The 72,089-nt window shown below is 36.3% G+C and overlaps 3 protein-coding genes across 9 annotated transcripts in view; 1 reads left to right on the plus strand and 2 right to left on the minus strand.

The window, feature by feature from the left end:
- The window catches only part of LOC114259168 (DNA topoisomerase 4 subunit B (DUF810)), a 25,431-nt gene extending 19,475 nt beyond the window's left edge, over positions 1-5,956 (plus strand). For all 4 annotated transcript variants that reach the window (XR_014348957.1, XM_082902417.1, XM_028199165.2 and 1 more), the window contains 6 exons: positions 657-763; positions 893-970; positions 1,049-1,144; positions 4,558-4,653; positions 4,723-4,906; positions 5,508-5,956. Coding sequence is in view for 3 of the 4 variants with exons in the window: in XM_082902417.1 (XP_082758543.1) it covers positions 657-763; positions 893-970; positions 1,049-1,144; positions 4,558-4,653; positions 4,723-4,906; positions 5,508-5,671 (725 nt within the window). In the remaining variant the exon portion in view is untranslated. The remainder of the gene's footprint in view (positions 1-656; positions 764-892; positions 971-1,048; positions 1,145-4,557; positions 4,654-4,722; positions 4,907-5,507) is intronic.
- Positions 5,957-15,457: 9,501 nt separating this feature from the next.
- On the minus strand, positions 15,458-19,033 carry LOC114309235 (uncharacterized). Of its 3 annotated transcripts, none has more exons than XM_082902420.1 (2): positions 17,926-19,033; positions 15,458-15,746 (listed from the first exon to the last, which is right to left on the minus strand). In XM_082902420.1, the coding sequence occupies exon 1, from the start codon at positions 18,817-18,819 to the stop codon at positions 18,172-18,174; it is 648 nt and encodes a 215-aa protein (XP_082758546.1). In that variant the 5' UTR covers positions 18,820-19,033; the 3' UTR covers positions 15,458-15,746; positions 17,926-18,171. The 3 variants fall into 3 exon arrangements, with proteins under 3 accessions (XP_082758546.1, XP_082758545.1, XP_082758544.1); XM_082902419.1 differs by having other exon boundaries at positions 18,041-19,032; XM_082902418.1 differs by having other exon boundaries at positions 15,458-15,749; positions 18,041-19,032.
- An 11,852-nt stretch (positions 19,034-30,885) lies between these two features.
- Positions 30,886-33,047, minus strand: AT-HSFB2B (winged-helix DNA-binding transcription factor family protein). Of its 2 annotated transcripts, none has more exons than XM_028254940.2 (3): positions 32,737-33,047; positions 32,173-32,436; positions 30,886-32,081 (listed from the first exon to the last, which is right to left on the minus strand). In XM_028254940.2, the coding sequence occupies exons 2-3, from the start codon at positions 32,419-32,421 to the stop codon at positions 31,386-31,388; spliced, it is 945 nt and encodes a 314-aa protein (XP_028110741.2). In that variant the 5' UTR covers positions 32,422-32,436; positions 32,737-33,047; the 3' UTR covers positions 30,886-31,385. The 2 variants fall into 2 exon arrangements, with proteins under 2 accessions (XP_028110741.2, XP_028110740.2); XM_028254939.2 differs by having other exon boundaries at positions 32,173-32,429; positions 32,737-32,996.
- Positions 33,048-72,089: the final 39,042 nt, after the last annotated feature.

Below are 72,089 nucleotides of genomic sequence, written 5' to 3' on the forward strand. Positions count from 1 at the left end.
CCCTAATAGAAATTGTTATGTGATCTTCACTTAAGGCATTTGTAAGGGAAAAAAATGTAATTTTATCCTCTTTTCTACTTCTCTATTTTTACACAACATTTTCTCACTCTACTATATTTTCTAAACACCACCATCAACCACCTCTTCCCTGCTACTCCCCCATCCTTTTCTCATGGTCCCCACCCCTTTCCCACTCTCCAAGGCCACTAGTCACCCTTTGTTTGCCGGCCCTGCCCTTTTCCTCCACCCAGTGACATGCCCCTCCCCTGCCCATCACCACCTAACACTACCCCCACCCCATTTTCACCACCTCGACCAGGTTCTACCCTTTCCCACCACCCAACGCCACCCTTTTCTTCATTGATTCCAACAAAACGCCACCCTTTGTTGGACATAAAGTATTAGGTATGTGGGTGATTTTCCAAATGCCAATCTTCAAATTTTCCTTTTTTTATTTATATTATTTATAATTATTTTGCTTTGAATTCTTGCAAAGGCTATCAGTGTAAGCCATTTTATGTTAAATCCAATATGATGGAGCAAGAGTAGTGCCTTGAGATATGAATATTTGTATATTATTTATTAAATTTCTCTGTTTGCTCGATCTTTGATGCTTGCAAATATGTATCCTAAACTTTGGTCTACTAAATATTCAGGAGCAAGAATTGTGTTTTGGGATTTGAGAGACTCATTCCTGTTTCATTTATATCGTGGTAGCGTTGAAGGTGCTCGCTTTGATAGTGTTCTTCCATATTTCGATACGGTAAGATATTTACGTAACTCTCTTTCTCCATTTTTCTGTGCTTGATTATTGTTATTAATGTGTCAAAACTACTGTTTTTAAAGTTGAGTTCCTTTTGGGAGGATTTGTAATGTTGAAGAATTTATGTAGGTCCTCAACCATATATGTGGACACATTGATGACAATCTCAGAGACCTTTTGGTATCAAGTATTTGTAGAGCATCATTGGTAAGCTCTTATGCTAGTGGGCTTGTCTGCCAAAGCCCCAATTTGTGTGGTTCTCATTTTGTTTATTTTGTGAAATAGGAAGGCTATGTCTGGGTATTGCTGGATGGAGGCCCTTCTCGTGCGTTTTCAGTTTCAGATATCACAATGATGGAAGATGACCTTAGCATGTTAAAGGTGTTTGATCTTTTTCTCTTTTGTACTCAACCCGGTTTTTGTTTTTGGATAAGGCCACTCTTTCTTTCTTCTGTGTGTTGTTGTTGTTGTTGAGGGGGGTGGCTGTGTTGTGGTTGTCATTCTCTTTTTGTTTGCAGACAGATTTCTTGCTAGCATTCTTTCTCCGAAAGCATGATATGCCGATCCTTCTTGTGTTGTATAATATGGTTTGGCTCATTTAAATTAATTAAAGATAAACTCCTAGAGATAGGTTTGCATCAAGTGCACGAAAGTTAAGAATCTTAAACTAACTTTTTGTTAGAATTTATCTCCACCTACCACCTCCACTACCACACACTCCACCTACCACCTCCACTATCACACACTCCACCTACACCTACCACTACCACCTTCACCTACTCCCAAAACTTCTCCTATATAATACATCCTTGAAATATACAAAATGTACAATAATCAATCAATCAATAATACATAAATTACATAAATTCTTACATGGTATCAGAGCAAGGTGAGCAAGGTAAGAACTTAGTGATTCCGCTTCACCGGCGGGCGGCAGCCTCGCCTTGGCCGTCCGCCGGACAAACCCAAATTTTCTGATTCTCTCTCTCTCTAAAGTTCCGATCTTTATCTCTCTACAAATACAAATCCCTATTCTTTGAAACCATCATCATCAATGGCCGGCCGAGGCAAAACCCTAGGATCTGGAGCTGCCAAGAAGGCCACATCGAGGAGCATCAAGGCCGGTCTGCAATTCCCGGTCGGTCGTATCGCCAGGTTCTTGAAAGCCGGTAAGTACGCCGAGCGAGTCGGCGCCGGAGCTCCGGTATACCTCGCCGCCGTCCTCGAGTATCTCGCCGCTGAGGTGCTTGAATTGGCTGGAAATGCTGCGAGGGACAACAAGAAGACTCGGATTGTGCCTCGGCACATCTAGCTTGCTGTGAGGAATGACGAAGAACTCAGTAAGCTTCTTGGAGATGTGACCATTGCGAATGGTGGTGTTATGCCAAACATTCACACCCTTTTGCTTCCGAAGAAGACTGGTGGGTCGTCGAAGCCCTCTGCTGATAATGACAGTTGAATTGTGAAGAACTGGGTTGGGTTTGATTCAGAGTTTCCCAGTCTTTATTAGTAATTTAAAAGGGTTTGAGATGTATCCGCCACTTTGATGCTTCCTTACCTTTCTTTTCTTTTACTCTCTCTCTCTATCTTTGTTTATTATATTCTCACCCATACCTCTTTTTTTTTATTCTGCAGCCACTTCCCCTTTTTCCACCCACGTTTCCCTTACTTTACAACCACACCCATCATTCCTTCCACTAGAGTCTATAGAATATATATATATATTTTTTTTCTGATTCCAAAAAAAAAAAAAAAAAAAAAAAAAAAACACGAATGAAGAAGCGGAAGAACTGCACACCAAACTTATTTTATTCATGTCGGGGTTCAACCCGATCACCATTTTACAAAAAAAAAAAAAAAAAAAACCAACAGCTTTGTTTTCTTTTCTGCAGCCGGCCACCAATCGACCTCACTTCTTCGCCTATTCCGCCGGCCTTTTCTTCTTGCCTCCGTCCTGGGCGGCCCTTGCCGGTGTTGCCTCCGTGTTTCCCACTCCACTGGGCATGATCACTCCCCCATACTCCTCCACTGCAGCATATGGAGGACCTCCAAATCGGAACATCACGGTGGCCTTCCGCTTCAGCTCCTTGTTTTCTGCCCTTAGCACGCTTATCTCTGCTCGCGCATCCTTATACATGCGTTGGAGCAGAGCCAGCTGGGAGTTTAAATGCTGCACCTCATTTGTCCTACTCTGCAGCCGGTTCGACAAGTTTGTGACCGCCGTCATGCTTTCAACACATGCCTTCAAAGTATACTGATTGGCCTCCACATCTGATTGCACTGCCATTCTTTGCTCCACCGACCGCATCGGAAAGTTCAACGGAGCAAACTCCGGGGCGCTTGGTTGAGTTTCCAGTGCCACCGCACCAGTTCTCTCTCTCGTTGACTCGTTGAGGTCGGGAAAGAGGGTGAGCAGCCCGCGGGAAGACGATGAAGCCATTTTCTAGGCACCAGAGTGTTACACAGTATCTCTCTCAGAATTCTCTCTCAGAAAACAGAGTGTTACAGAATCTCTCTCAGAAATCTCTCTCAGAATATCTCTCGCAGGTTTTTTACCTCAGCCTCAGCCTCAGCCTCAGCCTCTGTCTTATAGCCGAGGCAGCCACGCGCATCGCGCGCCTCTTACCACCAGCCGACAAACGGGCACGCAAGCCAAGGCGCCCACGTGCCTCGCCATCATGTCCGGCACACCTTTTGATGAATTGGGCATGCCTTTTGATGGCACGCCTTTTGACAAAATTGGGCACACCTTTTGAGGGTGCCACTTTTACAAAGGTCCAGCAAGACTCCGTAAACTGTCACAACAACTGTCCTAACATTGTCTGCTACAACGGTCCGACATGACCCCATAAACTGTCTTCTACAACGGTCCGACATGACCCCATAAACTGTCTTCTACATCAGTATGACACCACCATACAGTGTCCTCTACATGGTTATGACACCCCCATACAGTGTCCTCTACAACGTTATGACACCACCATCCAGTGTCTTCACCAATGGTCTGACACGACCATACAGTGTCTCTTATCCTCTTTTATTTTTATGTATTTTCTTGTTTTGTAACTCTCTCCAAACTCAAGTTGGTTAGTTTCTATCCTCCTTGAGTTTGCGGGGGGCTGTTAGAATTTATCTCCACCTACCACCTCCACTACCACACACTCCACCTACCACCTCCACTATCACACACTCCACCTACACCTACCACTACCACCTTCACCTACTCCCAAAACTTCTCCTATATAATACATCCTTGTAATATACAAAATGTACAATAATCAATCAATCAATAATACATAAATTACATAAATTCTTACACTTTTATATTTTTTAAAAACAACAAGAAGAGAACAATAGCATCTCTAAAGGTGATGTGCAAAATTTCCTAGACATCTTAAATTATTTTTTATATTTCTAAACTATTTTTTCATATATATATATATATATATTTTCATTCTCTCTCAAAAGCATTCACTCCCCAATTTTTTCCCTTTTAATTCATATACTGTCAATTTTGTTGGTACCATTCAAATTCAACTGAATTCTAGTCAATTCTGTACGTATTCAATAAAATAAGCTTTGCTAATTCATTCTATTGTTAGCTTTGCTACCAATGCTTTGTTCCAGTTCACTAATTCTTAGCTAAGTCCCGAGCCTTCACACTGAAGTTATTTATTTGTTTTCAAACGATTTGCTGGAGTTTGTTTACTTGTTGCATCATTGAAATGCTCGGTTTCAATTTACTGTCCATTATTGGGTGCTCATCAATGGAATTATGTTGACGTACTCTGTAGGATTTATTTGTAGCTGATGGTGAAGGCCTTCCACGTTCCCTAGTCGAAAAGGAAGCAAGTTTTGCTCATCAAGTCTTAGACCTGTTTTCCCTTCAGGTTTGGTGCTGCATTTGCCGTTTGATTTCGTTGGTATTTCTGTTGTGTTGACCCTTCTCCTTTTTGCAGACTGAATCTGTAATCCAAATGTTGATGAGTGCAAGTGAACACATTTCAGTTGGACTGGAGTCATGTAAAGATGGGCGTAGGTGCTTAGGAGATGCTCACACCTTAATACGAGTACTCTGCCACAAGAAAGACAGGGAAGCCTCCAAGTTCTTGAAAAGGCAATACCAGCTTCCCGCATCTTCAGGTAATTAATTGTGCACCAACTTTAGTGCCTTTCAAATATTTTTTTGGGTCAAATTAAATTCTTTTAGGCCAAAAACGGTGGGCACTTGCCCTACATGCCAAATGTATGCAATAAAGAACAACAAATAAAGTTAGGATCCTTGAAAGCACTCCCTTACTTTCCCTTTAGACCAGGAATGTTTGGCTCCACCCATCTGAAAGTCCTATTATTTTCACTCCATAAGCACCACCTCTAGCATCCTCATTCTTTTCTTAGGCCATCTCTTACTCCAAACAAACAAAACCCTAACCGCCATTTACAATTGGACTAAATTGACAATATCTAAAATTGAGTGTCAAAATTGAGCCAATTGGAACTACATTGATCAAAATTGAGCTAGCGTAATTTGCCCTTTGGGAATGTTGATTTCTGTTGTGTGCTTACTTAGTAGTGCTCATGCCCCTAGCTCTACACTGGGTAGTTTTTGGATAGAATTTTGGCCTTCAGTTTTTTTGCGTTACATGCTTTATTGATCGACAATCGCAACACGTCTAAAGATACGTTTTTCATATCCATGCCACTGCAGCAATTTATGCTTATGAAATTTGGATATTTTCTGCAGAATATGGTGATACTCCAACAGGGGACTCAAATTCGAAATCATCGCTTATAGCTGATCACCTAATGCGAAGCACTTCATCCCACTGGTCTGCGAAGGGCAGCAGAAGTTTCAGATCAATGAAGAAAAAGTTTAAAGATGGTTCATTGTCAATGCGGTTTGTATAAGCATATGTGTGTCTGAGGTAAACAATTTTTTTTGACATACTTGATAACAGCACAAACAAGTGATTCATTTGAAAGTAACCGAGTAACCCAATTTGTAATTTTTTGTGTATAAAAATGCATGAGAGCTTCCATTTTCGTAGGCAGTCAAAAATTCATAGTGGTCGTCCATAAATGGATCCGACTCCAAGTGACATAAAAATTAAAAATGTTGTAAACTTGCCAGACTACTCTGTAAGAGGAATGGAATGCTCCAGCTTTGAGCAATGATCATGGGGTTTTATAAAACTCGATCAAGCTTGTTTTTCATTTTTATGAAATATTTAAATCGAATTGTTTGTGATCTTTTAAGAAATTTGTTGCATTATAATTGTTGATTACAATGGTTGAGATATTGATAGGCTGTGTCACAATCAAGCAAACGAGTCTTAGGTCTCTTTTGGCAACGCCACTTTTTAATTTAAAAGTCAACAATTTATATTAAAAAGTTAAATTTTTTTTTTCTCTTTATTTTTTTTACACTTTTTTTGTAAAAAATTAAAAAGTTATATTAAATATACTAATTTTTTTATATATAATATTTTAATCAAAAAGTAAAAAGTTATTAAGAGAGTCTGATCCAAACGAGAGCTTAGGCTGTGTATGGTTGTCATATGTCCTCTCAACTTTCGGTGATAGGATTGCTTGTGGAATATTTGCTACTACTTTGCTTTGGAGAAGACACTGCTACACTTTTTTTTTTTTTTTTTTTTTTTTTCACTTTGTATTATGAGCAAAATATTAACTTATTTAAGTTTTACTGTGTAAAACAATCACGCAAGACAATGGTGGTGTTTGGTGTAGCTGTTAAAACAGATTATAGATTATAGCTTAACAGATTATAGATTATGACTTTAATCAGAAGCGGTTAATCTGTTTGGTATAGCTGTTGGATTATAGATTTAAGTTGCTGAGTAGTGTTTGTTAAATAAGCTGTGAAGTAGCTTTTTCAATTAATTTTTATTTTTTATTATTCACTATTTGTCTACATTTTTCATAAAAAATAATAATAATATTTAATAGTCCATTTGAGTCTTTTTCTATTTTTAAAAAAGTAAAAAATAAAAAAATCTAAGAGTATAACCGTGAATTAATATGTCCACAGCAGAAGCTGATAATCAGAAGCAAGGGGTGAGCAGCTTCTCAGAATCAGCTTTTTTGACTTAAAATAAGTTGTTAGAATCAGAAGCTGTTTGAAATAAGTTTAACCAAACAGTCCAAAATAACTTTTTAAAAGCCAGAAGCCATAAGTTGGCTTAAAAAAGCTGCACCAAACACCCCCAATGCTAAGCTACTTGATAGAAACCGAGTATTGCGGATTGTTGATTTTGATCATGTTGAAAGGTTAACAAAATGATGATTTATGATAAATCTCTTTAAAAACCAATTTTATTAGTGTGTGATTTTTCTTGCTAAATTATAATATTGCTAGAATTTGATAAAGCGCTCTCTTTCTCTTGATGAGACAAATAATAGTTCATTTTGTAAAAAATATAGAATATCATTAGAGTAAAATTATCAAATTATAACATTTTTGACACTTTAACAGCTAAGTAGGAGAAATTTCACCCATAGAAATAATTTTTTTATGATCGTACTAATTTGAAAAATAAATCACTTTCTCCCATTTACATTCAAGTGAGATTTCTCCAATTTTTACTCGTAAAATTTTAATACTAAATTCTGCGAATCCAAATTCACAATTATAGTTCAGTTAAGATTTTTAAAAATAATTATAAATAAATGATAAATTTTATGAATATTAATAATTATAATTATAATTTTTTTTATGAATTTATAATAACTTTTTCCTATTATCACTGAGGTTCCATTTGATTAGAAAGAAATAAATGATGGAAAATGAAAATGATAAAGAGTGAAATAAGAAAATAAAAGGAAAGTAAAATATATTTTCTTATATAAATTTGAGTAGGATGAAAATCTTACGAGAAAATAGGAATTCTAATTATAACTAACTACTTTTATAACATATTTTAACTTTTTTTGTATTTTCTTGTAATTTTTATAAGAAACGATAAAATTAGTTACCATGCTATTAAGAATTGTACAAAAAAATTAATTTTCTTGTAACTTCCACTATTTTTATGCTAAACAAACTCAAAACAATATAATTTTTTTCTATTTCTTTCATTTTCTACTATTTTTATCCTAACAAAACTAATGATAATTTCTCCTACATAATAATTTGCAAATGCACAGAGTGTGGTTTATGATGCCGAGTGTTGAAAGCTAATGCTCTGCTTAGACCATCTTCAACGGATCATTAAATTTAAATTTGATAAAAAATGACAGTTTTTATTTCTTCAACGGTTTCATAAAAAAGATATCAAATTAAGAATGGGCCAAAACTTTCACCAAATTGAGGAGTTAGATCAGATTTCACTATTTCACTGTGTGTTTACGTTGAAAATGGATCCCACCAGACAACCGACCAAATATTCTGCTGATTGTCCCACCAGTCGTCCGGTTTATATAGAAAAATGTAGAGCTATAGCCATGTTTTGCCTGCGAATTGGCTTGGCAAGTTGGTTGTTTTTGTGACACTAACAATAAATTCAACATTAATCCATGATAGCAGAGGGAAATTCAGTGCCCAGAAATTTATTTCAACAATCTTTCAGAAATCTTCTTCCTTTCCTCCATCTCTAGCTTTCTTAATCATCACCTCAAAGTCAGCTTCTCTCTCTTCAACTCAGCTTCCAATAAAGTCTCTCTCTTTATCAAAACTCAGAATAAATTTAATCTTGAAGATTTTTTTTGCTGGGTTTTCATTCAATCACGCCTACAATTTCGGCTAAGTCAAATCAAACGGCTCATACACCTTCATCAAAATCAAACCAAACCCAGTTCACTCATTCAAAGACACTCCAATCCAAACACCGCCTTAATTTTAACACAGAAAAAACCTTCACCAAATCCAAACATCACAGCCAAAGAAACCCCACCAGCAGAGCATTCAGAGGAAGTGACCGGCTGGGGGGGCGCGGAATTTTAGTTTCCTTGTCCAGTCAGTTGATTGGCCGGTCGTCCTCCCACACGTCCCCCTGTCTTTTGATGAAAATTACAATTCATCGTTGGAACAGTTGATATCAGATTGATGAATCTATCTTTTTTTTTTTTTAACTCAAATTTAATAAAAAAATTAGTAAATAGTTGAAGATGTTCTTATACCAAACATAAATAAATATTTTAGTAAATTGTGTGTAGTAGTTCGAAAAGAGTAACGCGCTCGTGGACAATGTATTGCCTTTTTATAGAGGTGAGTCAGGTCTAAATCTTAGGGTATGCTTTTTTTACAGAGATTTTGGGTTCGTTTGCTTTGAATTTCCCAAAACTTTTTGGGAAAATTTCTCTACAAATGAGTTTTCAGAAAAACTCAAACCAAACAAATTTTTCCAAATTTTTTTTTCAAAACTTGTAAACCAAACAAGTTTTCTAAACAAATCTCTCTCTCATACACATCAAATCAATCACTTTTTCCAAAACTCTCTCTCAAAATAATTTTCCAAAACATCTTTCCAAAAAAACCAAACCAAACAACTTTTCGTACTTTTTATCTCCCAAACTCATCTCCCAAAATCAAACCAAACAAGCCCTTTGTGTTGGAATTTAATCGGAATTTAAGCTTTTTTGTGACGTGTGACTAGGTTTATTGAGCGCTTCAGTGATGGATCTCTTCTCATGAATTGGATTAAATCTGATCGGTAATCAATTATTTTGAGAAAACCCACAGATATTATAATACTTTTATAAATAAATAAATAAAGGAAAGGAAAAAAAACAAACACATAGCCACACTAAAAGATTAGACAAGTTGTCTTTAATGCCGACGATGCTGGAAATTGGGACTATAAACACACACGTATCATGTACGAACACACACACGCCCCTCATATTTTCCACTACCATGGGGAAGCTACTTTGTTTAGTTTGGATTTTTTTAAAAAAAAATTTAGAAAATTTTATTTTTTTATTTTTTATATTTTATATTTTATATTTTTATTGAATTTTTTAAATATTTTAAAGTATTTTTTTTTTAATTTTTAGATACATCTAACATAAATATATTAAAAAAATATAATTTTCTTGAAAAAAAATCTTTAAAAAATACATTAAATACTAAAAATACAAAAAAATAAAAAATTAATATATTTTTCGTATTTTTGTATATTTATTAATTTTTTAAAATATTTTTTCACAAATATTTTATTTTTTAGATACATCTAAGTAAGGTACATTTAAAAAAATTTAAAATTTTAAAAATATTTACTAAAAATATAAAAAATAAAAAATTCAACTTTTAAGAAATTAAATTCAAAAAATTAAAATATCTTCCAAAACAAAACAACTTTACAACACACATATTTAGTGGGTGTTTGTGAAGTGAGTTTTATGTAGGTTTTTTTAGTTGTAGGATTTTATTGGAGAAAAAAAATTTAATATTTGGGAAGATAGTTGGATTTTTTTTGTGGTTAGATGTGATGTTTGTGAGAAAAAAACTGAAATGATTATGGGGTTGAATGTGATATTTTTTGTTTGAATTTATTTTTTTTGATTTTCCAAAAAGTTTGTCATTTAGTGAAAAAAATAAAAAAAAACCAAACATACAAATTTCCCAAACATTCCAACTTTACAACACACACATAGGAGTGTTTTGAAAAGTTTGTAAAAAATTAACTTTTTAACTTTTTAACTTTTTTGATGACTTTTTTGGATTATTTTGGATAGAAAAATTGACTTTTTTAGTTAAAAAATTTGAAAATCAAAAAATTAACTTTTTAGCATGGTTACCAAAATGCTCCATATTTTATTTTTTCAGAGTCAATCCACCAAACGCACAAAGACAGACAAAAACACAAATTCTCAAAAACAATGGGTGTGTTTGGTTTATATTTGAAGATAAATTTTAAAAAAAATATTTTTAGAGAAAGAGTTTAGATTTTTTTTTAAAATTTGTTTAGTTATATATTTTGAAAATAATTTTAGAGTTTAGGAGTGAGATGATTTGATATTTTATTATAATTGAGCAGATATGTGCGAGAGAGAAAGTAATTGAGAAGGAGAGAAGAGAGAGAAAAAGTGATTGATTGATGTTTAAAAGAGAGAAAATAATTTTGGAAAAAAAATTCAAAAAATTTGAACATTTTTCTCAAAAATTGTATTTTGAGATATAAACCGAACAAGCCCAAAGGCTTCGTTTGGGATGTATGTTGACTTTATGATTTTTTGATTTTTTTAGTCTGGGGCTAAAATGGTCTTGTTTGGAATGAGTTTTTTTGACTTTCGTGAGAAAAAAATATAATGTTTATGATTTGAATATGAGAATTTTTAGTCTGGAGCTAAAAAATTTATTTTATCTTTTTATGGTTAAAACAGTCCCATCCCATGCCGAACCCACATGCCAAATGACTACAAAATATGAATGCTCAAATTGGTTTATGAAATGGGTAATGACAACAATATATGGTATTGTTTATGTAGTGTATGAATTCTTTTTTCGGTTTTGCTTCATACACCCAGTGGGGGTCGCGCCCCCAGTGACGTGGCGCGCCCCCACTAGTCGAAAATCAAAAAAAAAGAAAAAGAAAAAGAAAAACTGTTTTTTTCGGACCAACCCCCAGCTGACACCTCACTGGGTGTCACCCCCAGCTGGGGGTAAAATGCATTTTCCTTCTGTTTTTTTTACATATAACAAATGTTGATTTACATTTTTAAGTAGGTAGGAGGAATGATTGGTTTAATGTGTGTTGTGGTTTCTTATGTAGTGAAAATATTATATAGATAATGTTACATGGTATTTCGAGAGTATCTAACGGTTTTTAATCAAGACGGTAAACATTTGACAATCGGATTGCTTGGTACAACTTATGGAATTGCTTGTAGTTTCAACTTACAACTTATAAGGTATAAATAGTTTAAATAAACTTATTATTGAGAAGTAGGTAGAGAGGTGATTTTACCTTATATTTTGATTATCAATTTTTTGCAAAAAGATATAAACACAACGATTCTGTTATTAAAATTTTATATTTATTGTATTTAATGTATTCCAAATTATAGGTTAGTTTTAAAATTTCAAAACACGGCAATATGGAGATACAATTGTGCAGTTAAGAATACATTTGAGTACAAAGAAAAAATGGTGTGTTTTTTTTTTTTTTTTTTTTTTTTGAGTAAAGAAATAAGAATGTTGAATACTAACAATGTTGCGATGATTATATTATTTTGTTATTTATATAATCTCATGTGTTATTATTATATTGAATAAATTTTATTATTCATATTTTTATCATATGGTGATACACCACATAATATACAAAGTATAAAAATAAAATAAAAATTATAAACATAATTTTTTCATAAAGAAAACTCATTCAAAATGACATGGATATTAATACTGCTAAAATTATGTGCGACGATTAGTTGAAATAAAAGGAGGATAAAGGAGGAACAGGATAAATGGTGACATTTTTCTATACGAAAATTGAGTACAAGATTTATGTTTGTTCATCAATTATCATTATCCATATACAAAGGCCTTACTTGAGGAAGTGGGTTTTTAGTTTAAAAAAAAAAAGAAAAAAAAAAAAAATCATTATAAATTAACGTGAACAATAATACTATAAAAAGTGTTTTTTTTGATAAATCTTCTTTTTAAAAGTTTTATTCCATTCAACCCATATTCTTTTTGATTATTCTATTAGATCCTATTTAAGGTAAGAAGACTAAAATACCTCCAATCTCTCACACCCCTATTAATGTTGATATTTAATGTTAATTGTAATTATGCTTTGGTAGTTCTCATGCATCAAGATGTTGATTGTCATTATGTTTATATTAATTTGAAATGAATTTTTGTCATTGTATTGTCAATTATATGATGTAAATATTTACATCATGTAATTGACATGAATATTCATATTATTATATTCACATTAATTTGCAATGAATTTTTCTCATTGTATTGTCAATTACATGATGTGAATATGCATATTAAAACATACGAATGTGAACGTTCATATCACTACATGTTGTGAATAAGAATGTGTTATCAATTAAAAATTTAACATGTTGTGAACATTCACATCACTACATTAGATAAGAGAATTTTTCGAAAAAGTGTTGTGAACGTTCACATCAGATGAGAAAGAATGTGCACATTATTTTTAATGTGTTATCAATTAAAAATAAGAAAGTTCACATATTGTGAATGTTCACATCATTACATTAGATGAGAGATAATTTTTTGGAAAGGTATTATGAACGTTCACATCAGATGAGAGAGAATGTTCACATTATTTTTAATGTGCTGTCAATTGAAAATATATTCACATCAAATGAGAGCGAATGTTCACATTATTTTTAATGTGTCGTCAATTAAAAATATATTCACATTATATAATAATATAAAATAATAATATCAATGTTATCTAATTTGTGTATGAAATTTCATATGCCTTGGTCTTTTCCATTCTCTCTCCATATTAAATATCAACATTAAATATAAGGGCATAAGAGTATAAGAAAATAATGTAAATAAAAAAAAAGAACTTTATGGAATAAAAGTATAAATACATAGAATTAAGTGGGTTAAAAAATTCCTTTATGGACTTTTTGGGTCAGAACACTTCTAAATGAGATTTATCAATAAAAATTCCTACTACAAATTTAAAAATTTTATTAAAAAATATTAACACGCGATTTAGATTTATTCCATATATATATTTTATAGTACGGGTAATACTATATGCAAGTTATGTCATTTGTGAGTTTGATTATTATAAATGACATAATTTAATACTATGAGAGTCGTAACTAAAAAAATATAAAATTTATAATCAAATATTATATGAGATATAACAAAATAACTCTTATATCATAACCAATATCATAATATATTATAACTAACAATTTAATAAGTTATAATCAAAGAAAAAAATATTGTAACCAATGATGTATATGATACAAAAGAGGGTGTGTACATAGAATTTTGCTTTACAGGACACCTATTTAATTTTCACAACACCCTTTAGGGTGTGTTTGTGTGGACGAACTGAATAAGGAGATATTGAAATCCATTAGATTGTAATTCTGGGATTCATAGTTTTGAGAGTATTTGGTTGGATATGATATGTATTCCATGTTTGTTTAATCATGGATTAGATGTCAAGAAAAGACTATTTGGTCGGATAGAATATGAATCTTATGTTTGTTTGGGATATCATAGAGAAAGATAAATGCTCAATTAACTATTTTACCATTTTCAATTATTTATTAAGTAATAACAATATTAAACATATTTTTAATATTTTAATTATTTTTAGCTAGATTAAATAAAAATTTATTTTATTTTATTTTTTACACAATTAAATAAATTTATTTTTAAAAAATTAAATAAATTAAATAAATAAAATATCAATAAAAATATATGTTATTTTTTAATTAAAATTTTAAATAAATTTATTTTAAAAAATAATAATAATTAAATAATGAAGTTAAATAAAACATCGATTAAAATTTAAAAACAAAATTTTAAAATAAAACTTCAATAAAATATCTATAAAAAATTATTTAAAAAATTAAATACATAAAACATCAATAAAAATTAAATAAAATTATTTTATTTTTAAATTGAGATTTTTAAATTTTATTGAATTTTACTAAATAAAATACATAATTAAATAGTAGAGGGTCAAAATGGTCATTTCACTACCTAATCTCTATATCCCCCCTTGTCCCTCATTTGTGTCTCCCCAATGGGACACAATAATCCAACACATTTGAGATTAATAATCCGAAGGGACTATTAAACAAAATTAAAAAATCAAATAATAAATATAAATTCTATCCTACCCTCTAGTCTTGTCTCACTTTCTAATTTCTCCAAATAAACAACACCTTAATTCAATTGAAGACAGAAATCTTATCCAAATTTGGGTCGGAGACTTAGCCTCCGTTTGGCAAGAGTTAAACGGGACTTTTTTGGTTATTTTAGCCACAAAAGACAAAATAGGCTATTTTAGCCACAAAAAACAAAATATCACATCTAACCCATAATCATTATATTTTTCTCTCACAAAAAAAGTCAAAAAAAGCCAAAAAGCCAAAAAGCCCTTCCCAAACCAAGCTTTTTAGCCCAGGCTAAAATAGCCAAAAAAGCCAAAAAGCCAAAAAGCCAACCCACTTCCCAAACGGAGGCTTATTGAACACGACAGTTGGGTTTCAAACAAACAACACCTTATTCAATTGAAGACAGAAATCTTATCCAAATTTGGGTCCAGAGACTTATTGAACACGACAGTTGGGTTTAATGGTTCATATATATATATATATATATATTTTAAAAATAGTGTAGTTCAAATATTTAGAATTCAAATCGTGATCTTTTCCTTATAATTTAACTTATTAATCTACTAATGAAATTAAAGAGATGTTTGAAATGTTTTAAATAAGTATACCTTTTTATTCTTTTATAAAAAAAACGGAGCTGCTACATAGCTCGAAAGAGGTTTGGCCCGAAATGGCTCGAATCTAAAACGACACCGTTTTGGTGTTTTTTTTTTTTTTTTTTCCTTTCTTTTCTTTGTTTTGAAATTGTTGTGAAAGAGGATGAAGATGATGATAATGAAGAATAAGAAGAAGGTAAAAGAAGGAGTTAGGGACATCAACACCCACCAATCACCAAAAAAAAATAAAATAAAAATAAATTATACACAGATGAACACCAGATTTCATCATCATCAACACTAGATTATCTTCTTCATCTATACACACACATATATATCACCAATTACAAAAAAAAAATTATACACAGATCAACACCAGATTTCATCATTATCAACACACAGATCTGTGTGTATACACAGATCTATACATACACACACATCTATATATATATATATGAGAGAGAGAGAGCCACCAACCCGCCAACCGGCATCGCTATCACCGTCTCCTTCTTCTCTTCCTCTGCCTTCTCTCCTTCTTCTCTGCTCCTCTCTTTCTTGCATCTTCTCTCTTTCTTCTTTGTTTCAGAGAGGGAAGGAAAGAAAACAAGAAAAAATAAATAAATTAGAATACCCAAAACGACGTTGTTTTGGATATTTGAGCCAATTCGGAACAAAAATTTTCGAGCTACCAAGTATTATCCAAAAAAAAAAAGTATAGAAAAATGAAAAAAGTGAGTAAAAAAATAAAGACAAAATGTTAATAAATATTAATTGATTTGATACAAATAAATATATATGCTAAAAAAATTTAGTGGATGTGAAGCAACCACTAAATTATTAAGGAATGAGCCTTAAACACTTTGTGTACGGTTATCCAATGACAATGCAACACGTGTTTAGTTTCATTGAACTTTCGCTTCTGCTAACTGTTTGACCAAACTTGAGGAGAATTTTTTTTTGAGAAAATGGGATCTGGTGATGTTATCTTCATTATTACTACTGTTGAAGCCATCGATACATAGTGTTTTTCCCGGCATCAACTGTTCCCGGCAATGATGACGGTGAAGTAGAGAGCTTCGGGGTTAAAAGCAAGAGGTTGGTTGAAGTTGAGATCTGCCATTTTTAAAGATGGAGTGACAGTGAAGAGTCCACACTTGCCAAAGTTGAAGGTATCAACTTTACGATTAAGTTGACCCATTAAGGATAATTTAAATCGTTCATCTCTGTATAATTGACAATACATTCTCTTCTCTCATCCTTCTTTCATCTACCCTAACACTTGTAAGTTTAGAGTTATTAAAATTGAAGATCTCAATTTTACAAATAAAATTAGTGAGATTGTGAGATTAATTTATACTTATGTTAATGACTTAAACCATTAATTTTATATGATAGGTTGAAAAGAACATAAAAGACAACGTTTAAATAATACCTATAATAATGTGTGTTTAGGCATTGTTTTAAAAAATTAAAGCATAAATACAAAAAATTAAGCCTCCGTTTGGGAAGTGGGTTGGCTTTTTAGTTTTTTAACTTTTTTAGCCTGGGCTATTTTAGCCTGGTTTGGGAAGGGCTTTTTGGCTTTTTTTGTGAGAGAGGTTTGTAATGATTATGCGTTGGATTTGATGTTTTGTTTTTTATGGCTAAAATAGCCTATTTTGTTTTTTTGTGACTATTTTAGCCAAAAAAACCTGACTTTTTTCTTCCCAAACGGAGCCTAAATTGATGATATATGAGCAATCACATGATCAAATCAAATACTATATATTATAACATATAAAAGGCCTATTCTTAAAAACATGAAAACCTTATACATAAAAATGATATAATAATATGATAATAGATGGTAGATCAATTTGATTTTTTGTATTAATAATTTTATCAAGCGAGATTTAGTCAGAATTCATAATAAAACTTTAATACATTAAGAACAAGTATAAAAAAAATTTCTTGAAAAGTCTAACACATACCACTATTATCAAAATATTAAACTTTAAAATAATATAAATTTTGATTTAAATATCGGTTTTTAATAAAAATTAGTATTTTATAATTGTTTTATCAAGATCTATCAAATAAGATCTATGTTGACTATGAAGTTCTTTATAAAAAAAATTATTACCATTGAAATTGATGTAAACAGTAATATGTTACTCTATTTAACAGTAACATGTTATTCTAATAATATTATTGAAGAAAAAAAAATATTTTGTTATATACTTACTTAATTATGCACACTATTTTTAAAAAACTTATGAAACAAAATAAAATTAAGTTGTGATTTTCACTTAACAAGAATCTTGGCTAAATTTTCCTTTTATAAACAGTGCAGATAGGAATGAAAAAAATGAGTCAACATCCCCCCTTAACTTTTTTCCTTGACTTCCTATGTGTGAGGTTATTGGGTCCACTTTTAGGCCCAATTTCTATAATCCGAACCGTTTATATTTGAAGAATTGTTGATTATATCATACTTATAAAAAATCAAATTGATCAGATATCAGAAAGTATGTGTTCGGATCATCGAATTAAAATCTATTTTTTTAAAAATTTAATAAACAGTTTTTCGAACACATACTTTTTGATATCCGATCAACTTAATTTTTTACAAGTATAATATACTTAACAAATCTTAAAATGTGACGGTTCGGATCATTGAAATTAGGTCTAAAAGTGGGTTCAATTACCCAACAAGTAGGAAGTTAAGGAGGATAGGTAAAGAGGTGATCTTGATTAGAAAAGAGGACCCACCTTGGCTGAGTTGTCATCCATTAATTGGCTCCAGAGATTACGGGGAAGCCGTACAAAACTCAATCTCCCTACCAACATCCTATCAAATATGACCAAAAAAAAAAAAAAAACTTACTCGTAAGTAATGATTCATTAGCGTATCCAAACCGTTGGATTCGTCCAATCGTGTACCATGGCCCACTTTTTGCTCACACGTTGACACCTCAACTCCCTTGCAAGTTGGAACACACACTCAACAACTGCTCTTCACACACGCACACCCGACTCCGCCGGCGACGTAGCCACCGGAATACCCATCACAGGCTGACACAAACCCATCTCTGGCGACTGTGTCAGATCACGATTTTGTTGCCTCGTTAAAGAAACAGAGCCCTCCAACTTCACTGCAACATTAACAACCCCATGAGCCCTCGAACCGTCTCTGCTCCGTAGCCGGTAACTCAGGCGGCGAACAGTCCCCGCCGGTGACAACCCATCTAAAATATCGGCCGCCGGAATCTGACACCAACCCAGTTGAGTCTGACCCACCATGACATGTTTGTTGTACAATTGGAGGTATATGAAGGAGTAGTGTCTTTGATGGAAGAAGGTGGAATCAGTGATGGGTATGTGGAACTTGTCACCCCAAGTAGGGTTTATGCCTCCTTGATCATCAATTCTTGTTTTGTACACGTGGCTGAGCTTATCACCGTTGGTGTTGGTGGTGGTTGTGGTTGTGGTGGTGGTGGTGGTGGTGGTGGAGCATGAAAATGGTGGGAGAGTGAGGGTGACAAAGGGTCTGAGACGGCGGGAGAAGAAGAGAGCTGCGGCTGAGGAGGGCGTTTTCTTGAGACCTTCAGCTGATATGACTGTGACCTCCATGGTGAAGTTTTGGGGACTAGTGTTCTTCAACATGATACATCCAACTCTTTTGGATATAAATTGCTGAGTATATAGTATTTATATATATATATATATATATTAGAGGGCGTGGACACTTCATGAGTGTGTTATGAAAAACAATTGAATGTAGAAGGAGAAAAAAAATTTGCAAAATGTTAAAAAGTGTGAAGAGTTCACACCAGTGGAGGGGTGTGTGTGTGTGTGTGTGTGTGTGTGTGTGTGTGTGTGTGAGAAAGAGAGAGAGAGAACCAGTTAAAACAAATTATGACAATTATTAAGTTTGAATAATTAAATTTAAATGGGATTCTTTGACAATTAGATAAATACAGTCACATAAAGACAATTTTAAAATGGAAAAAAAAGAAAAAATGGCAACAAATTTTATCTTCTGAATTGGATATAATTTATATAGCAGACACAGTTAGAGCATCTCCAATGTACTAGGCATATAATACTTGTTAGTTAAAATGCCTAGTGTGATTCACTTTTTTCAATTCCAACGCACTAGGCATATGATTAGGCATTTTGGCTCAACTCATATTCACTAGCTACATGTAGCTAGCCTTCAACGCTAGGCAAAATGTATTCAATCATTAGGATCATTTCCCTCCATCTTTGTTGTTGACGTGGCATTCTATAAAATTAATAGTATTTGGATTAATAGCTAAAATAAAGAGTATGGTTGGAGTAAAAACATAAAACAGTTGATAGGCAAAATAAAATATATACTTTATAGTAATATTTAGATAGATAAAATAGCTACTACCGTTAGAGATGCTCTTAGTCAATGAATTGGACTTATTGATCAAAATTCTTAAAAGATTAATAATTTGAATCTCTTGATCTGCATGTAGATCTTATTTTTCATTCATGTATTTATTGTGATTTTCTCTTTCTTATGTGGAAGTGGATAAGGTGGGAAAGAGACTTCGAGGGAGCTTCAGAGGCTTCACAGTGCAACTTCCTTTGTGGAAATATAGTTGACTCGACAGGGGTGTTTGGAAACTTAGGTTTAGGTTATTTTTTTATTGAAATTCATAAAAAAAATAAATAAAATAAAATAGGTAAAAATAGTTAATAAGACAAAATATCACATTATAATCATTTTATTTTTTCTCTCACAAATATCACATCCAACTAAAAAAAATCTAATATCTTTTTAAATACAAAAATTGTAACCTACTAAAATAGTCAAAACTAAAATAACCTACTAAAATAGCTAACTTCCCCAACACACACTTAAACTCATACAGACAAGTTTATGGAATTTTCATGTAGTGTAAGATTTGGAATTTTGGAATGGAAAATGATTTATAAATATGGTGTGGTTGTCATATTTTTTTTTTAAACAAAGTTGTATTTGAAATATGAATTTAAAAAAATAAAAAAAATAAAAAGTAAGTGAAATGTAACACTTTTTTTTTCTTTACAAATTTATATCCAAACAAAGCCTACTGTTTGAAAAAGCTGAAAATTGAAAGTTGAAGACTGAAAATTAAATATTGAAAACTGAATGCTGAATTTATTAAGTTAAAAAGTTGTTGGATAAAAATTTAAATGCCGAATTAAAAATAAATTGTTTGATATGTGTAAGATTAAATTTAAAATTTATTATTTTCAAATTGTACATTTTAATTTTTATATTTTGGTGGTGGTGTTAGTGGTGGCGGTGATGGTATGATGATGATGATAGTGGTGGTGATATCGGATAGCGATGGTGGTGATAGTAATATGGTGGTGGTGGTAATAGTGATAGCGGTAGTGATTTTCGTGGTGGTGGTGATGGCGGCGACATGGTGATGGTAGGGGCAACAACAGCAGTAGTGGAGTGGCATGGTGGTAGTGGTGGTAGTGAATTTATAATAGTGTATACTGATACTTATATTTAGCATTTATAATTTAGTCAGAATTAAATAAATTTCATATAACTTAATTTTTTTTTAAAAAACTTACATTTTAAAAGATACTTAAAATTTTAAATTATATCAATTATAATTATCACACAAACTTAATTAATTATCACTTAATATTTAAATATCGAATCATATTATCAAACATCTCTAAGCAATTGACTTGTGAACTGGATGGTCTAGTTTGGGTCCATGGGCTCCTAAGCTGAAAACAAAGCCTGAACCAAAGCAGGCGTTAGAGAGGACTTATGAGGAATCTGATAATTTCCACATAGCACATCAAAGAGCGCAATGATGGGAAAGTCTCCAGACCCATGGGATTGTAACAATTCTCCTTTTTTATTTGATTTGATTTAATTTTGAAAACAGAAAAAGTAATTGGGAAGCATGGCAGTGGGTGGAAATAACTTGTGGTTAATATAAAAAGGCTCATCAGAGGTGAGACTAATTGATTGTCTTTAGCTAACAAACAAGGAAAACATAAAAGAGGTTCTACCACACCCATACTCCCCCACAGATTGGCACAAGACACAACAACAAAAAGCACATTTGATGTTCAAAAAATTGATAGTCAAAAATATAAATTTCATCGTCAAAAGAATCAGCGACAAGTACACAATTGATCGTCAAAGGTCTGTCACTAAAAGTATTGGCGACCAAATTGTTACTGTATGTAGACATTTAGCGACAAGCAAAAATGATCGCCAAAAATCATATATTTTGTCACTATAAAACTCTAATTTGTCACTAAAAGGTTAAAATTTGGATAGGCTATGTAGTTTTAGAGACAAACAAATGCGTCCCCAAAAGTACTATTTAGCAACAAAATTAATTTGGTCGCTAAAAATCAAGTTTTTAGTGATGACTAAGTTTTGGTTGCTAAAAGTTCTTGGAATAGCCACTAACTTTTAGCGACAAAAACAATATGTTGTCGCCAAATATATTAACAGTTACCAAAATATCACCTGTAACTAAAAATTCACTGCACAAATTTTGATTTTAATAATTTCCCTATTCAAAATAATCAAAAACACCTGTTTTTCTCTACACAATATATACACAAATGTAATGTAAATAATAATATACATGTGCAATACATTCATAATAATTCAAAATTAATAGCTATTAAACATCCCAATAAATATAATTACAATTCTCTAACAATCTAAAATATTCATACCAAAGTACTTACAAACTATTAACATCAAACCCACAAATCTATTACCAAATCCTATGTCAAAATATTTTCAAAAATACAAAATCAAATATTTTGATGCTAAATATCTAACCCACAAGTCATTTACTAAAATCCTATGTCAAAATATTTGTAAAAACACAATACCAAATATTTTGATGCTAAACATTTAACCCATAAGTCATTTACCAAAATCCTATATCAAAATATTTTCAAAAACACAAAATCAAATCTTCTGATGCAGCCCGAACTATCTTCCACCATTGTCAATCTGTCACATGAAAAAGAAAAAATAATATTAGATTGACAAAAAAAAAAAAAAACTCGATATGAATTTCATAATTTTGATTTTAATTTTGTAATGAGAAGGCCAATCGGGGTGCCGTTTGCTCATACAAGTTTATTTAGTCTTGAGCAAGCTGTTCGTGCTAAGCTTCGGCGGTTTCGATGGTCATTTCGCAATTTCGACCCCCAAATGGACTTTTTAAGTTTTGTGTTTTACAATTTTCCTTCTAATTTTCTAACCGAAAATCCAATCAAGATCTCGTTTGTTCCTACAAGTCAATTTAGGCTTGAGCAAGCTACCCATGCGTTTCGGTGGTCATTTCGCAATTTCAGCCCCCGAACGAGCCTTTTAAGTCTTGTGTTTTACAATTTTCCTTCTAATTTTCTAACCGAAAATCCAATCGACGTCTTGTTTGTTCCTACAAGTGTATTTAGGCTTGAGCAAGCTGCCCGTGCCAAGTTTCGGCTGTTTCAATGGTCATCTCACAATTTTGGCTCCCAAACAGGCCTTTTAAGTCTTGTGTTTTACAATTTTTCTTCTAATTTTCTAACTGGAAATCCAATCAAGGTCCCATTTGTTCCTACAAGTCTTTTAGGTTTGAGCAAGTTGGCTATGCCAAGTTTCAGCAGTTTCGGTAGTTATTTCGCAATTTCGCCTTCTGAAGGGGCCTTTCAAGTCTTGCGTTTTATAATTTTCCTTTTAATTTTCTAACCGAAAATCCAATCGAGGTCCCGTTTGTTCCTACAAGTCAATTTAGGCTTGCACAAGCTGTCCGTGCCAAGTTTCGACGATTTCGGTGGTCATTTTGCAATTTCAACCACTGAACGGGTCTTTTAAGTCTTGTGTTTTACAATTTTCCTTTCTAATTTTCTAACCGGAAACCCAATCAAGGTCCCGTTTGTTCCTACAAGTCGATTTAGGCTTGAGCAAGCTGCCCATGCCAAGTTTTAGCAGTTTCGGTAGTCATTTCGCAATTTTGGCCCCCGAACGGGCCTTTTAAATTTTGTGTTTTATAATTTTTTTTTCTAATTTTCTAATCGAAAATCCAATCGACATCTTGTTTGTTCCTACAAGTGTATTTAGGCTTGAGCAAGTTGTCTGTGCCAAGTTTCGGCTGTTTCAATGGTCATTTCGCAATTTCAGCCCCTGAACGAGCATTTTAAGTCTTGTGTTTTTCAATTTTTCTAACCGAAAATTCAATCGAGGTTCCATTTATTCCTACAAGTCTATTTAGGCTTGAGCAAGCTGGCCATGCCAAGTTTCAGCAGTTTCGGTGGTCATTTCGGAATTTTGCCTTCCGAAAGGGCCTTTTAAGTCTTGCGTTTTACAATTTTCCTTCTAATTTTTTAACCGAAAATCTAATTGAGGTCATGTTTGTTCCTACAAGTCTATTTAGGCTTGAGCAAACTTGCCGTGCCAAGTTTCGACGATTTTGGTGGTCATTTCGCAATTTCAGCCACTGAACGGGCCTTTTAAGTTTTGTATTTTACAATTTTCCTTCTAATTTTCTAACTGGAAATCTAATCGAGATCCCGTTTTTTCTACAAGTCTATTTAGGCTTAAGCAAGCTGCCCGTGCCAAGTTTTGGCAATTTTGGTGGTCATTTCAAAATTTTGCCTCTCGAACGGGCTTTTCAAGTCTTGTGTTTTACAATTGTCCTTCTAATTTTCTAACCGAAAATCCAATCGAGGTTCTGTTTGTTCCTAGATGTCTATTTAGGCTTGAGTAAGCTGCCCGTGCTAAGTTTTGACAGTTTCAGTGGTCATTTCGCAATAATAGAAAGGATATGTTGTATTACAAAATAGTACTATAAGTGTAATTAACCATATACTATTTTCCTTTTACCATAGAACTAGAATTGATTCTCTAGTTAGTAGTCAGATATTTGAGGACATGAGTATTTTTTTAATAAATACTACAATTATCATGAAAACTAAATCGTTCATAAGAGGAGAAAAATGAAAACAATAATAATAAAACACAAAGATATCCCTGTTCAAATTCAACGAATAATATAAAACTTAAAACCATGCATAGATACATACATGGCGGAACAGAACTTCATTCATTGTAATACTGAATGCCACAGAACATTCAGAGTGTGAAAACATACAACCAACCCTTTCGGATTATCTTTTAAAAAATTTTATAAAAAAAAAAACCCTCAGATTAGAATCATTACTTCGTGACACAATTGCTTCCAAGAGTGTAGATGAAAATATACAACTACACATAATCAAATTCACAAGCAAAATGACACAGCTATTCGTTATCCTGGTAAGAACATACCTAAGGGACATGGGCTCTCATTTCTTGAAATGCTCTAGGATTTTGCAAAAATGCCACAACTTCATTAATTTCTTCCCTCATGGACGCCACACTTGCAAAGTCTTTCAACCGTATAGGGAGGTTCTTCACCCTCTACAAATATGAAAAAAGCCATGGACCTTGCAAATTTTTTCATCAAAAAACTTCATGATCATAATATATGGGGAAACTTTTAAGCATCAGGTATGAACCTTCATTTGGTCAAATACGTTTTATTCTCTTCACTCTATATTTAAAATAAGCTTTCTGCAAGATAGAATATTTAATTAATGGAGCCATCAGTTGTCTACAAGAAGTCCCACATAATAAAGATGAATCAATCAGTTGTACATGCATCAGTTTTTAAACAATAAAAGATGTCCTATGGTGCAAATGATCTCCCAAAAAAACAATAGCAGATCTAGTTAAAGACAACATAACAACTTCATCTAATTAAGAGGTAGCATGGTCCAAGCAAAAAGGAGATATGCTGATAGCATGTAAAGATTAGGAATACTGGCTCAACCCCACCAACTTTCTTTTCAAAACCCAAAATTAGTTCAAGTTCTAATAGGTAAACTGGAATGAGAAGTAGAATTCAAAAGTTTTAATTTTATTTTTTATTAGAAATTCAAAATTGTGAAACTAATATATCTGTATCATACTTTTAATTTTATTTTTGTTCTTTCTGTATTCAATTATTATATACGTAGTTTCTAACTTAAACAACATTCATCCCCTATATATACATAAAAAATTAATTCAGTTACATCACAAATTAACCATAAATCCTTAATATTTATTAACTTCAAACTTTTTAAACTTAATTTTCATTTAATTATATTTTACAGATACATACATACATACATACATACATACATACATACATACATACATACATACATACATACATACATACACTGTAAAAAAAACACAATCTGAAATGGAGGTAAGGAGACAAAGCAATCAAACATTATAATGTGTAAACACACCTACAATAACCAAGGAATCAAACACATTTTACGGTATTGAATTAACGAAGAAGTCAAACACATTTACAGCAATGAAGCGAGCAATCGAGGGAGACGGAGAAGTACAACAACGAAGCAATCTGGAAAGAAAAGGAGCGATAGTCCCAAAATAGTGCCAAAATCAGTCCCACAAATTCAAAATATCAGAGAGAGAGAATGTCGTCGGTTGCGATCAGCGCTGTGAGAAAGGCAGGCAAAGAAGAAAAAGAGGAGGAGGAGGAGGCACCGTTTGGGGGAATACTGCTGGCGGCACTTAGTCGGCTGCGCGATAGAGTGAGAGGAAGAGAGATGAAGAAGAAAAAGAGGAGGAGGCAATGTGAGAGAGTGAGAAGAAGAGGGAGATGGAGATGGAGATGGAGATGGAGAGAGAGACACACCTCTATGTTTGCTGTGCGTCGCTTGAGGGAAAGAATGAGATGAACAAAAATTATACTGGTTGTTACTTAGGTCTAATTTGTTTATTCACCAAAAGGTCGGTCAAGTCTCTTAAAAAAAAAAATAATAAATGAAAAAAATGCAAAACGACATAGTTTCGACAGTTAATTTATTGACGACTAAAATCCTTCAGTCGCCATAAGTATCGTTCACCTTTTCCGTGACTATTTTATTTCTGTCGCCAAAAATTACAATCGGCGAGCAAACTTTTCGTTGTTATATATTAATTTGGTCGCGAAAACATTTTTGGCGCTCCCGCGCAGAAATTTAAGTTGGCGCCAAACCTTTTGGCGATTAAAAATCTCAACTCGTCGCCAATAGTTTATTTTTTGACGACCAACAAGTATATTGTCGCCGATTATATACAATTGGCGACTAATTTCAGTTTAGTTGTTAAAAAACGTTGCCAAAAATGTTTTTTGTTGCAGTGAGAACACTTTTCATTCCAAAAAATAATATTTATTATCATATAAATTTCACACACACATATATATATATATATATATATGTATATATATATGAATAAATGATATCAATAGTCCCTCTACATTCTGGTATTTATGACTTCCAATTAACTCGACTTTGATTATTGATTTTTTATATATCAATTTGATCCACATTGAGAATTCATTCTACTCGAAACTAAATTTGATATTGCTGCAATGTAAAAATGTTAAATTTTAACACTATTGCTTCAATAGTGCACTAGTAATTTCTTATATATTTTTTTATATAAAAAATTAAGTGTAAATGTCATTTGTGGGTCTCATTATAAAAAGAGAGAGAAAGAGATAAGACATCTTGTCAAAATTTAGCGTTTTGTTTATTTTGTATCAAATTTGCCACAAAATTTTACAATGTTATAATTTGACCATTCTTTTGGCATGTCATTGGAGCTGCTTGTTAGGCTTAAATTGCTATAATTTAGGAATCTCAATTATGTGCATATTTTAACACATTTTTAACTCGTATATTGAACATTTTTATATCTATTAAGTCATATTATTTTATTTAAGTTAAATCATTTCTTTAATACATCATTTCAAATCCAACTCATACTCAATTCATATTTCATAAAAAGTTAAAAAGTGCACTTATTTAGATCATCCCAAACCACCCCTAGGTGAGTGTTTGAGTTTGACTTTTAATTTTTTGACATTTTTAGTGTTTCTTTTTTAAAAAATATTTAATATGCTTGAAAATTTGCTAAAAAAATTATTTCTTGTGAGTGAAAAAAATTGATGTGATATTTGACTTTTTTAATTTATGACAAATAACTTAGTATTTATTTTTTATTTTTTATTTATTTATTTTTTAAAGTATGGAAAATTGTCTTTTTTAGAAATCTCGCATATCAGTCCCTTTCATTATGGATTGGAAAAATGTTAAATTTACTAACAAGTTTTATAATTTTTTTTTAGCATCTTCCCATGATATCAATGTTATAAATTTTCCTTTCTCGTTACCAAAACAGGAAAGTTGCGACCTTTGTTGTTGGGGGAACGCACACCACATTTATCATTTATCAAATAGAAAATGTGTTGGCTATGTATTTTATACAGGCCAATCACAGTTCGACGCGTGACAAAATAAGGGCAATATAGAAAGACAATTCAAACCTTCGATCGTGATCGTACACGTAAAAGTTAGTATTGGTTCTTACAAGATTTGCGTAGTACTGAATCAACAAAGAGATGTAAAGTGACGTAACCTTAACGGTTACTCATACATTTAAATTCAAAATTAGGAGGAAAGCCTAACTGCATCTGACATAGTGGAGCTAACTAGTATGATCAGTGATCATGGAGGGATGGTTCGACGGTTAGTAGTCCATTTCGACGGTTAGAAGTCCATTTCGACGGTTGTCATTAAGAAGTATAAAGAGCAGAGAAGGCCTCAGAGAAACCCCCAGACTCAGATCTAAAGAAACTAGTTTTTATCTACTTTATTTCCTTTCTTGTTTTACATTTCCTTTTCTTTGTATTTCTGTACTTTAAAATTCATGCACTGCACTTTGTTCATAGGAGTGGTTTCAAGTAGATTGTTGCTGTAAACCTTTACGAGGCTGAATTGGATTATTGTAAGTCTTTTATTTTATTTAATGAAATACTGTAATTGTTCTTCATTTAATTATTGTCAGTTTATTCCTTCTAAGCAAAGTCACTAGTAAAAGTCCTCTTCATTGAGGCTGAAAGAACTAAAACACAATCGCCTGATAATTGGTTCGCAATTAAATTTCTGTAAGGACTGATTGATTCTTACTGGCACGCTCAAAAATACTGTAATAACCTTCGAAAGCTAAAAAGTCAACAAAATGACTATTATGTCCATTGGGTAATGTCCTTTTAACCTATCACATGATATTGTAACATTGTTAATTTTTTATTTAACAAATTTTTTGTTTATATATTATTATTTAATGGCATAAAACGGTCCCCAACCCAACAAAGTTATTGAATGATATTTGTGTGTGTGGGTGTTGGATATGTGGCATAAAATATAAAGAAAAAAACAATTTTAGGGACAATATAAATGTGGCTGGACTAAAGTAGATTTCATAGCATAAAAAGTGCTATGCATCATCAATGTGGTGAGTTTAAAGAGGTTGCTGTAAAATTTTAATAGAAATTTAAATTTCAGATTTCAAGTTAACTCTAAAGAAAAGAATAATAATAACAAAAGTGTACTTGAGACAATTAATGGAATTAATTCAAGCAATATTTTTTTTGGGTGATTATGGTGAAAACTTTAAAATCCTATTCTTATTGTTCTATATGAGAAACTTAACAAAATATTTATAAAATTTCAATTATATATTTGTCTATTATAAGTAAATAAACTTACATGTGAACGTACAAAATACATTATACCTACTGATAAAAAGTTTCTTATAATTGTATAAAGTGTGTGTTTGGGAAATAGGTTTTTTTAGTTGTAGGATATTATTGAAGAAATTTTTTTTTATGTTAGGGAAAATAGTTGGATTTTTTTGTGGTTGGATGTGATGTTTGTGAGAGAAAAAATTAAATGATTATAAGGTTTGATGTGATATTTTGTTTGAATTTGTTTTTTTTTTTTGATTTTCTAAAACATTTGTCTTGTAATGAAAAAAAAAAAAAAAAAAAACCGAAAAATCAAGTTCCCAAACACTTAAATTAGATTGATATTTTGTCGATCTTATTCACCTACACTGTCAATCATAAAATACAAAATGCATTTATCTCTTGTTCAGATATTCAATAACACTGGCTAGTTATTTAGAAAAAAGGCACAGCTTTTTCCTTGTCAATTGGAGTGGAGTTCTGGGATTAGTAATACTTAGGTTTAGAGATAAGATTTTAAGGTCAGTAAGTATGAACTAAGACTGCGTTTGATACACGAACTAGATTTTTTAGTACTGTTTGGGATTAATAATACCATTATTTTAAGGTCAAGATTAATAATACTTGGAATAAGATATAAGATTTTATATATACTAGTAGAAGATAGGACGAGAGGAGTACGGTTATTTTTAACAATTGAATGAGGTGATATCCCATCCCATGACCATGGTATAGCAAAAGATCATGGAGGGGTGCAAATGTTAATCCCTCCATTTGAGGGGATTAGAAATATTATGATATTATTAATCTCCAAGTGTTTTTGTCAATAAAATGCATTATTAGATGACAATAACAAATATTTGGGGCTTTTGTAAGGCCATGGTACCACCGATCCGAAAATATTTCTTCAAATCTTTTAATAAACGAAGCCTAAAAGATAACTTGAACAATTCCTTTATTAGTCGTGCAATTGGGGTTTAAGTGAGTTCAATTTTCTTTCTTTTTTCTCCCCTTCCATGGATAGGGCTTTTACAAAAAATAAAGTTTTCAATTTTATTAGTTTGAATTGAACCGTAATGTCTATTCAAGAAAAAGCACAAAGAGTGCATATTTAATAAAATATAGCAATGTCAGAATTCTTCTCTTCTGTTTATTCCGTTATTTTCTCTTCACATTTTCACATAACATAATTTACCATCTCTTTGGTTTCTCTCACCTCTTCTCTCTATTTGAAATGTGTGTTAAGGTGGTGGTTGTAAAGTGGGACTTGTGGTGGTGGTGATGGCGGTTGGAGGGGAGGGCTGGTTGTAGTGGTTAGTTGAGGGGGCCGTGGAAGCATTGGTTGTGATGGTAGGCAGATGTGGCATGGCATGGTGGTTTTAGGTGTGAAAAGGTTGTGAGAATGTTGAGGTGTGATGGACTGAAGATAGAGGAGATTAAATTTATTTATTTTTGTAATCTTGTTTGATGATTAAGTATATTTTTGTCTTTTAAACCTCACTATGAAGAGCAATTTTGCAAATGCAATTAATTTGGTTGGTGATATTAGCAATTTTCATTTTTTAAATTGGCAGTGAATTGATATTTAAAAAAAAAAAAACCAAAAAGCACTGTAGTTAAAAAAAAATTAAACCACAAGATGAGGTTTCTGTCATTTCAAAAACATTAATTTTTTTTTTATACATTTATTAAACCTTAGAAAAATGCATGCGTAATCTCATAAATTTTTATACTTCTGTTTGGGATGTCTTATTTTTTGACTTATTATAAAAAGATATACTAAAAGAATAGAAAAATAATGTAATAGAATTAAACTAATAAATACCTTATTTGAGGTATCCCCAAACCAACTACAAATCAATGAAGTTAGAAAGTAGAGAGAACAGTGTTTTAAAACACAACTTCCATTTGAAAAAATGTAAAACTTTATTTGCACTGAATGAATTTATAATTAATTTTTCTAATTTTTTATTGATATATTATTCTCAGATTTATTGTATGTTTTAATTTATTTATTATAATTAATTATCTAAATTATTATAAATTTTGTAATATTTATAAAGTCTCTCCACACAACCACAATATCAGGTCATTCAATGAATTTGGGCGACTAAACTTTGGGTAAAATGTTTCACAATACTCGAAAAGATTTTCTTTTCCTTGATTCTTACATAATATAATCCCTCTTCTACAATTTGTACACAAAAATAAAAAGTGATCATTGAACGAGAGTCCAAAGTGATCTAATTGCCAACCCTTCTAGAATCAATCTCAAGTCCATCATACAGCCCTTGACCGTTCGAATGTCATCGCAATAAATAACCATCCTTTTTCACGTTGGTTGTCCGGTTGGGTCCGGTTCCTCTACGGTTCCACCGGTTTCGGATCTGGAAGATTCGAGCCCAAGCAAAAAATACCAGAAGAGCCCAGAAGGAGGACACATGTCCTCTTTTCACGTCTCGACCTTCCTCGTAACTCGTGTCTTTTGCGTTACTCTGTGTGGCCCCCCACCATTGTCGTATGTTCAGCTCTCACTGGTAACTGTTCTTCCAACCATATCATCTCATTCCACGTGTCCATCAACATCATCCATCATATCTTATCCAGCCACGGAGCTTCTTCATCTTCCTGATGATGATTCTCGTATCTTCTATCCAACGGCTCTGATTTCACATCTGGTCTTGTTTGTTTTTGTCGCACCTGATCCTCGCCGTTGTTTTGCCCCTCTTCGTCGTCGCTCCGTCTCAGTCGTTTCGCTCCGATCGACACGCCGAACAACCGCGGGCTGAACAACAATTGCTCTTCCGCCTTGGCGCCGCCGTTGGATTCCGCCGGAATCTCTCTCTCCGGCATCAGATCCAGAGCTCTCCCACCTTGAACTCCGTAGTTCGTCATTAGAGATAGTATATTGTTGTACAAACCTCGAAAGCCGTTGACCTCTTGATTTAGTTGCGCGTTCTCTTTTCTCAACCGTTCGTTCTCTTCTAGAATCTCCGGCGCGGTCGTGCAGTTTGTGATTGTACCTCGATGTACAACCGGTGCTTCTGTTGCTGTTGGGGATGAATTCGACGAGAGGACTTGCTCGTCGCCGGAATTCACCGGAGACGCCGCCAGAGTCGCCGGCGGCACAGCCACCGTCACCGTCTGGGCAACACTCGTCGCCGCGACCGCGGCCGCGGCCGCCGGAGATATTTTCCGGCGTTGTATGTCTCGGAGAAGCACTTTCTCGCCTCTCTTAAAGCATTCGTTCGCAAATTCCCATCGATCGGGCACAACTTTTCTGAATCCCTAAAGATTGAAAAAAATAAAAAAAGAACTTCTCAAAAGCCAGAAAGAGAAGAAGAAGTGTCTAAATTTCAAAAGCTTGTTTTGTTCTTACGTAAGTGTTGAGCTGTCGAACGAAGCTGGAGAAGTTGTTGTGTTTGAAGTATTTGGGAAGCAAATCTCTAGCGAATTCAGCAGGGCGCCAGACGATGAAGGTAGTTCCATCTTCGTTCCAAGAGATGAGATCGTCGACCGAAGGATCGTCAACGAGCTGATAAGTTTTAGTAAGAAATGGAGTCGGTAGAGTTCTCTGTGATTCTCCGGATGCCGATTCGCCTGTCTGTTCAACCGGCATCGGCGCCATAATCGCTCCTTTAATCTCCAAAACCACAAATAAAAAAAAAAACAAAAATTATTCACTCTCAAATCAAAGCATTCATTCTCGAATTAGATTCAATAAAGCTGAAAAGGATATCACAGGCAGATGCACTGTTTGGATAATGAGAAAATGCAAAAAATATAGAAAAAGAGAAAAGAAAGAGAGAGAATAACTATGAGACGCAAATCATTACGATTCATTGTTTTCAATTCCTATAAGCAACCAAACACGAAATCAATCAAACTAATGTCATTTTTTTAATAACAAAACAAAACAAATCGAAAAGTATCCAATGTGCACCTGAAAAGCTAAAGTCTTTTGAAACGTAGCGTAGTAAATTTTCTCAACAACGAGTCAGCAGAGCAGCATGTCGAACGAAGTAGACAGCGTTGAAGTCGGATATCGCTCGCCAGAAATGGAGACCCGAGCTAGAGAGAGAGAGATGGGGCTGGGGTTGGATGGATTGGTGTTTCTAGAAGGTTCGGGCTTGGAGTAAATGATTGAAAAAGAGCATTCTGTTTTTAATTAATTTTTTAACATTGCAAAAAGAAAAAAAAGAAAAGAAAAAAGCATTCGTGGGTTCGAGAAGGAGGAGAGAGAGAGAGAGAGAGAGAGAGAGGTGCTGGGCCCACAAAAAGTGTTACCAGACGATGGAAGGCGCGAGAAGGTACCGAGAGAGGGTGATTATTCAGTGTTCCGGAGATGTGTTTGTTTTGAAAGAGTAGGGTGCGTGATTGGATTATTAGTCTTATTAGACTAATAGTTTATTATTTGTTTGGAATTTTTTGCTTTGAATTAATAGTGTCACAAATATGGGACTATCCTATCTTATAGGGGGTGGGATTGAAATCATGAGATTGGTATCTCATAGAATTAATTTGTGAAATGTCTATTTTACTCTCATGCTATTACTTAATAAATAATTAGAAAATGATAAAATAGTATTTTGAACATTTATAAATTATTTTTTTAGTGTTGTTAATTTAAAATTATATATTAAATAAAAAAATTTAAATTATAAATTATAAATTTAATTTAATTTAATTAAAAATTAAAAATTAAAAATTATGGCCTTATAAATTAAATTTTTTTAGTGTTGTTAAAAAATTAAATTTACATATTAAATAAAATTATTTTTTTAGTGTTGTTAATTTAAAATTATATATTAAATAAAAAATATAAATTATAAATTAAATTTATTTAAAAATAATAAATTATAAATTATGGCCTAATAAATTAAATTTTTTTAGTGTTGTTGAAAATTTAATTTATATATTAAATAAAATTATTTTTTTATTGTCGTTAATTTAAAATAATAAATTAAAAATTATGGCCTTATAAATTAAATTTTTTTAGTGTTGTTAAATTATAAATTATAGATTACAAATTTAAAATTATATATGAAATAAAAATTATAAATTATAAGGGTAAAATAGTCTTTTGAACATTTATCCTTATCTAGTCCGTCTAACCAAACATTGGATTCACTAAAAATAGTCCAATCTAGACATATAATCCCATAACTAAACAAACATAGGATACAAATACAGTCCAACCAAATAGTCCGAGGACAATGTATCTCGGGACTAATAGTCTGATGGATTACAATCCCCTCTTATCCAGTCTGTCCAAACAAACACACCCCTAGAGTATAGACACGTGGTATTCCATAAGATTTTGATTGGTGAAGAGGTGCAAGGGCCCACGGTTTATGTTGGGGATGGGGGAACAACATGGGCTAAGTAATTGGTGATTGGTTTGGAGTATGGACATGTGGTATCCGGGAGTATTGAATAATTTTCCCCGAGAGAGGCTGTTGGGAGTTTTTATATAGGATGGGCTTCTCTCTAGTTTTTTATCGGATTAGAGGGTATTATTGGATTTATAAGATTTATCATAAGTTTTGTTTCGATAATCTGAATTCGTTCAATGTGTAGAACTTGTCGATTATTATATACCTGTAAAAACTCACATTGATCAGATATCGATAGTTATGTGATTAAATCAGATTTTTGTTAGCCGTTTATTTTTCACCGTCTATTTTTTTTTATACAAAATTGATTTGATCACATAGTTATTGATATTCGATAACTGTGATTTTTTTGCAGCATATAGCATTCGACGAGTTCTACACATTAAACGGTTCAGATTATCGAAACGGAACCCCTGATAGGCTCCCATGGACCAAACAGTACTCTCATCCTTTTATATACAATCAAACTTTTTGAATTTTTTTACCCATTTTTAGATAAAAGTTACAAATATGTTTAAGAATGCTAAAAATAGAACTCTAATGAAAGTTTTACTAATATGACTGTGGGCCTCTGTAACGCCCTCAAAATAACAACATTAAACCCATCAATAAAGACATGCATTTATATGTAAAAGTTCCACATTCTTCCATTTAACAGAGTTTCATTACAAAAGTATTACATGTTAACGACAAAAGCAAATGCCCTAAAGGCTTACAGCTTTCCAAGTTAACACTTGGTTACAACACAAGAATACTAACTCGTTTACACATTAAGCCCTTGGCTTGAATTTACATGTAATACATCAAAAATAAGACAACAAAAGTGTGTCCGCCTCTAGCCTCCCAAGCTACGTCCTTGGAGGTGGCATGCTACCTGTACCTGAAAATGATATTCCCATATAGGGTGAGCCATAGCCCAGTAGAAATACACTAAACCAAATATGAACAATGACTAAAAGATCAGCAGTTGATAGATGGTCAACAGTGATACTTTCTCTTATCACACTTTACAGTTTCATTTACAATTCATTTTCCAGTTCCTTTCAATTCTCATTTTTATAACCATGGCTCAGAACCTGGCCAACAACTCATATGAGACAGTAACTCATATCAAACACTTCCCATTTTACATTAGATAAGCATACTAGCTATATCACACAACAACAGATAAGCATACAAGCTATATCATCACTTCCACAGATATGCATATGAGCACTATCACACTTCCAATGACAAGCATATGAGCTCTGTCAATACATCACTAAATAAGCATATGAGCTCTATCTATGGAGTCCATCCCCTATCTCCTCCCAACACATCCGGTTTAGAGGTCCATCCCCTATCTTCCCCTAAACCGTGGAGTACATCCCCTATCTCCTCCAACACATCACAATGCATATAAACAACAATTATACACATCATCACATAATACATAAATTTAATGTATTCTTTCAATCGTCAATCTCAATGACACATTCCAGTGATTAGTTACAGTTTGCCTAATCATCATGCATTGTCTACAACAATCACGACTATCCTCCACCGATAGCCCAAAGCAGTTATTTCTATACAGAAAATAAATGTAACAAATGGATATAAAATCAACATTTCAATTCGGTAAGCGATAAATAATTCAACTACACCCTTTTTCCCCAAACATTCCCAATCTCAACAATTCCATTTCATTTCCTCATTTCTCACAATTAATTATCCCAATTAATCAAACAATGTAATTAGGTCACCTTCCATGATTAACATTTCAACTCTTAGGTCCCATTTCCATCAATGCTTCAATATTAATTTCCATTTCTCTATGCCAAACATACATCTATGTTTATTATAAATAGAACCCCAACTTTTGTAAAAATAACACAAAAGCCCCAAACTCTCACAAAATTACCAAACCAACCCCAACATCTCAAAATACTAAAATTTAAGGACAAAATCCATAGAGAGGAGTAGGATATCCCTACCTCAAAGTTTGAGCTCCAAAGGAGATGAAGACCAAAATCAAAATGCTCCAAAGACCAAGATTCTCGGATGAAAATGACGCCCTCGACGATCAACACGACTTTTACAAAGGCCGAAGGTGAGGAACTCACCCTAGCTAGATCAAAATCTAGAGAGAAGGCAAGATTTTAGAGAGAGGAGCTCTCAAAATGGCTTTTAGAAAAAGTAGGAGAGAGAAAGAAAAGCAAAAAGTGATTTGAAATCACCCAGCGGATAACTCATATACGCATGACCCGCTCGAGCGGATAACACGACGCTCGAGCGCTAAGAACAAAAATCTGTACACGCTCGAGCGCAATAAGGCCTGCTCGAGCGCCAAGACACAGGAATAAAGCACTTCCGCTCGAGCGCGAAAACCAGTCCGCTCGAGCGTGGATTTCCCCCTCCCAGAACTCATACTCTGGAAGTACTACCCGCTCGAGCGCCCACCGACCCGCTCGAGCTCCACCGCTTGAGCGTAAACAAACCCGCTCGAGCGCAAAAATCACATATGCAGAAGTTTTGCAGAGACACGAAATACTGGATGGGTGTATTCCCCGCTCGAGCGCAAGAAGACCCGCTCGAGCGGACAGGCAAAAATCTGGGCAACTAGTTTTGGTTTCTAAACTCAACCAACCCATAACAAACCTGCCCAACACATCCTATTACTCAAATACAAAGTAAGAAAGGATGTAAACATGATAATGATCAGCTACCAACATCCACGGACACATGTCCGGACCACTGTACAACAAGGGTAAACCTGGGATCGCTATAGCCTCACTTATAAATGATTTGATATATGTGTCTTTTTTTTTTTTGCTGCATGCCATATCATTAGGGTTATTGTTAGAGTTCCAAATTTAAAATTATGAATCGTTGCTCTAAAATTTATTGGCACTTATATATTTGATAGCAATATACTGATATTTATTGATATTTAAAAAATTATTCTCTTTGATTGATTTCAAAAAATTGAGCTTATTTTTCTAAAAAATTAAGACTATGTTCAGTAGGCCTCTCAAATCATAATTTCACCAACTGATTTGAATGTGATGTTTGGTTTTGCATTTTAAAAATCATTTCCACACCCGCGTTTAAAAACTTGTTTATTCGGTCATCCACCTAGACGTCTCCTGGTTGACAAAAATAGTGTTCATTTTTTTTTTAAAATAAAAAATATTTTGGGAATTTTTTTTAAATTTTGAATAGAATTTTAGGTTGTGTGTTTAGTTATGAGTTGTAAATGTTTGAATCAAATATCATATGTCACATCACTCAATTCAAACTCAATTCAAAACTCATAACCAAATAAATTTTTCACACTCAAATAATAATTCTAAAACTCACAAACTTAAAATACAACTTTATTTTCAAATCATAATTCTAAAGTTCTACCAAACGCAACTTAAGTTTTTTGTTTTTTATTTTTAATAAAAAATTTTAATGTTCCAAGAATTTTTTTATTTTTTTTATGTACTTAACATACATATACTTAAGAAGTATAATACTTAGTGTGGGTGTTGATTTCTGACTACACTACCAAACGAGAAATTCAGCTGGAAAGTACCGGCAGAATAGATTATGCTCAAACAACCTGTCACAGAAAGATAAGAATCCAGCGGTGGTTCGTCTACCTGGGGGCACTCCCATGCTTAAGTCAGTAATCAAATATTTCTCAAAGATACATAATTTTACTTAACTCACAAGAAAGAACTTACTGTTCACAGTATATCACACATATTTGAGACCCACATGGCTGCCTTGTTTTTATAGTTAGCACTAACCTGATCCCTGTAAAAGCCTCACTTTAGTGGACTCAGGCTCAATGGTCATCCTGAACTCTCAGCTAGATAGGGATAAACTCCATAAGAGCTTTATCTTTATCCAGACTGAGAGCCTCCCCTATTCGAGGACTCTTGTCCTTTATCTGCTTATCTCGGATTTCGATATCTTCGCAGATAACCTTGGTCTAGCCGAGATTACCTTGGCAACAAGACCAGACCACGTAGCACCTCGGCTGACACTTCGGTGTCACCTTTGCCACGTGCTGTCATTCAAAATATGTCCCCACAACTGTAGACACCCCATTTTGATCGGTCCTAAGACTTGAGCGCTTTCTTTTGATTACCTGATGATAACAATTAGAATGTGTTTCTCACAAAATTCTCAGAAAGAAAGATGGAATTTAAGTTTTAATCCCAACCTTCACCCATTTTTTGGCCAAACTATTTTAAACCTTAAAACCTTCTTTTCAAAATATGTTTTTTTTTTTAAATGTTTCTACAATGTCCCGAGGCTCCCATTTCGATTAAAATATTGCACTTCTCAGTAAGCCGAGTAAGGACAAAGTGGAAATAAATGGAAGGGACGTGAACTTTTTTGAAAAATATTTAAAAACATCTTCTTTATAGGTTTGGAGTTGAAGGAAATAGGAGGGGATGAAAGAAAACTGGTTTAGCAAAAAAATGAGTATCAAATCATTAAGAAGGAAATGAACAGCTTTCACTAAATTAGGCATTTCTCTTTGTACACTTGGAATTTAAATGTGAGGCCACCACCATTGAAAAGTAGACTTTTGAGGCTTCAATTTAGACCCAAGAACCACCTTAGACCAAGTCCAAATAAGGGAGATATGCCCATTTGAAGTTGGGCTTCAGAGCAGATTTTGTTGACCCAGCCCGAGATAGTCTTTACTAAATTAGGCATATCTCTTTGTACACGTAGAATTTAAATTTGAGGCCACCACTATTGAAAAGTAGACTTCTGGGACTTCAATTTAGACCCAATAACCGCCTGAAACCAAGCCCATATGGAGGAGATATGCCCATTTGAAGTTGGGCTTAAAAACAGATTTTGTTGACTCGGCCCAAAACAACAATAGTCCATTTTTTCTTGGTTTTGGTTCGGTTGGGACAACCCATTTACCTATTTTCTGAGACATTCAAGTGCATCCACTCATCCTCCATTATACCTAATCACCCCCCATTGTCAAAAAGAGGTTTTGTTTGCATTTATAAAGGAGTATCCCATGCAACCACCTTGAAAATTTGCCCTCCTATCACATTCTTGTCTCCTACCTTGTTTTTGACCTTTACTCTCCCTCATTGCCTATATAGAGTGATCATATTGTAAGAGAGAAGGAGGACCACGAAATTGAAGAGAAAAGAGTGAGAAAATGGTGAAAAAAGAAAGAAAAATTGAGTTTTTGAGCCAAAAATATTTCTGTCTTCCATATACACCCCATACCTTCCATAGCTGCTGAAATTCCTCATTTCCATACATCAAAACCACTTCAAAAATTCTGATATAGCCAAAGATCAATTGCCTTGATCATAAGAAAGAGTGTTTAGTGATTGAAAGTGAGAAAAACTAGAGAGTTAGCCATTTTCCATACCACAAACTCCATAACTCCATAATTTCGAATTGAGGATTTGAGAACACACTTCCTACACTTAAGGGTGATCAAGAGGAAGTTTGGAAATCAAGAAATTCAATCTTTCTTTGGAATGTGAATTTTTAGTCTTTCATTTTCTTATATTTTATATCTCATATTTATTTTCTTGTTTCTTATTTCATAGTGTTTTGTTATAATCCAAGTGGTTTGTTTATCTTATATTTATTTTCTTACTTTATATTTCATAGTGTGTTGTTATAATCCTAGTGGTTTGTTTAGCTCATAATTCTTTATTTATTTATTTTTATTCGCATGCTTTAATTTCATATTAGTTTTGTTGTAATCTTGCATGTTCTGCCTCATTTTTTTTTGTATTAGTCTCATATTAGTTTTGTTGTAATCTTGCATGTTCTATCTTATATATTTTTTTTATTGCTTTAGTTTTATGTTGTGACTTTGCACTTTTTATTTTATTTTATATTTGTTTTCTTGTTTCTTTAATCTAACCGGTAGTGGTTAGTTGAGCCACCTACATATTTTTTGTTTGTTTCTTTTCTTGGTTTCGCAACAAGACAGGTTTTGCTTGACCTAATTGGCCGGTCGGTTAGCTTCTTCCGAACAAGATGGCGTAATCTCCCAATATTGACCAATTTCCGCTGACAGTTCCAAAGAACATGAATCTTTTATTTTATTTATTTTTTTATTTTGAGTGTATTGTGAGGTTTTTATTTTGTTGTAATATTCTTCTCATCCCTCTCTAATTTGGTTTGTAATTGTTCTTTAAAATGTTATAATAATTCCCCGCCCCGCTTCTTTCTATCCCCTTTTTTTACTTTCTCTCTTTATTTGTACGTAAATATCATATTTATTTTTTATCATAGTTATGCTTTGCATCCGTGTTTCATGCATCTTGATTCGGCTAAGTTTGCATTTGTGGATTTAATCAATTCCTATGTGATTATGTGCGCTACTTCATGTTCTTGAGATGATTCACATATCATATTTTAGAAGCCGAATCTTTAATTACATCTCATGAGTGAATTGCATTAGGATTTTGTATATAAGATCATGCATATTTTACTAACTTTGTTTTGTAGCTGTTCGAGGGACGTCGGTCAATCTGTGAGTTTTTTATGCTTTAGCATCCCATTTGTGTGTGTTTTTCTTACTATGTGTTAGCATCCTACCATGAGGCTACTTGCTTACTTGATATAACTGTATGAATGCCTGTGGATGAAGGCTTGTTGCTTGAATTGGAATAATTCAATAAATGTACGTTTTAAGCCCACTTTGCAGTGGCAAATTCACAAACTTTAAGCCCGCTTTGTCAAGTGGCAAATTCAAACCCTTTTCGAAAAACAAACATGAAATTGAATTGTTCCAATTTGAGCAAACTAGTCTATACTTATATGCTTCACATAGTAAATTTTAGGATTTATTCAATAATCAGAACATGAATATATAAAGAAAATAAAAAGTCATATCATGGTTTAGTAGAGGCCGATCTTTTGATTGGGTGAGCGGGGGTGCTCATCATTGACCTTCCCCTCTCATATCTAAGGTTTCGAGCCAAGCATCCTTGGTTACGACGAACAGTGGCCTTGGCATGAGTCATGGGTTTCCTAATTTTCCAAAATATTAGGTGGCGATTCTAAGATCTGATAACGCAGTCCATTTTTGACAAAATTGCAATAAAATGGATTTTCAATAAAAATTGCCAAATCTGGACTCTCATTTACGTTTCACATTGCACTCGTGAGACTAGATCAAAGAGATCTCAGAGGTCTGAACTGTTTAATGCGCACGGGTACCCCCTGGGTATGTTACAGTTTCTGGCGACTCTGCTGAGGATTTTATGAAACCTTGACTCGAACTCCATGATATGACTTTTATTTTCAATTATATGTTTATTGCATTGCATGCATTGGTGGACTTAAAGTCCCTGTGTTGCCTAGATGCTGGTGGGAACACAGACACACTTTTTGTGACACTGCACCTATCACTACGTTACTTTGGAGGCCTTGTGTTATAATCTTTTGAGATCTAAAGGTTCTCAGACTTTGAAGAGAGGCTATATTGACTCTTCTGATTTCCTAAGATCTTCATTGGTTATGGCCCAAAAGACCCTTTGGTAATGTCACATTGACTTTAACCCCTAAAGTAAAGCCAACCTTGTATATATAGTGAGCTATAGTACCTTTCAAATTAGGACCTGATGCTTTCCCATTTCTAGGATGTATGATATCGTTTGTTTGAATAGTGAAACCCTAGATCATTCCAAGCTAGGATAGGATAAGCCTATCCTTTTTAGGGGTGTTTGTTCTCTTTCCTACTTTATGTGTAATGTATTGGATCTATATAAGGGTTCTCATATTCGAATGAGTGGTTCAGGTTGTTCAATTTAGCACCATTACTTCAAAAAAAAAAAAAAAAAAAAAAAATAACAAAAACATAAAATAAAAAAAAATTAAAAAAAAAAAACTCCGATACAAAGTCGACCATTGTAAATAAATAGAACTTGTAGGGTATCCGACCATCTCTGTGGTTGGGGAGTGACCACCCGTTGATTGGACGAGTTTTATTTTGATTATTACGGATGGCCCACACGTTAACTGGCAATTTGAGAATGGTTTTATTCTGAGTTCTGAACTGAGTATTGAGTCTAAGTTTGATTCCACTAAGTTTGTAGAGTTAGGATTAGACTCGAGTCATTCTAGAGAGTCAGAGTCTATTGATTTCGATAATGCTAACCTAGACATTTCTATCATGTCTAGGTCTTCTTTGTCATTTTCTTTTTCTGTTGTCAAAAGTCTGTTGTCATTACTGAGTCATAATCTCTTTCAATAAACAAAATAAATAAAAATAAAAAATAACAAAAATGCCATAGAGTCTGCCTACTTTTCTGTGCCTTTAAATCATTGCATTGACCAATGTTTTTCAAAACTTTTTCCAAAACTTTGATAAAAACAAAGAGGAAGAATTTCCTCGGGATTTGCAAATTTGATCAACTGGGAGGAAGAGAGGTGTGTTAAGCCTTTGATGAATAAAATCATTTTTGTTAATGTGGGTAATGAGAAGGAACCTGGCTTGGTCCAAATTGGTTCTATCTTGTCTTCGTAAGAGTACCAGTGATTAGTCACTTTGTGAAAAGATTTCAAAAACTATTTTTGCGTGATCCTACGAAGACATGCCTGGAATTGATTATACAGCATAGAATCCCTCTTGACTCGAGGTCCGACCTCCTTAGCTCCTTAGCTTTCAAACCTTGATTCGAAGTATTCAATGATCATTCAAAGTGTAAGGCTTGTGTAGCCGAATTGGAAATATCCCTTGAACTGGGGGCCATGATGTGATTCAAATGGAGGCAACCCTTCAACTAAGGGCAATAAGGTCAAATGTGATTCAGAGTTGAAACAACCTTTGAACTATGGGCAAAAGTGTGAGGCTTGCATAGTTGAAATGGAGGCAGCCCTTGAACTAGGGGCAATAAGATACCACTCTTGAGAGGCTCGTTGGGCTGAAAACCCGAAAGGGCGACCTAGGCAAAAGTTAGGGCACAAAAAAAAGAAAAATAAAAAAATGAAAAGCTCGCAAGGTTGAAAACCCGAAAGGGCGGCCTTGGCAAAAGTTAGAGCATAAAAGGAGAGTGTTAATACTCGAGTGAACTTTAGCCAGAACTACATAGGGCCTATGATGCAGATTAGAAATAGCCCTTGAACTAGGGGCAAGAAGGTCGGATGTGATGTAAATTGGAATCAGCCCTTGAACTAGGGGAAATGCTGTGATTCAGATCAGAAACAACCCTTGAACTAGGGGCAAGAAGGTCGGACATGAGTTAGATTGGAATCAACCCTCGAACTAGGGGTAATGATGTGATTTTAGATTTGAAATAGCTCTTGAACTAGGGACAAAAGGTTGAATGTGATCAAAGAGTTAAAATTAGATTGTTTCCCAATGAAGATTGAAAAAAAAAGAAAAGAAAAGGGCAAAACCCAGAATTTGAGAGAATAAGGACAATTGAGTTCCTATCCACTACACTAGGGGCAAATGCATACCTAATTAGCCTAGTCCCTACATCATCATATCTACTGGTCAAGTGTAGCAGTTCTTTATAGATGGCCTAGAGATTTCACAATCAATCAACATGGACAAGTTAAAACCAAAAGCACCATCCTTGAGAGGCTCGCTGGGTTAAAAACCCGGAAGGGCGACCCAGGAAAAAGTTAGAGCAGAAAAAAAATCAAAAAAAAAAAACAAAAAAACAAAAAAAATAAATGAAAAAAAAAAAATGAAATGAACAAAATGAAAGAAAATAGAAAAAAAAAAAATAAAAAAATGAAAAAAATGAAAAGCTCGCAAAGTTGAAAACTCGAATGGGCGGCTTTGGCAAAAGTTAGAGCACAAAAGGAGAGTATCAATACCTGAATAAACCTTAGCCGGAACTACGATAGCCTGATTCCTATCTTTGGGATACGTAGGTAGCTTCATATTGAAGTTCGGCGCTAATAATTTTTCAATTCATTCATTTCGTCCATGTTTGATTGGTGTATCTTTAGTCGACTTGGTTGTCCTATCTGTATTTTCTTGGTTTGTCTTCGGTCTGGTCGATTCAGTTGGTTCAATTAATTTTGGCTCCGGTTTGGTTCAGCTCAGTTCGATTCGGTTCAGTTCTCGGCTTCATTCGGTTCAAATTGGCTTGGTTCAGTTATCACCATTGATTATCTGGCTCGGGGCTATGCATCCCAATGGTTGATTCCATGTTGGTTGGGTAGTGGCCATTTGCAAAAATAGGTTTTGATTATTTTGAATGAAGTTGACTGATTTTCTCGAAAATTACTCTATTTTTGCAAAACCAGACCAATCTTTGGATTTAAAAAAGAATAATTTTCAGTGCTCACAGTTTAGCTTACATGATTTCAAAACAGAAAATGGAATAAGTATGCTAATCTAACTCTCATGTTGATCAAAACATTTTTTTTAAAAAAAAAATCAAGAGACGAAAAAAAAATCAAGGCAATGAATTAGGGGCATAGTCGAGTCGGAGATTCTATCTTCTCCGCCACTTGAGTCATGAATTCGTTGGCTAACTCTTTGGCTAGATCATGAGTTCGTCGGCCAACTTTTTGGTCGGCCCATCAGTTTCAATTTCAACCCATCAGGATAAACTGCAGAATCGCTTAGGCTCAACGGTGTTGTTTTAGAGTCTTGTTTTTTTCATACCAGTCAGTGTATATAAGTGTGTTTGATTTGTTTTGCTTCGTTTTTCTTTCATTAAGTCATTCTTTGATTTAGGTTAATATGCGTCAGTATAGAATCAATGTCCAATTCAGAGTTCAAAACTCAATCATTCTCAAATTCAAATAAAATTGTTTTCAAACTCAAAGTGATATGCCAGTCACACCATTGATGTGCAAACACGAAACTTAATCTTATTGCAGTCAGGAGATGACATCCCCGATTACAGAGACAAAAAAAAAAGAAAAAAAAGAGAGAGTTGAAGCTATAGATGCCTCACTCCAAACCAAAACCAAAAACAAAAACAAAAAAAAAAAAAAAAAAAGAGACAAACTTTTCAGATTCCGGCAGTGGCTCGGCGACGACGGATACACACCAACTTTCCTTACTGGTACCTTTTTTTCTCGATTCTCCGACTGATCATTTATTCTTGCCTTCATTTTGGGAGACTTTTAAAGACCCTGCCTCGGTGTCTACAAAACCGCCAAAAGAGATAATCCCTCGCTGGCCATCAAAGGTAGTCCCATAACGAGCTACGATGGTCACCTGCCGTTTCAACTCCTTGATTTGTTTCTTCAATCTACTAATTTCCCCTCGAGAATCTTTGTACATACGTTGAAGTAAAGAAAGTTATGCATTTAATCGATGCACCTCACACGTCCTGTACTGCAGTCGACGGGACAAGTTGGAGACTGCAGTCACGGTCTCCACACATGACCTCAGCGTATATGAGTTTGCATCGATATTAGGCTGTGCTGCCATGATTTGTTCAACTGACATCGCTGGAAAGTTAAAAACAGGGGAAGGAGGAGGAGCCCGTGGTTGAGGTTCAAGGGAGTCAGAATCAATCATATCTATCGTGGACTCGTTCAGGTTTAGAAAAAGAGTGAGAGAACCGTGTGAAGAGGCCATGATAGAGGAGAGTAATGCGAAAGAAAGAGGTTGCACAGAAAGGTTGCAGGCTTTTACTTTGCCTCTCTCTTTCGTAGGCCTCAGCTTAAGAAGAGGATGAAGCCAAAGAAGAAGACAAAGAAGGAGGAAGACTGAGACGATCATTGACAATCGGGGTAGGATTGGATAGCCTGTTGGTCAGGCGCTGCGATTGTTGAAATCGCGCGACAGACACGATGCTCGAAGAAGATGAAGGAAGAGAGAGTGAGACAAAAATAGGAGAGGCGGGAGAGTTGTATATATATGTGTATATGTATTGTATATTTATGTATTATATACATTTATTCGAATATTTTTGTCACGAGAGTGACTTGGTGAAATGGTTTGATTCGGCGTTTGAGGGTTGAAAGGCTAAACCTGAGGTCTGGGGTTCGACCCCCATAACAAACGAGTGTTTCTTTTCTTTTGTTTTGGTTATATATATATATATATATATGTCTAGTATACCTATATATATATATATATATATATTTGTTCGAATATTTTGTCACAAGAGTGGTTTGGTTTAGTGGTTCGACTCAGTGGTTGAGGACTAGAAAACTAAGCTTAAGATTAGAGGGTCGAACCCCCGTATACATACATTTTGTGTTTTTCTTTTCTTTTTGTGTGTTTTGCGTATGCACGCTGTCATATACCGTATATATCTATGTATATATCCGTATGTCTTTATGTTCGTACATATCTGTATATATGTATATCTGTATATGTATATATGTATACCGTATGTACATATCTGTATGTATTTTTGTCTGTATATGAATATATGTATACCATATATGCATATCTGTATATTGCTGTATTTGTATGTATTTTGTCTGTACATGGTATATGTACACAGTATTTGGTTCGAACATACAATTCCTTCTTTCATTCTGTGCATCTATCGCACAATAATCTCATTTCGAGCATCTATCGCACAATTCCAATTCATTCGCTCTGTTTTGCGCAACGCACTGTCTTATGCATTTCAAATCAATCACACTGTCTCGTACATCGCACTGTCATGTGCATTTCAAATCAATTGCGCTGTCTCGCACATCGCACTATTTTGTGCATTTCAAATTCAATCGCGCTATCTTGCGCATCGCACTGTCTTGTGCAATTTCACTTCCATCGCACTGTCTTGTGCAATTTCAATTTCATCACACTATCTTGTGCATCCTACATCACACTGTTTTGTGCACCTCACTCGCACTGTCTTGTGCACTCCTAGTCTAGGAGACCTTAAATCCTCTAAAGGTGCACTTCCTTTGGTGTTTGTCGTGCCCGAACGACTTCAGGCGGTCTGGTATAACCACCTGCATGTATTTGCAATGAGTTCCTAGGAGACCAACTGCGACGGTGGAAACTAGAGTTCGAATGGCCGAGGCCTAGAACACAAAAGGTTTGGAATTTCTGAGACTAAAGTCTGGTTTAAATACCCAGGGGTGTATCCCCGGCTTGAAATCTGTATGGCAGCTCCATAGGTTGAGGTAGTGTGTATGCGCCTCAATTCTGGATACTAAATCAACCTAGTCTGTCACCTCGTTGGAGAATAGGGAAAGTTGTGAACTATCTTGCGCATCGCACTATCTTGTGCACTTTTCCGGTCTAGGAGACCTTAAATCCTCTAAAGGTACAATTCCTTTGGTGTTTTTCGTGCTCGAACGACTTCAGGTGGTCTGGTATAGCCACCTGCCTATAATTGTAATGAGTTCCTAGGAGACCAATTGCGACGGTGGAAACTAGAGTTCAAATGGCGATGCCTAGAACACAAAACGTTTGGAATTTCCGAGACTAAAGTCTGGTTACCCAAGGGTGTATCCCCGGCTTGAAATCTGTATGGCAGCCCCATAGGTTGAGGTAGCGTGTATGCGCCTCAATTCTGGATACTGAACCAACCTAGTCTGTCACCCCGTTAGAGAATAGGGAAAGTTGTGAATATGATCAGGAAGAAGAAAAGGGGCATCTGTGGCCCCCTTGTCAGCAAGAAATCATTCTACCATTCTTCCACTCGCGTGAGACGCGTTTGGACTTCGAATATGCCTCTGCTCCTTTCACGTTAAACGTGTTAAGGTGTAACATTTACCCCGGCTACAACCCTCCCCCTTCTGTATGAGATACAGTTGGGCACATCTATTGGTTTATGCCACCATTTATCCAATCGCTTGAGACGCGTTTGGATTCATTCATTATTTCTCCACTTGCGTGAGACGCGTTTGGATTCATTCACTTTCCTCCTTTCGTGTGAGACGCGTTTGGATCTCAATTTCACTTTCCTCCTTTCGCGTGAGACGCGTTTGGATCTCAAATACTCCTCTCGCGTAAGACGCGTTTGGATATCAAATACTCCTCTGGCGTGAGACGCGTTTGGATCTCAAATACTTCTCTCGCATGAGACACGTTTGGATCTCAAATACTCCTCTCGCGTCAGACTCGTTTGGATCTCAAATACTCCTCTCGCGTGAGACGCGTTTGGATCTCAAGTTCACTTTCCTCCTTTCGCGTGAGACGCGTTTGGATCTCAAATACTCCTCTCGCGTGAGATGCGTTTGAATCTCAAATACTCCTCTTGCGTAAAACGCGTTTGGATCTCAAGTTCACATACTCCTCTCGCGTAAGACGCGTTTGGATCTCAAGTTCACATACTCCTCTCACGTAAAACGCGTTTGGATCTCAAGTTCACATACTCCTCTCGCGTAAGACGCGTTTGGATCTCAAATACTCCTCTCGCGTGAGACGCGTTTGGATCTCAAATACTCCTCTCGCGTGAGATGCGTTTCACTTTCCTCGTTTCGCGTGAGACGCGTTTGGATCTCAAATACTCCTCTCGCGTGAGACGCGTTTGGATCTCAAACACTCCTCTCACGTGAGGCGCGTTTGGATCTCAAGTTCACTTTCCTCCTTTCGCGTGAGACACGTTTGGATCTCAAATACTCCTCTCGCGTGAGACGCGTTTGGATCTCAAATACTCCTCTCGCGTGAGACGCGTTTGGATCTTAAGTTCACTTTCCTCCTTTTGCGTGAGACGCGTTTGGATCTCAAATACTCCTCTCGCGTGAGATGCGTTTGGATCTCAAATACTCCTCTCGCGTAAGACGCGTTTGGAACTCAAATACTCCTCTCGCGTAAGACGCGTTTGGATCTCAAGTTCACTTTCCTCCTTTTGCGTGAGACGCGTTTGGATCTCAAATACTCCTCTTGCGTGAGACGCGTTTGGATCTCAAATACTCCTCTCGCGTAAAACGCGTTTGGATCTCAAGTTCACATACTCCTCTCGCGTAAGATGCGTTTGGATCTCAAGTTCACATACTCCTCTCACATAAGACGTGTTTGGATCTCAAGTTCACATACTCCTCTCGCGTAAGATGCGTTTGGATCTCAAGTTCACATACTCCTCTCGCGTAAGACGCGTTTGGATCTCAAGTTCACATACTCCTCTCGTGTAAGACGCATTTGGATCTCAAGTTCACACACTCCTCTTGCATAAGACGCGTTTAGATCTCAAGTTCACTATTCCTCGTCTCGCATAAGACGCGTTTGGATCTCAAGTTCACTTTTCTCTTTTCGTGTGAGACACGTTAGGTTGTTGATTTCAAATCGGTTAAAAACATCAGGTGCGCCTGTTGTTTACACCACCCCTTCTCCTATAGCGTGAGACGCATTAGGATTACAAATTGGATAAAAACAGCAAGTGAGCCTATCTGTTTACACCACCCCTTCTCCTCTCGCGTGAGACGCGTTAGGATTGCAAATCGGTTAAAAACAGCAAGTGCGCCTATTGTTTACACCATCTTTCCTCCTTTCACATGAGACGCATTAGGTCGTTGTTTCACTCGGTTAAAAAACATCAGGTGCGCCTATTGTTTACACCATCTTTCCTCCTTTCGCGTGAGACGTGTTAGGACGTTGATTCCTCTTGGTTGAGGTCTTTCCTCTCTTGCATGATCATAGGTTTTTCAAAAATAATCGGCTTCGCATAGCGTATAAGTCCAGTTCTCAAAATCTTCTTGCATATTATTTGCATTTTGCCCCTGAACTACGCTGGTTTGATTCCTTGCAAAGGGATACGTAGGCAACTTTCGGGTTCAACCATATGCATTGCATTTTTTTTGATTGCCCAAGTCTTACGGCCTCGTCAAAAGGGTCGTCTTCGGGCTTTGACATTGACTCACGTCATGAAATGACTTTGAGCTCTGTCAAAGAGGGGCAACTGTAGACACCCCATTTTGACCGGCCCTAAGACTTGGGTGCTTTCTTTTGATTACCCGATGATGACAATTAGAATATGTTTCTCACAAAATTCTCAGTAAGAAAGATGGAATTTAAGTTTTAATCCCAACCTTCACCCATTTTTTGGCCAAACTATTTTAGACCTTAAACTCTCTTTTCAAAATATGTTTTTTTTTTTAATGTTTCTACAATGTCCCGAGGCTCCCATTTCGATTAAAATATTGCACTTTTCAGTAAACCGAGTAAGGACAAAGTGAAAATAAATGGAAGGGAGGTGAAATTTTTTAAAAAATATTTAAAAACATCTTCTTTATAGGTTTGGAGTTGAAGGAAATAGGAGGGGATGAAAGAAAACTAGTTTAGGAAAGGAATAAGTACCAAATCATTAAGAAGAAAATGAGCAGCCTTCACTAAATTAGGCATTTCTCTTTGTACACTTGGAATTTAAATGTGAGGCCACCACCATTTGAAAGTAGACTTTTGAGGCTTCAATTTAGACCCAAGAACCATCTTAGACCAAGTCCAAATAAGGGAGATATGCTTATTTGAAGTTGGGCTTCAGAGCACATTTTGTTGACCCAGCCCGAGATAGTCTTTACTAAATTAGGCATATCTCTTTGTACACTTGGAATTTAAATTTGAGGCCACCACCATTGAAAAGTAGACTTCTTGGGCTTTAATTTGGACCCAATAACCGCCTGAAACCAAGCCCATATGGGGGAGATATGCCTATTTGAAATTGGGCTTAAAAACTGATTTTGTTGACTCGGCCCAAAACAACAATAGCCTTTTTTTTCTTGGTTTTGGTTCGGTTGGGACAACCCATTTACCTATTTTATGAGACATTCAAGTGCATCCACTCATCCTCCATTATACCTAATCACCTCTCATTGTCAAAAAGAGGTTTTGTTTGCATTTATAAAGGAGTATCCCATGCAACCACCTTGAAAATTTGCCCTCCTATCACATTCTTGTCTCCCACCTTCTTTTTGACCTTTACTCTCCCTCATTGCCTATATAGAATGATCACATTGTAAGAGAGAAGGAGGACCACGAAATTGAAGAGAAAAGAGTGAGAAAATGGTGAAAAAAGAAAGAAAAATTGAATTTTTGAGCCAAAAATATTTCTGTTTTCCATATACACCCCATACCTTCCATAGCTACTGAAATTCCTCATTTCCATACATCAAAACCACTTCAAAAATTCTGATATAGCCAAAGATAAATTGCCTTGATCATAAGAAAGAGTGTTTAGTGATTGAAAGTGAGAAAAACTAGAGAGTTAGCCATTTTCCATACCACAAACTCCATAACTCCATAATTTCGAATTGAAGATTTGAGAACACACTTCCTACACTTGAGGGTGATCAAGAGGAAGTTTGGAAATCAAGAAATTCAATCTTTCTTTGGAATGTGAATTTTTAGTCTTTCATTTTCTTATATTTTATATCTCATATTTATTTTCTTGCTTCTTATTTCATAGTGTTTTGTTATAATCCAAGTGGTTTGTTTATCTCATATTTATTTTCTTACTTTATATTTCATAGTGTGTTGTTATAATCCTAGTGGTTTGTTTAGCTCATAATTATTTATTTATTTATTTTTATTCGCATGCTTTAATTTCATATTAGTTTTGTTGCAATCTTGCATGTTCTGCCTCATATTTTTTTTTTCTTCTTATATTAGTCTCATATTTGTTTTGTTGTAATCTTGCATGTTCTATCTTATATTTTTTTTATTGCTTTAGGTTTATGTTGTGAGTTTGCACTTTTTATTTTATTTTATATTTGTTTTCTTGTTTCTTTAATCTAACCGGTAGTGGTTAGTTGAGCCACCTACATATTTTTTGTTTGTTCCTTTTCTTGGTTTCGCAACAAGACAGGTTTTGCTTGGCCTAATTGGCCGGCTGGCTTATTTGGCCGGTCGGTTAGCTTCTTCCAAACAAGATGGCGTAATCTCCCAATATTGACCAATTTCCGCCGGCAGCTCCAGAGAACATGAAGCTTTTATTTTATTTATTTTTTATTTTGAGTGTATTGTGAGGTTTTTATTTTGTTATAATATTCTCCTCATCCTTCTCAAATTTGGTTTGTAATTATTCTTTAAAATGTTATAATAATTCCCCGCCCCACTTCTTTCTATCCCGTTCTTTTACTTGCTATCTTTATTTGTACGTAAATATCATATTTATTTTTCATCATAGTTATGCTTTGCATCCATGTTTCATGCATCTTGATTCGGCTACGTTTGCATTTGTGGATTTAATTAATTCCTATGTGATTATGTGCGCTACTTCATGTTCTTGAGACGATTCACATATCATATTTTAGAAGCCGAATCTTTAATTGCATCTCATGAGTGAATTGCATTAGGATTTTGTATGTAAGATCATGCATATTTTACTAACTTTGTTTTGTAGCTGTTCGAGGGACGTCGGTCAATCTGTGAGGTTTTTATGCTTTAGCATCCCATTTGTGTGTGTTTTTCTTACTATGCGTTAGCATTCTACCATGAGGCTACTTGCTTACTTGATATAACTGTATGAATGCCTGTGGATGAAGGTTTGTTGCTTGAATTAGAATAATTCAATAAATATACGTTTTAAGCCCACTTTGCAGTGGCAAATTCACAACTTTAAGCCCGCTTTGTCAAGTGGCAAATTCAAACCCTTTTCGAAAAACAAACATGAAATTGAATTGTTCCAATTTGAGCAAACTAGCCTATACTTATATGCTTCACATAGTAAATTTTAGGATTTATTCAATAATCAGAACATGAACATATAAAGAAAATAAAAGGTCATATAATGGTTTAGTTGAGGCTGATCTTTTGATTGGGTGAGCGGGGGTGCTTATCTTTGACCTTCCCCTCTCATACCTAATGTTCTGAGCCAAGCATCCTTGGTTATGACGAACAGTGGCCTTGGTACGAGTCATGGGTTTTCTAATTTTCCAAAATATTAGGTGGCGACTCTGAGATCTGATAACGCAATCCATTTTTGACAAAATTGCAATAAAATGGATTTTCAATAAAAATTGCCAAATCTGGACTCTCATCTACGTTTCACATTGCACTCGTAAGACTAGATCAAAGAGATCTCGGGGGTCTGAACTGTTTAATGCGCACGGGTACCCCACAGACATGTTACAACAACTGCCCCCTAGGTTCTATTATCTCGGCAACCAGAGGTGATGGAACTTACATCGCCTATTCATATATTATGTCGGCTAAAATTCATTCTTTCCTTCGACTGAGATCATGACTCGTCGGTTTCAAGTTCCCATGACTCAACAGTCCATTTTTATTAATGACCAAGAACCAAGTTCTTTGAGTTCCTTAACCGAGATCGTTCCTTTAGCCGAGGTTTTTGCTTCATTAAATCAAGATCTCCAAGAGTTTTATTTGCGCATGAGCTATTACGTATGGTTTTCTCAACTATTTCCACCACACGTCTCTTTCTCATTGGTTTGTACCTAACACACGCTATCAGGTTGCGTCGCTTCTGGCATGCCGCCTGACAAGCACGTCGTCCAAGGTATTTCATTATGGTTTGCCGCTTTTTTGATTTTTTAACAAAACTCCCTTATTCTTTCTCTTCGTCTCTTCACTTTTCATTCTTTCATTCTCTCTCTACCTAGATTTTCTCTCTCTACAACATTCACCATTTTCATACCTTTAAAACTCTGCATCCGTGCTCTGTTTCGCTACTCCGGCACATTTTTCACTATTCCACTCCAACGTTTACCACCATCTAACTCCGACAAAAATTACTCCAGCCTCGTTTCCTCAGCCTTATTTGGTGTACGGGGAGCAAATATTCCGGCAAGCCCGTACTCCTTTCTTCCGAGCTCCGTCGATGTCCGATCACCTGCGAGCAAGGAACGGTGAGCTACCCGGCGGTGTGTGGCCGGAAAAACCCTCCGACGATCAAGTTAGCACACACCTTAGGATGGATAGAGAGAAGGGAGAGAGTGTTTTAGTGTAAGAATTCCTTACAGAGATGTTCGTGTGTCGCGTATGGGGGGCGCAGACATGCTTATATACCTTCTGAGCCCCATATCCACTCCCAGTCATCTCCTGACACGTGGCTCTGCTATCCCATCTGTCAGCATAGATCTTGCTGAACATCACCTAATCTCAACTGCCTGACTTCACAGCTGGAGCTCGGCATCCGAGCTGCTCTACCACGGCCATGCCATGCCTCATACCCAAGCATTTCCCTGGCAAAGTCCAAGGGGGGACCGGGCTAGGCGGTATCTCGGCAAAGCCTAGCCCGAAGCACCCCGTGGTCAGCTTTCATGCCGGTCAAACGGTAACCTCGGCCGACCGCGCCTTTCCGGGCGCCGGTCACTCGGCTTGTCTGGCTTCGGCTAACCTCGGACCGAGCATCCTGGTCCGACTGAGCACTCCCTTACCGAGCTGCTACTTTACGGTCTGGGGCGGGACGCACTCGGCCCAAGTTCTGCCCGGCCCAAGTTCTAGCTGCCCTTCTCTGGGCGAACAGTCGATCATCTCGGCCCAATGCACTGCTGGGCTCTCAACCTGCTCGGTCTCTACCTCGGCCCAACTCCAGATCATAAATCACCCTCTCATTTGGTAAGTTCTTAATTTTTGTCTTTTCGAATTTCAGTCTTCCACTGTTCTAAATATGTTTTGTTCTTGAACTCGCCATATGCTCTTTTTACGACATTCGTTGTTTGTTGAATCTTGCATTCATAGTTGTATCATGAATCGATTTCTAGAATCTGCTCTATATTTTGAAGTTTGTCACTGTGTATCTTGACTGTCAATCACGTTTGTTTGTGATCTGTGCACATTGCCCTCACACACTCACTTAGTGTTTTGTAGATTTGGGATTCTATATCTGTGTTTCTTTCTTCTTCCTTTGATTCTTGAATTTTTCCTTTGAATCCTTCTTGGCCTTGAACTTCGTTCCATTTCTGTTTGCTTTGTTTGTTTTTCAGATTCTTGCTCCTATTTCTTGTTTATGTAGTTCTAGGTTTGGGATTTTCCATAGAACCCATATACCTAAGAAAAACTGAAACAAATTTCCCTTACGATCTTCAAAATCCTCGCCACAATGCCTTTTTTAGGATCTAGCCGAGGTTTTTAACTCCTTGTTAAGCCATTTTATCAAAATCCTGTTAATCGAACCCACTCTAGCCGAGATTATGGGCATGTTCAGGTGGAAAGTAGACAACCCGACCAAACTAAAGTACTTCCGGCAAGAGTTTTCTATCCCGGCTGATGTCCATCTGAGGTTGGCTGGAAAGGACGACTTAATTATGCCTGGTTAAGATTACATGCCATTTCTAGTCGTTTCTATCCCGGCTGATGCCCATAGCCTTTCCAGCAATCCGTTTTGGTACCAAGGTCACTGTTGCTACTACCACCGTAGAAATAGGCCGAGCTAAAATCATTCCGGACGACCTTCTTGCCAATATTCCTGGCGTGGTGTCGGTTCATTCCTCCTCATCTTCTCAATCTTAACCAAAACCCAAGGTCAAAAGGGTTACAAGGGCTAAGGCCAAACCCAGCACCACCGAGGTAGAATTAGAGGACACAGTGCCAATTTCCAAATTGGCTGAAATAGAGAAGTCTACCTCCGTCGAGAAGAGGCCTGCCGAGGCCGAGGCCGAGGCCGAGGCGTTTGATCAACAACAATCCAAAGGGCTAAGGTTTGGTGGGGATCCTCAGCCCGGTGTTTTCCATGCCGACGAGGTCTGGACTCCAAAAGTCAAGGTTGGAGACCAACCTTTTCTAGTCGGGGATAGCGCACTCAATAGCGTGGAAGTCGGCGTTGCAGTCTCTACCGCCGTTCTTCTCCCGGCTGATATCAATCAGATGACTGAGCTCTCAGAGTACGAAAACTACGCCTTGATGATGCAGCACTGTGTCTTGGTATAGTTTCAACACTTGTAACTTTTTGTTTAATTTTAACTATGGTTTTTACACTTAAACAAATTTACCTTCATTTTTTGTTTTTGTTTTTGTTTTTGTAGGCTATCCAGCAAGGCCACTGCCTTGCAGTTAAAATCGAGGAATTTAAAAAGGAACTAACAAACAAGACAAAAGAGGCACCCAAGCTCTTATCTTCTCAAAATAAGGTTGAGGGCCCGCATCCGAAGTTTACAGGACCAGGCAAAAACTATCCAACTAGCCTAGAGCAAAGCCGAGGATCGCGCTGAAGCTGTTAAGAATGTGGCCGAGGTTGCTAAGGCCGAGGCGAAAGAAGCCAAGGAAATGGAGTCTCAGGCCCAGACTGAGCTCCAAGTGGCATTGGCTACCAAAGCAGCCGAAATCAAGGCGGCCAACGAGAAGGCCTATACCGAAGGGACAGCCGACGTGCGAGATGCCTACAAAAAGCAAGTCAACCAGGCGTGCAACAAGGGGTACACCCTGGGCTGGATGGCTGCTTTGAACGAGTTAGCCATCCTCGACAACTCGCCTCTTCGGGATACAAGTCGACTTGTCATGCCCTTTCCTCCTACTCCAAGCTAATCTGAGGACGAGGTTGAGGTTAACGTTGAAGAAGTTGCAACTGTGGGGGCCAAGTCTCTAACTTTGAATGAGCAAGTCCTAGACTTGACTCAAGATGACGAGGACGAGGTTAAAAAAACTACTTCCGAAGCCGAGATCAAGACTGCCAATAAGAGCCTAGATGACACTATTCGTGAGATCGACGCCGAGGTCCAAGCTGAAAGGTCTGCCTAGCTGCCTGCCAGGGTTGACACAATGCCAATTGCTGAGGTAGGGTAGACTACAGAAAATGTCAGAGATGCATGAACTTAGGATTTTTCCCCTTTTGTACTTTTTCTTCTTACTTTTGAGCAGTTGTAATACTTTGCTATCTGAGCTATTTTACTTTTCTTTTAGCCGATGTGCCTGTTTGTAATCTGAACAAGTAGTTTCCTTGGCCAGGCCGAAGTGCCTTTTTGTCTTTGAAATAGTTTCTTCTATGAATGCATGCTTTCTTTTGGCTAAGTGTATATATGTTTATTACTTTTCTCTTTATGCCTTGCATGTTTGTATGTTTCTCCATACTTAGAATATTTTTCTACTTCTTCCAAGTATATTCTATGAATCACTTCGGGGTAGAACATATCGGATAAGTATTACCTCGGAGTTATCCTTAGCTGACCACCTCGGTTTTAAACCTTGACTGTTTTTCTCGACCAACACTTAAAAATATTTTATTAAAATATTTCTACAGGTGTGCTATTTCTTTATTCAATCAAGTATTTATTTATTTCCACTTACCGTCTTCTATCAAGACTTCACCCTTCCAACCCTTCCAAGCTTGACAATCTGGTTAGTTATCTCGGGTAATATGTACCTCGGATACTTCTTTCCTTATTGTCTCGGCTGACTTTAACTTGTAAATTGTTTTGAAATTTAAACAAGTGTCGAGTCCATTCTAACTTGTAAATTTTTCCTAAAAATTTCAACAATTGCCCAAGCTCTTAAGCTTATTTATCATTCTTGCTCCCTGCTCCCTAGTGTGAACCTAAGTTCTCCTTAAGTTCACATTATGCATTTTTGGCCTTTCATCGAAGTCTAATTCAAACAAAGACTAGCCGAGGTGTTTGACCTTGGTTTCTCTGTTGATCTAACTAAAGCGGAGTTAATTCTATTCAGGGTTTAACTCTGCCGACATCGCAAGCCTAGGTTAACTCAACTTAGTTCAAGTCTATTATATGCAAGTATAATTTAACTCTGCCATATAATAAGTCTAAGTTACTCTTCATGTTTCATTCAGAAACATCGCTAACTTAGTTCAACTCTATCAAGTATAATTCAACTCTGCTATATAATAAGTCTAAGTTATTCGCTATGTTTTACTTAGAAACATCGTCAATTTAGTTCAACTCTATTATATGCAAGTATAATTCAACTCTGTCATATAATATGTTTAAGTTATTCGTCATGTTTCATTCATAAACATCGTCATAGGACTGGTCAGTCCTATTGCACAAATTTCAAATTTATAAAAATCAAACTAGCATTTTATTATTACTTCGGCTAATAAAATTATGACATAAACTTCGAAAAACAAAAAACTAATGATAAAAAAACTTCAAATTGCAAGTGTTCCAGGGTCTTGGCAACTCTTTGCCATTAGTGTCTTCAAGCTAGTATGCCTTATTGCCGGCAATCGAGATGATTCTATAAGGCCCCTCCCAGTTTGGGCCAAGCTTGCCCTCCCTAGGATCCATCTTGTTGCCGATAACTTTCCTTCGGACGAGGTCCCAAACTTTGAACTTTCTTGTGTTGATCTTCTTGTTGTAAGCCCTAGCAAGCTGCTGCTGGTATGCCCCCAGCCGAATTGCTGCTCTCTCCCTTCTTTCTTTCAATAGGTTTAGATCTCGGGTCAGGAATGCCTCATTAGTCTCATTCTCTACTCCCTGGGTTCTGATCCCAGGGATGCTGACTTCTAGTGGGATAACTGCTTCAGTGCCAAAAGCCATGGCAAAAGGAGACTCTCTAGTTGATCTTCTCGGCGTAGTCCGATATACCCAAAGCACATTAGGCAACTCTTCCACCTATTTCCCTTTCACTACTTTCTGCCTCTTCTTGATCCCATCCAAGATAGTCTTATTGGATGCTTCTGCCTGACCGTTGCTCTGAGGAAAACTTGGAGTAGAGTAGTAGTTTTTGATTTTGTACTTTGTACAGAAACTTTTGATTAGCTTACTATCAAACTGGGTATCATTATCTGCTATTATTGCCCTTGGGATCCTAAACCTGGTGATGATGTTCTTCCATATGAAGTTCTTTACATCAATATCTCGAATCTTTGCAAGGGGTTCAGCCTCTACCCACTTCGTGAAGTAGTCAGTTGCTACCAGCAGAAACTTTCTTTGCCCAGTTTCTTGGGGCAGTTATCCAACAAGATCCATACCCCACTGGGCAAATGGCCAAGGGATGAATACTGAGTTTAAATCAGTTGCTGGTTGATGTATCAAAGGTGTAAACCTTTGACACTTCTCGCACTTTCTGACGTAGGCTTTGACATCTTTTTACATGTAGGGCCACCAGTATCCCTGAGTGATGGCCTTATGAGCAAGTGATCTGCCCTCAGCATGGCTTCCATAGATTCCTTCATGAATCTCATACAAAAAGTCCTCAACCTGGGAGGGATGTACACATCTCAATAGGGGTCCAATGAAGGATCTCCTGTAAAGATGGTTGTCTGCTGTTAGGCTGAACCTGGCCGACTTTAATTTGGTCTTGTGTGCCTCTTTTCGATTGTTTGGCAGCTTGCCATCCCTGAGGAACATCACTATTGCATCTATTCAACTTGGACCCATCTCCACACACATTGCCTCATACTTTATTATTAGAGGTTCCACACTTGGTGTCAGGATCGGAACCCGTCCCCGTGGGTTAAGGACATAACCGGCCAATAATCATGAGATTACCTACGGCCTAAAACCAAAACAAATGTATTATTAACAGAGTTAATGGGGGCCAAACAGAAGCAGTTCAAAACTTTGTCCATAGAGCTGTGCTTACATGGCACATCCAAACAACCAAACATATATACATTAATAACTCACAAACGAACACACAGTAGCATAAGTTCTATACAAACAGGATCATCCAAAAACTAAGTCAACCCATGAAAACTATACATAGACATATACAAAGACTTCGCCAACATGACAACATAAAACAAAATGACAAAAATGCGAAGGCGAGTCTCATGCATGAGACACGTGGGCTGACTCTCCAAAAACCCGGTTGCTCCATACAGACTTCACTAGGGCTGGGCCTGGACCTCTCTTGGCTCACCTACAAATACATGAATGAGCGTGAGCGAAAGTCCAGTGAAAAATATCAAATAAAGTAAATACATTGGAACATCATGCATCAGACGGCCTCGGGCCCAATTCATTCATGTCAAACTGGCCTTTGGCCTTTTTAAACTCAAACTGGCCCTTAAGCCTTTTAAACTTTCCAATCAGACTGGCCTTTAGGCCTCCCAAACTTTCATATCAAACTGGCTTTTAGGCCTTTCAAACTTTCATATCAAACTGGCCTTTAGGCCTTTCAAACTTCGATATCAAACTTTGTCCACATTCAAATTATTGAACTTTACAAGACTTACATAGAAGTAAGCAATTGGACAATAACATATTTTAGATATTACTCACAGTGATCGGCTTGTGGATTTGCCCTGGAGCTTGACCCTACACATTTCATGAATACAAAAGGGTCACAAACAATTCAATCCGTTCTAAATTCACATTTTCCTCTTTAGGCTTCATTCTTATCTCTTTAATTCAATTACAATGCTCAATGTATGCCTAAGAGTGCTTAGAAGTGAAAGGGAACGGAAAACAGAACACATAATGCATTTTCAAAATTTCAGAAAACAGGGTCCCCGTTCGAGCGGACCCTTGAGGCTTGCAAAAGTACCGGTTATGCCAAATTTACGCTCGATCGTGCACTCTAGCGCTCGAGCGGAAGGCCTCTCTACATAGCTCCCCGCTCGAGCGTGAACTTTCTCGCTCGAGCGGACGCTATGTCTGCAAAAAGTACTGGATGTAACATTTTTACGCTCGAGCGTGGACTCGGACGCTCGAGCGGAAGTTCATCTTACAAAGCTCCCCGCTCGAGCATGAACTTCCCCGCAGAAAATACTGGGAGCACGAATTTCCCGCTCGAGCGGCGGTTTCCCCGCTCGAGCGGACATCAAATTTCTGTGTTTTTCAGATTGTGTTCTTGAGCTCCAATTCGATTTTCTACCCAACCTTTCTTGCATATAACAGCTCAAACTCCAAATATACTTGTGCTAACATGCCACAAATATCAAATTACAATATTTAGAAGCTTAATTTCATAAATCAAACACATGCATGGCTCATTTTCCACCAAATTCTTAATCAACATAATAATTTCATGCATTTAACACTTATACCTTTTTGAATGGCACATGCATATGGCTTATTACTCTCATTCTCAACTTAGATGATACAAATGGTGATCATAACATGAGTTTTAATCAAAACTCTACATGGATAATGTATTTCAAGCTAAAACATACAAATTTAAAACAATTTCTTACATGCATGCACATATGGGCCCTCAATTCAACAAAACCAAATCAATTACATCATGCTCAAACAAATTCATGTTCTTGACCATTATTCCAATTTGCATTCACAAAATTACAACTTAATATTCATGAATCCACTTACCTAGAGGCTCAATTCTTCACAAATTATGGTCAAATCTAGAGTTGATCTTCAAATTATTAAGCTTCAAAATCAAACTCACAATCTCCTTCTCTCTCTCTCTCTAGCCGGCCTCTTCCTCTCTTCTTAGAGTTGAAATCAGCCCAAAATGTAACAAAGGAGAAGAATTGAGGGTGTAGTGCCTCTCCAACAAAACCCACTAATTCCAATATAATATTAATAAAGTAATTGGTCACTAATTTAACAATTTAATCAACTTAATCTGGTTCGAATCGATTTTTCAATTAAACTTCACCGTAGGCTCTAAACATTATGCCAATCGCAATGGCGCAATCAATTTCGGGTTCTGTGGCCGATAAGGCCTTCAATTTAATTTCCAAAGTAGATAGTCAAACAGATATTCCTACGGTGAACAGATAGAAATTCAAAACTACATATTTTCACATAATGGCACACAAAATCATATTAAGCACATAATCATACTCATATTAAGGACCAATTATCATATTACGGAACAGGGATATCACACTCGGTGTTGTTAAGTAATCAATCATGATTGTCCTCGGCTTCCCCGACTTTATTGCGCTAGCTAGGTTGGCCAAGGCATTGGCGTGATTGTTGTCATCTCGGCTAACTTGTTGTAGCCTGCAATCTTGGAACAAGGAAAGCAATTTGACAACCTCTTTAACATAGGCTATCATTCATTCATCTTGAGCTGCATACTCGCCTGTTGCCTGATTCGCAATAAGTTGGGAGTCACAGAAGACTACCACCTCATCGGCCTCCATTGCTGCCGCCAACTTCAATCCTGCAATTAGTGCCTCATACTCTACTTCATTGTTTGAGGGCTTGAACCCCAGACGAATAGACTGTTGTATCATTCGTCCATCTGGCGATACTAACACTACTCTTGCCCCCGCTCCTTGACGGTTTGAGCTTTGGTCAATAAACAAGCGGAAGGAATTGCCGATGTAAATGTCACAGGGCTTTGATTTTTCTTCTTTCTTCTGTTTTGCTACAGTAGGGTTCTTGGGCCCCAATTGGGTTTCTTTCTGCTCTCCTGGATATCCCAGGCCACGGCTTACTGGTGTTTGACGCGGGATGGCACCAGGGGTGAACTGGGCCACGAAGTCGGCCAGAACTTGACCTTTAATTGTTGTTCTGGGCCTAAACTCCTAGTCATGTTAGCCCGCCTGTCAGATCTCCTTACTGCTACAGGGACTTTAGAGGATGCTCAGTCAGTACCATAATTTTGTGGTCTTGGAAGTAGTGATTCAGTTTTTTCGAAGCCATCACCAGGGCTAGTATCAATTTTTCCAGGGGTAAATACCTGGTCTCTGCACTTGCTAAGGTTTTACTCACATAGTATACTGCCATTTGTTCTCCATTCTCTTCTCTGATTACCACTACACTTACTGCGTGCTCTGAAATTGCTAAGTATAGGATCAATTTTTCTCTAGGCATTGGATTTGAAAGCACTAGAGCTGTTGTCAGGTACTTTTTTAAGTCGGCCAAGGTGACTTTGTACTCTTCCGTCCACAAAAAATCTGTGGCCTTCTTTAGCAAACTAAAAAATGGTTTACACTTGTCTGAACTTTTGCTTATAAACCTGTTTAGGGCTGCGGCCCTTCCAGTCAACGTCTGCACTTGTTTTGCCGATGTCGAGCTCTTCAAGTCAAGAATGGCCTTGATTTGATCTGGGCTTGCCTCAATGCCCCTTCTAGTGACCAAGCACCCTAGGAACTTACCAGACCCAACTCCTAATGCACATTTTGAAGCATTGAGTCGGAGCCAATATGTTCTTAGGATGTCGAAGATTGCTTTCAAGTCGGCCAGGTGATTCTCAGGTTCTTTGGTCTTCATGACCATGCCATCAATATATGCTTCTACTGTTTTGCCAATCAGATGTTTAAACATCTTGGTCACCAACCTCTGGTAGGTTGCTCCTGTATTTTCAACCCGAAAGGCATCACTCTGTAGCAGTATAGCCCTTTCGGGGTAATAAATGCCGTCTTCTCCTCGTCAGGGGGATACATCGCTATCTGGTGGTATCCCCTATAAGCATCGAGGAAGCTTATCCTTCCATGCCCTGAAGTGGCATCTACCAACTGATCAATTTTAGGTAGAGTGAAGCTGTCATTGGGACAAGACTTATTCAGGCTAGTGAAGTCCATGTAGACCCTCCACTTACCGTTCTTCTTTTTTACTACCACAGTGTTGGATAGCCAAGTAGGGTAGTGTCACAGCCCAAACCCGCCCCTATAGGTTTAGCGTTGTAACCGGCCAGTAATCCTTAGATTACCAAAGGCCTCTTAATAGAATGACATATAATAAGGGGCTTCAGAAACAAATATATAAATATACATTGTCCATAGAGCTGTGTTAACGTATATGAGACAGAAATCTTTAAAAACCAACTTATTTATATATATACACATATGTGACATCATAAATATATTAGTCTTACGTCACCAAAGCCACGTATACAGAACTTCCAAAACATGTTCAAACAAAACACAAATATCAGAAAGCACAAAAGTCCCAAAGACTCAAAAACTTGATCAGATCTCAAAAGGGACCTCCACGGGAGGCACGATGGCTGGTTGACTAAAAAACTCGCCAAGCAGCAATTTAGGCATGGTCACGCACCTGCTAACCTACATACATAATATAAATGGTGAGCAAAAGCCCAATGACTAATAACAGAGTAAAGGGGTTTGATGAATATTGTCCACAACATATTCAGAAATCAGAGTTCATATCAGAAATAGATTTATATTCATATTCTTGTTCAAGTTAATGACAGTAATCAGAATACGTATTTAATCTTACATCCATTAGCGCTAACAGATCATATACGGGGCATCAAAGATCATACTTGTCAGTTCCATAAAGGAACCCCTGGCCGGATACAGATAACTTGTCAGTTCCATAAAGGAAACTCCAGACCGAGTATGGATAACTTGTCGATTCTATAAAGGAACCTTCGACTAGGTACAGATAACTTGTCAGTTCCATAAAGGAACCTCCGGACCGAAAACAGATAACTTACTTGAGCCCCGAATGCTTATCAGAATTTGAACAATCATTCATTATACAGAACATAATATTTCATAAAATAGATCTTATTTCATTATACAAAAAATAATTAGAGTTGAACATAGCTTTACTAAGTTATTACTCACAGTTGGCTCCAAAGCAAACAGACAGAATGGGCAAATCAGACGTCTTGTGGCGCGTGACCTACACAGTTACAGAACGAACACATACTGAATTACACAATCGGAATCATTATCCTTATTCTTTCTTATCTTGGTGTGTTTTTACTTCTTGTCCTCATCATTATGTCTTAACTTTGGCCTAGGAATGCCTAGGATGCAATGAGGTTGCTAAAATGTACTTGGAAATACTTAACAAAAATTGCTAAAAACAAGGGTCCCGCTCGAGCGCAACTTCCTTCGCTCGAGCGGACATGCAAAATATGAGTGGTTGCTTTAGCGTAACTTCTGCCGCTCGAACGGTCTATAAACTTCTGCAAAAGTACTGGTTATGTGATTTTCACGCCTGACGGACGTTCAACGGTTGCTCGAGCGTGAGAGTCAGGTCCTCGTTTGAGCATAACTCTTATCGCTCTAGTGGTTTGCAAAACATGCAAACTTCTGGGAGCACGTATTTTACGCTTGAGCCAACTTTTGGTCGTTCGAGCGGAAGTACGAAAATAAAGGCTGTCGCTCGAGCGCATAATTAGTTGGTCGAGCGGAGAGGCAGAATTTGAAATTTCTAGATTGCTCTGCCAAGTGCCAAACTTAATTCCAAAGCTGCAAATCATGGTCTTTTGGGCCAAAAACTTGAGGAAACTTGAGGAAATACTTGTAAATGGATAAAACATGGTGAATTCTAAATTATTTCACAAAATCACGGTCCAAAAGCTTGCCAATTGTTCATAACTAAACTCAAATCTTTGAAAACATAACATGCATGTGATGATTGGCTTCAAGGCTTCCAAAACATGATCAATTAAGGTCAAATGGTATGAAGCTTGATGAATTCCCAAAACAAAGGCAAGATGAGTACATGCATGTGGTAATTCTTTGAATTCTAACTCAAGATGCTACGATATATGCATGTATGTATGGAATGACTTAACTTCCTTCATTTCTAGTTCAATTCTCATATGAATTCACCTGCCTCACTTATTTCCATGCATTAGTGAACTAAATTACAAAGCTAAAGGATAAAATTCTTACCTTGAGTGATCAAGTGTACTCTAGGTGTTCAATTCCTTAAGCTAGGAGGCCAATTCCTAACTCTCCTTCTAAATTCTCTCTATCCTTTCTTGTTTGCTAGGTTAATGCTCAAGGTTTTGTTCTTCTTCTCCTCTCACGTTTTTGCTCCTAAGAGTCACCAAAATGAGAGTCTTTTGACATCTAGGAGCCTTATATAGGCTTGGTTTAAAGTTAACTAATCAAGCTTTAATTAGTCTAAGCAATGGCCATTAATTTAGCCTAATTATTTCGTTCCGAAATGAATTTCAATCGATTCTACCATAAATTTCTAAAAATGCCAAATAACACGTATACCAAGTCAATTTCGCATTCGGTTGTCAATAAGGCCTTTAATTCGTAAATCGAAACAGAAACACAAACAAATATTTCTATATTAGACAGATATAAACACAAATAATGCAATGCATAATTAATTAACCCATGATTTCATCTTAATTACTTATTAGGCGTATTAAATCATGGATTAACGTTAATCAGAGATCGGGGTTGTTACAGGTAGTTCAACTCGCGAATGGCTTTGGCTTTTAGCAGTTTGTCCACTTCCTCCTCTACTGCCTCCACATGAACTACGTCAGCCTCCTTTCTCGCTGAATGACAAGTTTAGCCGACCTGTCTACATTGAGTCTATGGCAAGTGACTTCGGGGTTAATGCTAAGCATCTCATATGGCGTCCAGGCAAACATTTCTATGTTTGCTTGCAAGAATGCTTCTAACTCTATTTCCTCATTCTCGGTCAAGCCTAAGTTGAGAAAGAAGAAGTGGTCTTCATCTTTTAGTTGGACCAGAATTTTCTTCAAGGCTTCTTCGCTCTTCTTAGTCGGTTCTTTGCCGACATCATCTAGGATTTCCATGTCCTCGTCTTCGATTTCTACTGTTCTGCCTCTCGCACGTTGCAGGTAGATTTCATTGCTGCCATGGAGCAATTCTTTGCTTGCACCTGATCCCCTTTAACCTCCTCAACTCCATGCTCTGTTGGGAACCGCAACAGTTGGTGCAGTGTTGAGGGAACAACCTTCATTACGTGCAACCATGGCCCTCCCAAGATAACATTATAATGTGAGGGGGTGTCAATTACTGTAAACTCTATGCTTATTTATTGTTCCCAAGGGCCATGTCGGCATTCTATTGAACTCGACCATTGGGCTGTTGGACTGCTCCAAATCAACTCGGTGAAGGCTAAGCTCCTTGTAACATCTAACATACATGATGTCACAAGAACTGCCTTAGTCGATCAGAATACGCCTTACCTGGTATTCTCCTACCTTGAGGGTCACTACTAGAGCATCGTCGTGTGGATGCTACACTATGTCTAGGTCTGCCTCTGTAAATGACACTATTGGTACCTGGTACTCGTTTGTCCTAGACCTTTTTTGCTAGATCTGACACACATGCTGTAAGTGCCTTACCCTTTGAGTCTCCCCATGCACCTCATTCTCATTGACCCTCGAGTGAATCACATTGATCACTTGAGGTCCATCTGCTTGTTGTTGTGGTGGCGGTAGAGGTGGTGTTGTCGGTGCTTGGGGTAGCCTCGCCTGTTCTTCCTTCGTCCTGGCCTCATTTAGCAAGTCCCTTAAGTGACCCTGTCTGACCAGATCTTCCAAATGCGTCTTCAGGGCTCTACACTCCTAAGTCAGGTGCCCATCCTCATTGTGGTAAGCATAGTGCTTCCCAAGGCTTTTCCCCATAAATTCGCCAGGAATCTTCTCCGGTGCTCTATAATACGGCTGGTTCCTGATCCTTTCTAAAACTTTATAAACTGGGATTCGGAACACAGTGGTGACTGCCTGTACAGCCCTCAATCCTATTTTTTACCTATTAAAACCTGTATTACCTCGGCCTTGCTTTGATGAGTTGTTTCTCTTTTCCTACTTCGGCGTCCTCGTTCCCAGCATATCCTCTTCTGCTCTGGCATATTTCTTGATCCTTGCCATGAGCTCCTCTATACTCTTTGGTAGAGTCTTTGCCAGCGACTTCCGAAGCGTGCAATCATCCTCCAAGCCATTCTTAAAAGACATGACCACTAACTTCTGGTTGCATCCCGATATTCGGTTGAACACCTCATAATACCTTTTGGCATAAGCCTTGAGGCTTTCATCATCGCCAATTTTTAGAGCCATCAGGGAGTCTACCCTTAGTGGTTGCAAATGTTTGTAACAAACCTAGCCAAAAACATCTCGGCCAGGCCTTCCCAACTCTTCAGTTCCTTTCGGCAACTTGTGAAACCAATTCGAAGCAATTTCCCCAAAGGACGAGGGGAACATCTTGCATAACAATGGTTTGTTCCCTGTATACAAAGCCATCGAATTCAGATATAAGCTGCCTTGAAAGTTCGGATCGGATTTACTGTCATAAATTTTAAAGCTTGGCATATGGAACCATTTTTGGGCCTCAAACCTATCCAACTCAACTGGGAATGACATTCTCGGCTTGACTGGGGATGTGACCTTGGCATTCTGCCGTTTTGTCATGACCCGAACCCGCTCCTATGGGTTAAGGACATAACCGGCCAGTAATCAAGGGATTGCCTATGGCCCCAAACTAAACAAGACATATCTCATCAGAGTAAAGGGGCCAAACGGAAGCAAATTTAAAACTTTTGTCCATAGAGCTGTGCTTACATGGCACATTATAACAGTCCATATATAAATACCTGTTAATAACTCACATCAAAGGGATAATAACGCAAAGTTCTGTACATACACAGGATCATTCAAGTCTAAGTCAGTCAAACCCAAGATTTATATACAAAAGTAATTTGATGTTTTTGCCAATATAACAAAACTATATCAAAAGAACAAAAGAGACGAAGACAAGTCTCGTGCATGAGACGTTTGGGCTGACTCTTCAAAACCTTGATGGTTTCTCACGTATTTCACCGAGGCTGGGTTTGGATGTCCCTTGGCTCACCTACATAGACATGAATGAGCGTGAGCGAAAGCCCAGTGAATAATATCAAATAAGGAAGATACATGAACAATCTTTGAAATAGATACATCAGACGGCCTTGGGCCCAATTCATGTACGTATCAAACGGCCTCGGGTCCAATTAACTCATACTCGACGGCCTTTGGCCCATCAATTCATGGCTAACAACCTTTTGGCCCAATCGTTCGTATCCGACGGCCTTTGGCCAACTTGTTCATACCAAACTATCATTCATGTCAGACGACCTTTGGCCTAACCATTCATATGTCAGACTATCATTTATGTCAGACGACCTTTGGCCCAATCATTCATATGTCAAACTATTATTCATATCAGACGGCGTTTTGCCCAATCATTCATATGTCAGACTATCATTCGTGTCAGACGGCCTTTGGCCTAGTCAATTGTATCCAACGACCTTTGGCCCAATCATGTGGCATAACAAATATTTGTCCCCAATTCAAAGTAACAAACTTACAAGACTTATATGAAAGTAAGCAATTGGACAAATAACATACTTCAGATATCTTTATTAAGATATTACTCATAGTGTTCTGCCGGTGGATTCACCCTTGAGCTTGACCCATACATTACATAACACATATGGGTCATAAACGATTCAACCCGTTCTTAATTCACACATCCTTCTTAGGCTTCTTTCTTATCCTTTTAACTCATTTATAATGTTCAATGCATGCCTAAGAGTGGTTAGAAGTGAAAGTGAACGGAAATTGAAACATAAATTATCTTTTCAAAATTTTTGAGACAGGGCTCCCCGCTCGAGCGTGGCTTTAGACGCTGAAGCGAACCCCTTGAGTCTGTAAAAATACTAGTTGCCTCATTTTTACGCTCGAGTGTGAATTCGGACGCTCGAGCTGAAAGTCACTCTACGTAGCTCCCTGTTCGAGTGTGAATGTCCCCGCTCGAGCAGACATCACTGGCTGCAAAACTACTGGGAGCTTGCATTTCACGCTCGAGTGGCGCTTTCCCCGCTTGGGCGGACATGCCAAATTCTGAGTTTTCCAGAACTGTTCTTGAGGCTCAAACTTGCATTCAAACTCAAATAACTTGCATACCACGACTTATACTTCACATGCAAACCTTCTAACATGATACAAATGCTAGGTTACAACATTATGAAGCTTAATTTCCATGAATTACTTACACACACACACACGATTCATATCAAACCCATCATCAATACTTCAATTTCATGCATCCAACACTCATGCTTTTATGAATTGCACTTGCATGTGAACTACAACTTCCATTTTCAACTTAGATGATACAAATGATCATCAAAAGCATGAACTTTAACCACAATTCTACATGGATCATATTTTTCATGCTCAATTACACAACTTCATGGAAAATTCTTACATGTATGTACATATAAGCTTTAAATTCTTCAATTTCATTTCAATTTATGTTCTTGATTACCCAACCAGCTTGAATACACAAATTTACAAACTTATACTCATGAATCCATGCTCAAATGCTCACCTAGAGGTTCAAATCTTCCAAATTATAGCTAATCCTTGAGTTACACCCCAAGATCTTCAAGCTTCTTGAGTAATTCATCAACTTGAGCTCCCTCTCTCTCTACCCGACCCTCACTCTCTCTCTTTAGAGTGATTTTCAGCTTTGAGCTCAAAACAAATGCATATAAGTGTATTAGAGCCCCTTTTTATAGGCTCTCTCTCTCAAACACATTTCATTAATATTAAATAATTTAGCACTATACCATCAATTTAATTTATTTAATTTGATCCGAATCAATTTTCAATTAAATTTCATTGCAGGCTCTAAAAATTACGCTAATCACAATGGAGTAGTCAATTTCGGTTTCTGTGGCCGACAAGGCCTTCAATTTAAATTCTAAAGCAGATAATCAAACAGATTTTCCTACGGTGAACAGATAGAAATTCAAAACCACATATATTCATATAAATGGCACTCAAAATCATATCAAACGCATAATCACATTCGTAATTAAGATTAATTAGCATAATACGGAGCAGGGTTATCACAATCTCCCTCCTTTTAAGAAGTTTGGTCCTCCAAACTTATTTTACCTTCGTCGGGAAACAAATGTAGATAGCGTAGTCGCATTTCATCCTCTTTTTCCCATGTGGCATCCGTCCCATAGTGTTCTTTCCATTCTACCTTCACCATTGGGATGGACTTGCTTCTCAATTGTTTCACTTGTCGGTCAATGATTCGTTCCGGCCATTCGGCGTACTCCATATTTTTATCAAGAGCTACCCGGTGATAATTAATCACATGAAAGAGATCTCGAAGATAACCCCTCAACATTGATACGTGAAACACATTATAGATTTGTTCAAATCCTGATGGCAAAGCAACTCGATAAGCAACTGGACCAAGCCTTTTCAGAATTTGAAACGGCCCAATATAACGGGGCGACAACTTACCCTTCTTTCCAAACCTGACTCGGCCTTTCATCGGAGTCACACGGACAAACACATGGTCACCAACCTCATACTCGAGAGGTCTTCTTCGAACATCTGCATAATTCTTTTGTCAGTCCTGGGCTGTTTTGAGTCTTTGTTGAATAATTTTGATCCTTTCAGAAGTGTCTTGCACAATTTCAGGCCCAAGAAGAGCTCTATTCCCAACTTCTGTCCAACAAATTGGTGATCTACACCTTCTACCATACAAAGCCTCGTATGGTGCCATACCGATGCTGGAGTGGAAGCTGTTATTGTATGCAAACTCTACGAGTGGCAAATAATCTTCCCAACTCCCTTAAAAATCCAAGGCACACATCCTTAGCGTATCTTTCAAAGTCTGTATTGTCCGTTCTGATTGTCCGTCTGTTTGTGGGTGGAATACGGTACTAAACCTCAATTCTGTCCCCATAGCCCTTTGCAAACTTTTCCACAATCTAGACATAAATTTCGGATCTCTATTCGAAACAATAGATACTGGAACTCCATGTAAACGAATAATCTCATCAACATATATAGTAGCCAGTCTATAAGCATCAAATGTAGTTCTAACAGGTAGAAAATGTGCAGATTTAGTCAGTCTATAACCCAAATAGAATCCATACCTCGAGGAGTCCAAGGTAGACCAACAACGAAATCCATAGTTACATGTTCCCACTTCCATTCAAGAATAGAGAGAGAATGAAGTAGACCGCCCGATTTCTGATGTTTAGCTTTAACTTGTTGACATTGAAGACATTTGGACACATACTTTGCAATTTCTTTCTTCATTTTAGGCCACTAATAACATTGTTTCAAATCCCGATACATTTTGTTATTGCCCGGATGCATAGCAAACACTGACTTGGGAGCTTCATCCAGAACTCTTTTCTTTAGCTTTGGAATATCTGGGATACACATTCGGTTTCGTAATCTCAACACTTCGCCTTCAATGCTGCACTCTACTTTCGGACTTGTCTCAAATTCATCAATCACTTTCTTGAGGAATTCATCCTCTTTTTGTTTCTGTTTAATTTCGTCAATGATTGTCGGTTCAGCTGAAATAGCGGCTATCAATCTGCCCTGTTCACATAATACCACTTCAATCTCAGATTTCTCAAAATCTTGCAAGATCTCTTTTTATTCAGTAAGCAAACAAGCCATACTCTCCATCGACTTTCTGCTTAAGGCATCAGCAACTGTATTAGCTTTCCCGTGGTGATACTGAATTTCAAGATCATAATCTTTAAT

This window comes from Camellia sinensis, chromosome 13 (genome assembly GCF_055761805.1).
Source record: "Camellia sinensis isolate YWXY chromosome 13, ASM5576180v1, whole genome shotgun sequence".
NCBI classification, from domain to species: Eukaryota; Viridiplantae; Streptophyta; class Magnoliopsida; order Ericales; family Theaceae; genus Camellia; species Camellia sinensis.

Coding starts and splice junctions, on each gene's coding strand:
- LOC114309235 (XM_082902420.1), bottom strand. CDS start 18,819: ATGTTGAAGAACACTAGTCCCCAAAACTTCACCATGGAGGTCACAGTC.
- AT-HSFB2B (XM_028254940.2), bottom strand. CDS start 32,421: ATGGCGCCGATGCCGGTTGAACAGACAGGCGAATCGGCATCCGGAGAA. Junction 32,082..32,172: donor TTCGACAGCTCAACACTTAC/GTAAGAACAAAA, acceptor TTCAATCTTTAG/GGATTCAGAAAAGTTGTGCC.